Source organism: Colias croceus, chromosome 12, assembly GCF_905220415.1.
Source record: "Colias croceus chromosome 12, ilColCroc2.1".
Lineage (NCBI taxonomy): Eukaryota > Metazoa > Arthropoda > Insecta > Lepidoptera > Pieridae > Colias > Colias croceus.
This window is the reverse complement of record NC_059548.1, coordinates 1,120,887-1,192,975: the sequence shown is the minus strand read 5'-3', so window position 1 is coordinate 1,192,975 and position 72,089 is coordinate 1,120,887. Positions and strand designations below refer to the sequence as shown.

Below are 72,089 nucleotides of genomic sequence, written 5' to 3'. Positions count from 1 at the left end.
ATTTTTTAGTTTAATATCTTACCTCAAAACTTCGTTCATAGGCAGGTCCAAGGCACAAACATTTATACACAGCTTCGAAGGTAGAACTAGTAGACTGGCGAGACGAGTCACTGCTAGCAGACGCACCAATTGAGGAGACGGTTCAGGTCGGTACCATCCAGGACTGAATGAAAAATACGATTAGTTAAAGATAAAGAGTTACAATATAATCTGAACGGTAATGTTTTTGTAAAATGGTAGCTAAGGTAGCTAAATCTGTTCTGCAATTAAACACATTTATCTCTAATTATTGATGTGATAGTGCTTCATGTGATCTTTTTCTTATCTTGGATAGACTATTTGTGTTTAAGATCGAGATAATAAAGATTGGTTTTTTAACTGACTGCTTCCACCAAAAGTAGTACAAATCAATAGGATTTTTTTAAGCTATTGCATAGCTTCTATCGCGGACCTTGAGCGCGGGGACCGAATCGAGAAATTCCGTAACGAAAAAACCTCACGCTCCCCACTCCGACGGGCGGAGGTGTGGCTTGAAGGCATAGCATGCAATAGCTTTACCACGGCAGTCCCCGAGTGCCACACGTCGTTTTTTTTGTTATTATACTCATTCACTATCTAAGAAATGCTGTGTCTATCAGCTTACTTTATTGCCTTACATAATAATATATGCAAAGGTATCATATCCCATTTATTTATATAACTTTTACCACTTGTTTTCAATTCCTACTTAATTTTCCTACATTATTTTAAAACCGCAATGTTCTAGTCGTTTTAATTTTCTTCGTATAAAAATGAACACTCCAGAAATAATTTTCCCCAGTAAGAGTATAATTAAAAACGATTCATCAGTCATCTACGGAATGAGTTACTACGGTTGATAAACTAAGCGCGGTTTCTTTAGATGGAATCGTGGTCAATAAAAAGGTTTTTAATTTTTTATTTAATATAACAAATCTCCCTTATTTTACGTAAAACAAATATTTGTTAAATATGTAGGAAGAATTATGATAGTTTTAAGGTTAGTAAATTCTACTTAAGCCATCTTAACCAATATTAAAAAGTTTACTTTTTTTTTACTTTTCTCCTGAAATTGTCAGAACCTATTTAAAATATATTGTTTTTCATTCCGAGTCACGTCAGGGTCAAAATCTAGTATTAAACAATTTCCTTATCTACACACAATTACCAAGCAAAGCGACATATTAACATCTCAGAGAAACACTCGGCCATCTAAAGTCCTTAACCTTTTGTCCTCAATGTTTTGTTGACACAACCTAATTCCCGGCATTGTCTTAAATAAACTGCTAACGAGATTGTTAGAGTAAACCGGTTAATAATTAACTTTTATCAAACAATGTTTGTTAGACTTGTTTTTATTTAAAAGTTTTTTTTTAATATTTAATGACGCAATGAAAATATAAGAAAAATAGTTTTCCACCTACGCAGTAAAACAAAATCCCGCTCAGTTCTCGTCCTTGTTTTTTCGAATTTTGAAATAAAACTTATTCTATATCCTTTCTCAAGTCTTAAACTATCTCCGTACCAAATTTCGTCCAAATTGGTTCAGTGGCTAAGGTGTGAAGAAGAGACAGAAAGACGCTACTTTCGCATGTATACCTAAATATAATAGTTAGGATTTGAGAGATCGAAGAAGACAGGATAATAGAATTAACCAATTAAGAGATCTATTTCCTCATTACACCATTAAGTTTATTCTCCTTTAACTCACTTAACACATTCCAGAAATTTCCACGATGACGTCATCCATTTCACCGCATTAGGGAAAGCCATGAATCCGGTGCCGTTTGATTTACAACGCAGTATTGACACAAATTCACTTTTATAGAGATTGAGAGAGGTTAGGCGCCAAATCTTGTGCCGTTTATCATTCGCTTTTGTGTGTTTTTATTCACCCCTGACGTAAAAAGCTTAGCATGTGTATGTTTCTTTATTTGTTTATCTGTAGCATTGGAGCGTTGAGAGGAATGACATTATTTTAGAGACGAGAATCGTAAAGGTCGAAATATAAGATAAAACGTAAGCAAAATAATTAAGAAAACTGTTACTATGAAGAAGAATAACATCGGAGCCTAAATCTAGGATTTATTTCGAGGAAATGGTGTCCTAATTCATCATATTTTTTATTGTTTAACGTATGCAAAAAATTCTTCACGTGTTTTTAAACATCTCGACTATTTTACTTTGCGTCTAGCTGTATTCCCTTGAGGTCAAACCCTTACTTTTGCACGTTGCAACATGTAAAATTCAAAAGCCTTTAAAATTCCACCCAAATCCGCCGCTGCATACCAAAATTTACCCGCCAAAGGAGCGGTTCCTACGTAAGGTTTTCATCCAAGTATGTGAGCTATTTTCAGACACTAATAAATAATAGTTTAGTCACCTGTAGAGTTACCATTATGTTTCATAGTAGTATTACTTCCAGTGTGGATCATTAACGGCGCTAGACGACATATCACATAACAGCATTTTTCTATATTCGAAATAATACTGCTTTAAGACATGGTACAGGGCAGAACAACCTTGTATGGTTGCAATTTGCAAAGGCCTGCTTCAATTTGAATAATTCTAGGTTCAGTTAAAATCGAGAATTAATACTCAGTACCAAATTCCAAAACCCAGCCCAGTACATTTTAATAACAAACATCCACGCTCTCGCATTAATTATACCCACTATATCATTATGATCATAAACTCGTGATTAGCTTTGATACCTCTCATGATCATTAGTTCTAATTAACGTCGATGACCATCTAGTTTAATGATAACAGATAGCTTCAACACAATAGAAACTGTGAAAAGCTTGATTGATGACGAGTTCACGACATAAATGATGTCAGAACACGTAGTGATAATTATCTGAATAACGCTTAACATTAATAATGCTTCAAAAATGCTAAGTAAACCAATTTCTAAATAACTATCATTAGCAGATAATTGACGTAAAAGGGATAAAATAAAAAATACAATATCATGAAATGGAGACAAAAGAACTCATTTAAAGAGAATGCAGTCGATTTATGACGTGTTGACAAAGGAATCCCAAATTTTACGTTGGATATTTAATTGGTCAGTGCTATCAAAATACGAACTAGCAATCACCATGCCCTGGACAACTATCCTTAAAACGAAAACATGCTGAATTTATTCGGATGCACAGCCCCTCGAGGAAACGTTGGCACTTTGGGCCGTGAAATATCTCACGTACATAAAAATCTCGTGTTACGATGTGTGTCCGCACTAAACTTGTACACTACACAACCGGTGTTTATAATATTTTTCTTGTCGTGTGTGTTTAGGTACAATTGGGAATACAGGCTTATATTTGAGCGTTTAAAAGTATTTATAAGTACCTTTCTACCTACGATTGGTCTGTTTCAACCGGCCAAATGAATTTTATAGGGTTTTAATATTCAAATATGGTTAAAAGTTTTAGCCCAAAGATTCTTATAAAACGATAGCTTTTACGTCATCATACATTATTTAGAGGATTCCCGATAGTTTCCTTCAACCAAAAATCTACTTTATTCCGAAGTGACATAGCCTATATTTCATTGTATTTTTTATCACGTTTCAAACCTGGATGAAAAGCTACTTAGAATATAAAACGTCCAGTCACCTCAAACCCCAAGGAAATGCAGCTCGTGCACTGTTAGTTTCAAAGGAAATTAAATTGTTTTCGGCTTTGAGGGTATGTAGAAATGTAATATTATCATTCCAGGTGAAGAAAGATATTCATTTCACCGAGTTTCATAATAATTTCGTACGTGATTTTTATAAAGAGTTTTTTGGTATAGGATTTGGCACGTGTACCCCAGTTATTATTAGAGGTGTTTTTGTGGAATATTTGAGTAGGTTTGATATTTTTATCGGTATGGTAAAAAACGCGGAGTCGAATGTCGCCTCATTATTGAAATTTCATATCATTTAGAATGTTTGAATTACAATAGAAAAGGTTAATAAACCTTTTTTTTTTAAGCTATTGCATATTCTTTCTATCGCGGGCCTTGAGCGCGGGGACCGAATCGAGAAATTCCGTAACGAAAAAACCTCACGCTCCCCACTCCGACAGGCACGGAGGTGTGGCTTGAAGGCATGCTATGCAATAGCTTTACCGCGGCAGTTTCCCCGAGTGCCACACGTATTTTTATTTAATAGAACCTTTTTTATGATAATAAACTAAAATTAAAATGAAGATGTTGTGTTAACATGAAGATGTTGAAAATTTTAGTGTGGAAAGGCTTATATGGGCATGGGCATGTAACATTACGAGCAAACGGCATACCCATTAAGACTACTACGATTCATATTCAATGACAGGATACATCTGTCAACTTGCACTTGTACAGGATTATGACTGGAGACTACATCACAGCAATGGGATTAAATTATCTGGGCTAATAATATGAGAAATTTATCAGCCATATAAGTCAAGAAAGAAGAGCAGTAGCTCAGTGGGGAGACCTCGGACTTCGAATCGATAAGTCCGGGGTTCGAGACAAGGCGAATAAAATAAATTGATTTTTCAATTTATCTGCGCATGATGTCACCACTGCTCGAAGGGTGAAGGAAAACATCATGAGGAAATGGGCTGATGATGATGAAGTCAACAAAATGTAAGATGTTTTTTATTGTATTGAACTAGAGAAAAATAACAAGTAACACAAATGCCATCATATTTTCCGCTAAGGGTCGAAGTCACTTTTGCACATACTTAACGAGAGTGCTATGGGGTAAAGTAGGAAAATTCATTGCTCCTGTGAGATATAATATATGGAGGTAAATCTTTACAAAGTGGCTTTTAGTTACTAAAAACACTGAAGTGAACATATTTATCAAAATTCACTTATTTTTAGACAAGGCCGTGTGGCCTTTTATACTTGTATTTATTAGAAGGTATAGAACTAGGTATTTATTAGAAGCGACCTTTACAAATAATTTTAGTTTTAATACGCTTATTCAAGCTTGAATTTTATGTATATAAGATGCATATAAGTAATGAAATACATATTCGTATCTGATACTCAACATAACTTCCTACTTAATCGAATTTTAAATCTACCCTACCTTATTTTTAAAACTACCCACTTCAAAATTATTTCACCAATATAATATTACAATATATTTCCTAGGAAATACATTGTAATGATCTGTGATTGTAATACTGTGACCTTCCAGACATTTTTAGAAATTATCTGTGCAGAAATTATCTGTCATTTTATTCTATTTCCAGTCAATCGAGCTAGATAAACTCACCCGTATTTGTCTATCGGCCTTGTTCTAAACAAAACCACGCTAGGTGGCGCCACTGGTTCTTGAGATAGCGTCACACTCGGCGTTGCTTGCGAATTTACATCCATTAATAGTTCTGAAGGTTCTAACTGAATAAATAAAATATTGTGCTTTAGAAATAAAATAATATCATAAAATTTAAATAATAACACGTAATGAAAATACTTAAAACTACTGGATACTACATAGATGCCTGTTACGTCAAATAAAAAAATATATTTTTATTAATATATTTCTTACGCAAAATGTATGAAATCTGGCATATAATGGCATGAAAAATTTGTCTCCATTAGCACATACATTTTATCGGAATATCTATACTAATATTATAAAGCTGAAGAGTTTGTTTGTTTGATTGATTATTTGTTTGTTTGAACGCGCTAATCTCAGGAACTACTGGTCCGATTTGAAAAATTATTTCTAAAAAAGGAAGGCTATAGGCTATACATAATAATATATCATCACGCTAAGACCAACAGGAGCGGAGCAATGCGAATGAAACCGCGGGGAACGGCTAGTGAGTTATATACTATCGGCTACAGGTACCTACAGTACAATTAAATCAAATTATTTACATACTTTACAATAAGTGTCATCTTGTACACCAAAATCTCGCGATAGGTACAATTCAATGGCTGTATCCATTTCTTGATAAAAAGAGCTGCTTCCTTTCTCTGAATTTTCTTCAACACACGATTCAGCTAATAACAATAAATTAATTTAGAAAAGCTTATTTTATAGTCCTTACAAGTCAACCAATTACGATACATTTGTTCAAAAACTTTCTTGAGAAAAATAACCCAAATATTCCACGCTTAAATCCCACGATTTTATAAATAGCGAACCTGCTTAGTAATTTACGCAAAAGGTGCGGCAGAAGAACATCAATTTTTCACTAAACCGTCTAAACGGCACGGGATAAACGATCGAATTTAGAAGATTTATTGCAGAGAGGTAACTAGAGTTTTTTAAGAAAGTTTACTTAGAAGTTAGTAATAGTCAAATTGGTGAATTGGTTATTCAGCAATTTATATCAATTAATCATAGTAATTCTATATATTTTACGTTTGAAACCTTTGTTCGACTGCTACGCCACAGATAATATAATACTATGTTACGCTTTAAATTTAGAAAAGATATACGGTCGAAAAGTCAAACTCAATCATTCATTAATTCACCTTGACTTCGTTAAGAAGCTCTTTTGAATAGTCAAAATACAGAGAACTTATAATTACCACCAGAAAAGGAGAATATTAGAAACATACTCCTGACTCCTGAAATACAGGTTTGTACTTAGTTTGGGAGTCAGAGACTACAATATTTCAACATGTAAAATATTTTGTCAATAAAGAATTTTTTTTTTTATACTTACAATCCTCTTGATACAGACAAGGACACGTTCGTGGAGGCAAGTCGTAGAAACGAATGTAGAGCCGGAAAGGTAACTCTTGTTGTGGATATTCTGGAAATGATATTTTAATTAATTTCAAGTATAAAGCAAGTAAAAAGGAGGGGGAAACACAAATTATCAAAGTCAAACGAGCTTACAGGCATAGTATATGAAAATTCACATATTTATAGAAAAAGGAAGCGGCAAAATTTTCAAATAACTTCGTGGCTTCTGGATCTATCGCAGTTAAATAAATAAAACATTATCTTAATTTCATAACTTTAAAGAAGTTTAATGAAGCAACCGAAGCAAAAATTATTATCACCAAACACATACAGACATAACATTCCTATCTAATTAGTTTACAAACGGTCCGTTTAAAAACACTTACGAATTTCCCCTTCGTACTTACTAAGCATTCTTACCAAATTCATACACTCATCAATATACCCTTACAACCAAAACTAACACTAGGTATATACCATATTATCATCATCATATACCATTATCCTAAAACATCTAACCGTATCTCTAAACACAGTGTCCCTGTCAAAAGGTGACATCTTATTAAATAAGAAAATCAGTCTTTCAGGCAATTTTAGGCAGTGTGACCCATCTTCGTCAAACATTTTGCTCGTTTCAGAGTGACGACGTGAGGAAAATTCGCTTATAGCTAAAGGTGTGGATACATTTAGGTGTATTCCAATTATAATATGTAAGAATGTGTAGATCATGTTCGAGAGTGGCACGTCAAAATGTAGCTAATTAGCCAGAATTTACTTCAAATGTTTCTTTTTCGCTCAAGATTACTGAATCATGCTTTCTCACTTTGTCGTCTAATCGTGTGCTAGTATGCCGTTTTTAAAGATTGAATATTGTGTTGGTAATCTATCTACTAGTTCAGAATACATCGCCCATTTTACTAACTGAATTTTTTTTTGTTCAATCTCAAGATAATTACCTAAATTATTCGAAAAAATATTTGTCCTACAAAATCTATGGTTTGTTCAAAGAGTCCCCCTTTCAAACTCAAAAAACTCAAACTCAAACATTTATTTATTCAATTAGACTACTATTTAGTAGCACTTTCGAATCGTCATTACATAAGTATTTTTAACATTTACCACCGATTCGGAAAGCAGTATCTATGGAGAAGAATCGGCAAGAAACTCCATAGTTGCTCTTTTAAAATCATGTCAATATTACATAATATGTAACTTATATCTAACTTATACATAATATATCATAATATGCCAAAGAACTGTCCTGTGGTTTTTACGCGACAACCCTCCATGGGTCTTTATCGTCCATATATTCCTGAATACTGTAGTACGCTCTCTGAACTAGTACATTTTTTATATAAGTTTTAAATTTAGAACTACTAAACTCTTTAATATTGAGAGGAATTCTATTGTATAAGCGTATACCTTGACCCATAAATGAATTTTTAACTTTAGCTAATCGGAAAAATGGCATTTCAATTCTATTCCTGTTCCTTGTGCCATAATCGTGTCTATCTCCTACTCTTGTGTGTAAGTCGGCGTTTTTGTGAACATGCAAAATATTATTAAATATATACTGTGATGGTACAGTAAGGATACCAGTATTCTTAAAATGATCTCGTAGTGAGTCCCGAGCACGTAAATTATATATAGAGCGAATGGCTCTTTTCTGTAAGATAAATATAGTTTCTATATCTGCAGCCTTGCCCCACAGTAGAATTCCATAGGACATAATGCTATGAAAGTAGCTGAAATAAACCAATCTAGCTGTATCTTCATCGGTGAGATGCCTTACCTTTCGGACTGCATATGCTGCTGAACTGAGCTTACCTGCAGCGGTGTTGACATGGGCTCCCCACTGTAGTTTCTCGTCCAATGTTAACCCAAGAAATACAGTCGATTCTGTAGGGTGTAATACCTCCCCGTTCAAGGTAATATTTCTGCTCAACTTTTTAACGTTAGGTAGTAAAAATTCAACACAAGTTGTTTTTTTGGCATTTAATAATAAATTATTAGCAGTAAACCAGTCGGATATGTGTAAAAGAGTACTGTTCACTTCGTCAACATTTGGGTCATGCCTATCCACATTGAATATTAATGAGGTATCATCTGCAAACAGAACTATTTCACACCTATCCTGTAAATAATAAGGTAGATCATTGATATATACCAAGAACAAGAAGGGTCCTAAAATAGATCCTTGTGGAACACCAATGTTAATTGACGCACCGCTAGAACGTTCTCCATTAACAACTACAGTTTGTATCCTATCATGAAGGTATGAGGCTATGAGGTTCTGAGCTTGTCCTTTAATCCCATAGTGATTAAGTTTACGCAATAAAGTACAATGTTCAACGCAGTCAAATGCCTTGGAGAGGTCACAAAATATATTTCCAAAGTGTATCGATAACGAGGTCATCATAAATGATTACTAACAAGCTGATTTTTTTGTTTTCACTTAGTTAATGTTTATATAATTCAACAGACATATTGTCCTACAGATTGCGTAATAAATATTTGAGAACCATCAAATCAAAAAATTTTATCCTTGTTATCTCTGTTAGCTACCACAATCGAGAGTTTCGTACACGAAATTATTCGGTGTCTCATCAAAATAAAGCTACAAACGGAAAATCAGCTTGATAGTAGTCACTTGCAAAAATGGTCGATGTATCCTGAACTATACACTTTTTTACTTATAATAATATCATTGTGTGAAATAAGGTTATGTATTATTATTTATGATTTTAATTAAACTTCAAACTCTGACTATTCAGCAATTGATGATGGACAACAACAGGATGACAAAACACTTTTAGATGACGGTGTGCAATTAGTAGGTAGGTAAGTAGGTAATTGTTCCCTAAATTCTATAATTATAATTGTTTAATAATTATAATTATAGAATTTAGGGAACAATGCCTAAAATAACACAAGCTAATGTTGTATCACCTTAACCTATTTACCAAACTATTTATCACACTAACTTCAGAGAGGGTCCCTAATCTGTGAATTAACCCAGTCTCCCAAAGACCCTAAATAGACACTTACTTCGACTTTTTGTAAAAGTTCTTTTACATTTAGTTAAGTGTACATAAGAATTAAGAGCTGTAATAAATGTATTAGACCGAATTGTAATTACAATTGGGGGATAAAATGAATTTATATTGTTTCGAGTTTCTGTATTATCGCCTTGAATCTATTTTAATTGTGCTCACGTACTGTTTTGAATTTTTAATGGCATATTAATGATATTATGTAAAACATGTAAAACAATTATAGTCTAATGGTAATTAATTGATACAAAACAATACTACAAAACAATTATAGACTAAGTTTGCTTGCCCTGGTATGTATGTACAATAAAGCATAAATAAATAAATAAATAAATAAATACCTTGAATTTGATATTTTTGGTTTTATGGCATTCAAATGGTTTATCATCCTTCCGCCCCGGAATGGCGCGAAATAATGCGGGTTTCGACTCCCGCCTCGTAATCAATTTTTTTTCTATTCTTTATAAATTTATACAAAACAATGCCTTTTCTTTCTAAAGAAAATGAAACAGTACTTACAATTAATAGAAAAAACTGATATGTTGAAAAGAATAAATTAACTTGTAGACTAGACTTTTGTAGTTTGTCTATAAGTAAACAAGATATCCAACAATAGTACCTTTAAATATCTAAAAGTCATAAATGAAGGCATTAAATTAAATTTAATGATTAAAAGAGTAAAGAGAATAAAGGCCCTTTTACACATTATAACGTTGCAACTGTAGTTGTGACGTAATTCCATTACTGATAAGTACTTCTTATAATTATTCTTCTAATACAAGTCTTTTATAGGTTGTAAGTGAAGTGACCACTTTACCAGAAATTGCCCTGTACTGCCATTATGTAGCTAAAACAACTTTTCCTTCGAAAGCAAGTGCTTAGGTCATTTACCTTTTCTTTTCAATATTATTTCTTTTTCTGGCAAATGTCTGAGAGTTTCGTAAAGTAATTGATTTTACTCTTGAATTCTTGTTACAAAAATATTCGAGTCATTTTGTTTAAGATCTACCTGTCTGTCATGAAATTCTTAGACAGGGAAAAAAAATAAGGCCGTTTATGTACCTAATAGAACAATAAAGAATTGTCTTATTTACATAATTATCATGTGCTTGTATTTTTTTTATTTGATACAAATAATTCTCATCGAATATTTAAAATTTATCTGTGTATTCTATACATCACCACACACAAAATTGCACAAATTAATAAAAACAATGGACAACATAAATAATAAATATACTCAAATTAATTGACCAAAAGTTATAACACACATTGAACTAAAAAAATAAATTATTGAATTTTCCCAATATGCTAATGCATTTTCGATATTTTCACCATCAGTCTGGCTTTTTAACATTTTTATTACACTTAGATTTGAGCAATCATGTACCATGATAAAGCAAAAAGATGTTAAACTAATATGAAAGTATGAGTTCGGAATCCCAACTTATTTGGGTTGAAACTCGAAAAAGGGATTTAGGATGGAACTTGGAGGTTAAAGTTTTTTCATTTCACTTCTGTGCTATTAGTGCGAGGAAATTTGGTTTTCTTTAAGTATCGTGTTCTCTATAGAATAACCTATTGAATACTTGTAATATTATTATCTAGTGGTAGGTGGTCTCGAAATATTTATGATATCAATGATATAGAATTTTAAGATAACCTTTTATTATGTATCTTTACTTCTTGCTTTATTCATCGTTATCCGTTGATAAATCATTGATTAAATTTCTCTATAAATAACATAATAAAAGTTTTACAAATACACAAATATGTAGATATAACTTAAATTTCAATTCTTTACATGATTTACAAAATTCTATTTGTAAACATGTAAATTATACAATATAATATAATCAGATAAACAAACAATATTATTTATTATCTTGTAACATAGCTACACAGAACTAAATTGAGAGCGTGAACATCTAAATTATTCCGCCATTTTCCCGGAGTCGTCTCACTGAGATACTATTTGTTAAACGTAAGGCTTCAATTACAAAGAGAAATGTATATTTCGAATTCAAAGAAATCGTTTTCGGTATCGATTTTCTATTAAAAATGTTATTTTCATTAGCTTACTTCAGATTCAAATAATTAAAAATGTGAGTGATTTATTGACTTCCTTTTCGTTCTACGCACGGTTATTGCTTTCCATTCAAATTGCGTTGCTTAAAACTTACAAACTGTGTAAGCACTCAAAAGTTCTTCGAAAACACGTTCTCTATTGGTGAAAACTGAATGGAAATCGGTGCATTAGTTTTTTTTAAGTTTACCGCTACCAGGCAGACAGACAGAGGAGAAAATTTTTGTTTTATAATATAATATAGTTATAAATAACTCACGATTCTCCGTAATTACATAAGCGTGCACGGCGAGACGTGCTCGAGACGGGTTCAACACGCGCACGGTACGGTTCCGATCCGACGACGACATCCTGACGACAAAATTCAAATTCAAATACATTTATTAATTGCTTGAACACGTACATTAGATTTTGTATTACAAAGTATTGCGATACAGTGTTCGACATGTGAACTGGCATGCAATCGTAATAGGTAAAGTTTTTCTATATAGGTAACTATAAGATTTTGAAAGAAAGAAGTTGAGTTTGGAACTGCCCATGTTTGCTTTTTTGTCAAATTCGAATAAAATATTCGAAAAACTACTATCAAGATAATTTACCAACAAGAAAATCGGCCAAGCTCGAGTCGGACTCAAGATATTATTGGGTTCCGTACATATTCTGCAAAAAAATGTTAAAAATATAAAACTTTTGAATGATCTTACCAAAGTATAGGCGCTTCATTAATCTTTTCATGTCCAGGTGAATGTAATGCAAATTGTAGAGGTGGTCCAACCGCTTCGATCCATACGTCCAGTATTAGTGGTTCGATATTTTCGATCTAGAGATATTAATTTGAAATAATATATTGATGTTAATTAATAACAAAGATCTTTGATAAATATTGTGATCGATTTTTAGTGTGTAACTAATCAAAATATGTTTGAAGTTAAATAAAATGTTGTGTTTAATTTAGGAAGCCAAATGGTTCTGCCCCAATCTTTTATTTAACTTCTGCCAGACAATCTTTTATGTTAACATAAATGCCAATCCGCGCGATTACGATACTTTTGCCTTACTGCGGACGAGAGCTAAATCTCTAATGAAAATTTGCTACACTGCCTTTGTTACATCCATAGAGAACGAGATAGGTTCTAACATAAAAGCCTTCTGGAGGTTTGTGAATTCAAAGAAGGATACTACTACGTACCCTAACATTATGAAATTCCAGGATCTGATGGCATCTGGCAGTCAAGAAATATGTGATCTTCTGGCCAAGTATTTTAGCTCTGTGTACGAGGAGTCGGAGACAAATATCGACACAAATTTAGGTACCAGTGTTACTACAGATTGTCTTCAGGAGATCACACTGACAGATAACGAAGTCAGATTAAAATTGAAACAGTTAGATCCTAACAAAGGCATGGGCCCAGATGGTATTCCTGCAAAACTATTTAAAACGTGTGCAGTGGAACTTTGTAAACCTCTCCGAATAATATACAACATGTCATTGAAGACTGGAATTTTCCCTAATGAATGGAAAAAAGCGCATGTGGTTCCTATACATAAGTCGGGTGATCGCTCTGACTGTGCAAATTACCGACCTATCAGTCTTTTATCGACAACAGCCAAGGTGTTTGAATCACTTGTCTACGACCAAATCTATAGCCATATAAAATCTCTAATTTCCGATAATCAACACGGATTTGTCAGGGGGAGATCGACCATCAGTAATCTCCTTATTTTCAAAAACTACATTTGCTCCTCATTTGCTAAACGCGGTCAAGTCGACTGCATCTATACCGACTTTAAAAAGGCATTTGATAAGGTCCATCACGAAGTTCTTTGCAACAAAATATCTTCATTTGGCATACACGGAAACCTTTTTCGCTGGATAAAGTCGTACTTAACGAAACGAAGTCAGATAGTTGTGATTGGTGGTCATAAATCCTCACCTTTTTTTGCCTATTCTGGAGTACCGCAAGGTTCTCATTTAGGTCCCTTATTTTTCATAATGTTTATTAACGACCTTGCTCAAACCCTCAACTGTCCTTGCTTACTTTATGCTGATGACCTAAAGATTTTTAACACTATTGTATCTACAGATGACTGTCATAAACTACAAACGGACCTCAATACTTTACTGCAATGGTGCAAGAACAATAGAATGTTTCTCAACCTTGATAAATGTTTTAGTATATCTTTCACCAATAAAAGTAAAAATATTATGAATTTTCAATACAAATTAAATGATCATGTTTTACAAAATAAATGCGTTGCTAAAGATTTAGGTATACTTTTTGACCAAAAACTGTCATTCCGTGACCACTATGATCAGATGATTGGAAAAGCGCTCCGTATATTGGGTTTTATTTCTAGATTTTCAAAGGAATTTCTCAGACCATCTACATTTATTTACCTTTATAATACTCTGGTACGCACGAATCTGGAATATGGGTCAATCATTTGGTCACCTTACTACCACATTCATAATGACCGTATCGAGAGAGTACAGAAAAAAGCACTTCGATTGGTAAACTACAGATTTAACGCAGGAGACAAAATATCCTATGAAGATAAATTGGAGATGTTTAAGGTCACGAAACTTTCAACGCGCCGACAGTACCAGGATCTTATATTTCTTCATCATATTATACACTTTCATATTGACTGTCCAACTCTGCTCTCACTTCTTAATTTTAACATAAAACCTAATCCCAGACACCCTTCTCTCTTCTGCATAAATGTTTTAAAAAATAATACTTCTTTCTATAATCCCATGGTCCGTATGTGTCGCCTGTATAATGATTTGACTTCGCGTAAGCCTAACACAGAACTTGACGTATTTGATCCAAAACTGGGTAAATTTAAAAATCAAGTCAAAACCGTGCTCAAGTTCTATGATAATTTAAAATTTAACTTTCATAGTTCTGTTTATTAGACATAATTTATTGTTATTTAACTACTGTAATGAAATGTAATGAACTTTATGTGATTGTATGTAATGTAGGTATTTATTGACTTAACTGTATTTTATATTTTATGTGATTGAATGTAATGTAGGTATTTATTGAATTAACTGTATTTTATGTGATTGAATGTAATGTAGGTACTTATTGACTTAACTATATTTTATGTGATTGTATGTAATGTAGGTATTTATTGACTTAACTGTATTTTATGTGATTGAATGTAATGTAGGTATTTGAAATGAAATGAAATGAATCTATGAATTGTGCTAAATAATATAATTTTTAATATATTTTTTTTAACCTCAATTGTGCTGTGTACACACAATTTGGCTGGCATTTTACCGCAACATGATTGTGATTAAACTTGTGTATAATTAGTCAAAATTGTCAGCTGTGATGTGTACCTATTTAAATAAATAAATAAATAAATAGATTGTCTGGCAGAAGATATTTTGCTAAACGGTATACTTTCGTCTTTATAAGCAAAGTGCCTCAAAAATAGAGAAGATCTAGGTATTCTGTATTCATTATTAAAGCATTGGAAAGCTTAACAATTGTTATTGGCAATTTCTAAATACGGTTAAAAATAAGTCAAGATCACTCATCATGCCATTGAACAATTCGTAAAATATGGTATTTCATCAAAAATACCAATCAAAAACATAATTACCTCTATAGCGCGATCAAATTACAATATCAGCTACCCAGCAGGCTATACTTTATCCTCTCTAAAAGCTTGTTAATGTACCGTGTATAGTATGTACTTAGCTCAGTACATTCTCTAGTCCGTGTAATGTGTATCCGCCTAATGACTTCATAGTGCTTTGCTGGATTATCGTGTGGAAAATTTTAATCGACATTTTTCATTGTTAGTGTATCATAGTTTTAGAGGAGCTGCTATGGAGATGTTAATTTGTCAATAATTAACAAAGGAAAATATCGCAAAAATTTAGTACTATAGTCGAGCCAATTTAATAGGCAACATTTGACGTCTATCAATTTTATCTTCGAAGAGAGGTAACCTGCTTAAAAACATCGATTAAAGTGTATTAATCGATACGGTTTTGAAACATTTGTCAATCGAATTTATTAATTTATGATGATTTTTATTCACAAGTAATCAATGCATTCGATTCTAGATGTCAGATTTCGATTTTTAGAGTAACGTCTCTAGTATTTAAAAAGAAAAAAGGTTTATTGACACAAAATTGTAGCGACGTCAGTTCTTCAATTCAGAAATTGTTTATTATGTTTAGGATGGTTTATCAGTAAAATGAAATCTTAAAATTACTTGTATCGGACATTATTATTATAAATATGTAATCGTAATTGAAAAAAGTTAAGCAAATGTGCAGTTCTAACAAAACGAAATATCATGTTACGTTGTTGAATATTGTTGAACTGTCAAATGTTGCCTATTAAAATGGCTCTACTATAGTTACCAATAAGTGACTCGACATAATGTCGACAAAAACAAGTATTAGAAATGATAATTTTAAGATTACTCTTGTCTTTTCAATACTGCATCTAAAATGTTTCAGTCTTTTTGTGACCTAAAAGTGGTATTGTAAAAGTCATCTACATTTATTATTTTTTCATGTTAGTATATTCGTTTGAAGTGTTTTGAAGAACTCTTTGAGTATAAATTGAATTACCTCGAACGATTTAGACACAAGTATTAAATAAAATAAACATACTCTGTTACATATTATGTAAGACGAAAGAAAGGTATGATGTAAAGACTATAATTGTATGAGTGACTCTATGTTGTTAAATTCATTATTAATCTTCTACATATTATGTAGAATTTATGTTGAAAACAAAATAATAAAGTTATCGATTTCGTGTATTATAAATTATAATACTTTTCACACAAGTTTCGACTCGATGACCACGCGTGGCTCTTTTGACGTCATCTGCCCATTTGTCTGTTGGAAGGGACCTTATATTCAAATGTTACCTGTAACAGAATCTGGTCATGGTACAGCCCCCAGCAGTCCGCATAAACGCTGACCGTGACCTCTACTTGACCACACGGAAGCAAAGTGTCTTTGGACGCACACTCGATGACCACGCCTGGCTCTTTGACGTCATCTGCCCATTTGTCTGATGGAAAATTTTAATTTAAAAACACTTTTATGCAAGACTAGCTGGCGTTTCGTATGGTCGATGCATAGCATAGTGTATATCACTCAGTGATCACGTACATATCAATGGTGAAATAATTTTTAAAATTGGTCTAGTTGTGTTTGAGATTAGAGCATTCGAACAAACAAACTCTTATGCCTTATGTTTTTTATTAAAACCCAAACATATTTATTAAGATCCATGAAATATAAATTCTTTAATATTAAATTATATGGGCGGGCAGCATGATGTGTTTCCATGTATCATACATTTAGACTAAGCAGGTGTGAACGTTCTGTCATAATCTAAATCCCGTCTAAAGTCCGCGAAACACTTAATAATAAAGTGTCTGACATGGAGAATATTAATGGTCGCTCTATGTTTTAAAGTATCACTTTAACCTCTATGTTTTTAATGTATTTTGAACCTTAATAACATTTACCTTAAAGTGTTAAGTATTAATCTAATATAAAAACTAGTCTTCCCGAACTTAACCTTTCCTGAATAATAATGTCGTTATAATAAGATTGAATACATAATTCCTAAAGCTCTATTCCTAGGTATTAAACTAGTGCTTGAAAGGCCAAAGTTTGTTACGTCGTTAAGTTAGACCGCGGATGGTTTGATACTATCTCACAAGACTACCATTGATCTTGGAAGTTGACAGAAAAATAATGAGTCAAGGTGCTTGAAGCAAGCATAGAGACCAAATTAAATTGTTGTAAAACTTAATAAGAGACATTGAGATTTGAGATACATACGAAAGAGATACATAATTAGATTATTTATGGTTCTTAACTGCGTTTCTATTTAGTTTATACAATCTCATCAACAAAGCTCAATAACACTAATTCTAACAGATCGTTTTTGCCAAAAAATGATAATCAATCAAATATTTAATAAATTTCTACACGAGCAATAGCTTGTCCTAATATCATCAACTTTGATGTATTACCCTTACATTAAATTCCTCCAAGTTTCCCTTCTCATTCACTCCAATAAAACTATACAAAACATTGATAGCTTCGAAGCAATTCGCGCCAAATTGTCGACTGCGTCTGTCAACGGTCCAAAAGCGGTTTTATGAGGGTACCCGCCATTCCTGTGTCGCTTGAATGGGATGAATTTGCTTTGTATATTTTAATATTGTGATGTTGATTCTTTTGAGATGTAGACTTTTAGTTAAGGCGCGGAATAGAGTAAAACCCAGCTCTAGCCGTTTTTTGTACTGTTTTCTGGAGCTATCTCCTTCTTATCCAAAAGATATATCAACTAAATAAAAATACATTAAATTTCTACATATTCTTGGCTCAAAAATGGTAAAAGTATTTTGTTATTTTATTGACTTAAAGTTTAATTAATCTCCTCCCAAAGAAATCCCAGAAATTAGAAATAATAATTATGTTTACCGTGTATCTCCTCTTAAACTAATGATTCTTTTGATTTGGTATTTACACTATTGGATAGGCAATTTCATTACGAAAATTATGGTAAAAATTTTTTTTTGATAAGACCTATACTAGATTTTATAAACATTTTATTCAAAATTTTGGGCGTATTCGCAACTATATCTCTTGCGCTTGTATGGGAGGTTCAGTCGGCCGCTAGGTCTCGAGGGTGAAGCTTGTGTCGTTTGTCGCCGTGAGCGTCACATGACAATCACGTGACCCATGTTTATTCGAATAGTACGAATATCAAACAATGAGCGAGGAATAGACGCTACTACTATTAATTTATAGTGAGATTTTAGAAATCATCAATAATATAATAACTGGTCAATGAGCTTTAGTTATTATAATATATTAAAGTGAAACTTTTATTACATCGTCTCAAACTTTTTGGTCTGTGTAGCGCATGTCGCGTGACGCACGATATGTACGATAATTATCGTACAAATACGATAATTTTTAGTTAAATGTCTATAGTGTGAAAAAAGTTTCACTTTTACCGTGGTTTCATAAAACCACACAACATTTTTTTTATATAATTATGATATTTAGTTTTTAAAACATTCAAATGCTTTATAAATATAATTTTTTTAATAATCGAAAATATTTTATAAAAATTATTATAAATTTATTAATTTATGCAATAAATCACATTTTACTTTTTAAGTTTTTAGTGAATAAGTATTAGGATTAGACAAACAACATTTGAAGTTTTAAGTACGTATACTACTTTTTGTCATGGGTGTCATTTTCATGGTTTTTGCGGTAGCTAAATTACCCAATATGAGGTCAAAACTAAAATCCAAGATGGCGCCGAGAAAAATTTTACATCTTTTTGTCATGGGTGTTATTTCCATGGTTTTTGGGGTACCTATTAGCCAATATGAGGTCAACATTAAAATTCAAGATGGCGCCGACGATAATTTTACATCTCTTTGTCATGGGTGTCATTTTCATGGTTTTTGGGGTAGGTATAAACCAATATGAGGTCAAAACTAAAATTCAAGATGGCGCCGACGAAAATTTTACATATTTTTGTCATGGGTGTCATTTTCATGGTTTTTGGGGTACCTATTAACCAATATGAGGTCAAAACTAAAATCCAAGATGGCGCCGAGAAAAATTTTACATCTTTTTGTCATGGGTGTCATTTTCATGGTTTTTGGGGTACCTATTAACCAATATGAGGTCAAAATTAAAATTCAAGATGGCGTCGACGAAAATTTTACATCTTTTTGTCATGGGTGTCATTTTCATGGTTTTCGGGGTAGGTATAAACCAATATGAGGTCAAAACTAAAATTCAAGATGGCGCCGATGAAAATTTTACATATTTTTGTCATGGGTGTCATTTTCATGGTTTTTGGGTTAGCTATTAAGTTATTAACCAATATGAGGTCAAAACTAAAAACCAACGACGAAAATTTTACATCTTTTTGCTATGGGTGTTATTTTCATTGTTTTTGTGGTAGCTTATATGAGGTCAAATCTAAAATACTACAAGGCGCTGACAAAATTTTGATATTTTTTCGAAATGGATGTCATTTATGTGGTTTTTCTTACAATCGTTTACATATTAATCGAAAAGAATTCAAATTCTGTAGTTTAGGTGTAGCTTTTTGAAGTGAAAGTTCTATAGGCGCGTTGAGAGTAAAATTTCAAGGTCGCGTCATGGTAATACCCTCACGTCATGGAGTAAGGCGGCGATTTTCGTATCTATAAATCTTACCAAAGAAGTTTCACTTCTGACATGTGTTCTCGGCTCACGCGCTCTTTTTTATTTTATTCTCTTCGTTTTAGTATATTAGATGAACTCTATTTTAAACAATTAACAAAGTTGAGCGAATACAGTGAAAAAGCGAATATCTGTCGGAATATTGACACAGAGTTTCGTTTTACATTACATTTCTAAATATGTATTTCAATAATCAATGCTCTTTTAAATTGATTTCTCCCGTAATATATAGGATTCGACTAGATAGCAAATTTGAGTATTTACGCCGTGGCTCAAATAATATCACAAAATTCGCTTTCGTGATAGATCTTGTTTTTGATACATAAAACAAGGCCTTTGAAGCGAAATTTTCTCCTTTAAAGTAAACTAAAACAAAATAACAAATACAAGCTATATAGTCGAATTCTTGAAAATGACACCCATGACGAAAAGATGTAAAATTTTCATCGGCGCTATCTTACATTTTAATTTTGACCTCATATTGGTTAATAGCTACCCCAAAAACCATGAAAATGACACCCATGACAAAAAGATGTAAAATTTTCGTCGGCGCCATCTTGAATTTTAATTTTGACCTCATATTGGTTTATACCTACCCCCAAAACCATGAAAATGACACCCATGACAAAAGGATGTAAAATTTTCGTCGGCGCCATCTTGAATTTTAATTTTGACCTCATATTGGTTAATAGTTACCCCAAAAACCATGAAAATGACACCCATGACGAAAAGATGTAAAATTTTCATCGGCGCTATCTTGCATTTTAATTTTGACCTCATATTGGTTAATAGCTACCCCAAAAACCATGAAAATGACACCCATGACAAAAAGATGTAAAATTTTCGTCGGCGCCATCTTGAATTTTAATTTTGACCTCATATTGGTTTATACCTACCCCCAAAACCATGAAAATGACACCCATGACAAAAGGATGTAAAATTTTCGTCGGCGCCATCTTGAACTTTAATTTTGACCACATATTGGTTAATAGGTACCCCAAAAACCATGAAAATGACACCCATGACGAAAAGATGTAAAATTTTCATCGGCGCTATCTTACATTTTAATTTTGACCTCATATTGGTTAATAGCTACCCCAAAAACCATGAAAATGACACCCATGACAAAAAGATGTAAAATTTTCATCGGCGCCATCTTGAATTTTAATTTTGACCTCATATTGGTTTATACCTACCCCCAAAACCATGAAAATGACACCCATGACAAAAGGATGTAAAATTTTCGTCGGCGCCATCTTGAATTTTAATTTTGACCTCATATTGGTTAATAGGTACCCCAAAAACCATGAAAATGACACCCATGACGAAAAGATGTAAAATTTTCATCGGCGCTATCTTACATTTTAATTTTGACCTCATATTGGTTAATAGCTACCCCAAAAACCATGAAAATGACACCCATGACAAAAAGATGTAAAATTTTCGTCGGCGCCATCTTGAATTTTAATTTTGACCTCATATTGGTTTATACCTACCCCCAAAACCATGAAAATGACACCCATGACAAAAGGATGTAAAATTTTCGTCGGCGCCATCTTGAATTTTAATTTTGACCACATATTGGTTAAAAGGTACCCCAAAAACCATGAAAATGACACCCATGACGAAAAGATGTAAAATTTTCATCGGCGCTATCTTACATTTTAATTTTGACCTCATATTGGTTAATAGCTACCCCAAAAACCATGAAAATGACACCCATGACAAAAAGATGTAAAATTTTCGTCGGCGCCATCTTGAATTTTAATTTTGACCTCATATTGGTTTATACCTACCCCAAAAACCAAGAAAATGAGACCTATGACAAAAAGATGTAAAATTTTCGTCGACGCCATCTTGAATTTTAGTTTTGACCTCATATTGGTTAAAACCTACCCCCAAAACCATGAAAATGACACCCATGACAAAAGGATGTAAAATTTTCGTCGGCGCCATCTTGAATTTTAATTTTGACCTCATATTGGTTAATAGGTACCCCAAAAACCATGAAAATGACACCCATGACGAAAAGATGTAAAATTTTCATCGGCGCTATCTTACATTTTAATTTTGACCTCATATTGGTTAATAGCTACCCCAAAAACCATGAAAATGACACCCATGACAAAAAGATGTAAAATTTTCGTCGGCGCCATCTTGAATTTTAATTTTGACCTCATATTGGTTTATACCTACCCCCAAAACCATGAAAATGACACCCATGACAAAAGGATGTAAAATTTTCGTCGGCGCCATCTTGAATTTTAATTTTGACCTCATATTGGTTAATAGTTACCCCAAAAACCATGAAAATGACACCCATGACGAAAAGATGTAAAATTTTCATCGGCGCTATCTTACATTTTAATTTTGACCTCATATTGGTTAATAGCTACCCCAAAAACCATGAAAATGACACCCATGACAAAAAGATGTAAAATTTTCGTCGGCGCCATCTTGAATTTTAATTTTGACCTCATATTGGTTTATACCTACCCCCAAAACCATGAAAATGACACCCATGACAAAAGGATGTAAAATTTTCGTCGGCGCCATCTTGAACTTTAATTTTGACCACATATTGGTTAATAGGTACCCCAAAAACCATGAAAATGACACCCATGACGAAAAGATGTAAAATTTTCATCGGCGCTATCTTACATTTTAATTTTGACCTCATATTGGTTAATAGCTACCCCAAAAACCATGAAAATGACACCCATGACAAAAAGATGTAAAATTTTCATCGGCGCCATCTTGAATTTTAATTTTGACCTCATATTGGTTTATACCTACCCCCAAAACCATGAAAATGACACCCATGACAAAAGGATGTAAAATTTTCGTCGGCGCCATCTTGAATTTTAATTTTGACCTCATATTGGTTAATAGGTACCCCAAAAACCATGAAAATGACACCCATGACGAAAAGATGTAAAATTTTCATCGGCGCTATCTTACATTTTAATTTTGACCTCATATTGGTTAATAGCTACCCCAAAAACCATGAAAATGACACCCATGACAAAAAGATGTAAAATTTTCGTCGGCGCCATCTTGAATTTTAATTTTGACCTCATATTGGTTTATACCTACCCCCAAAACCATGAAAATGACACCCATGACAAAAGGATGTAAAATTTTCGTCGGCGCCATCTTGAATTTTAATTTTGACCACATATTGGTTAAAAGGTACCCCAAAAACCATGAAAATGACACCCATGACAAAAAGATGTAAAATTTTCATCGGCGCCATCTTGAATTTTAATTTTGACCTCATATTGGTTTATACCTACCCCCAAAACCATGAAAATGACACCCATGACAAAAGGATGTAAAATTTTCGTCGGCGCCATCTTGAATTTTAATTTTGACCTCATATTGGTTAATAGGTACCCCAAAAACCATGAAAATGACACCCATTACGAAAAGATGTAAAATTTTCATCGGCGCTATCTTACATTTTAATTTTGACCTCATATTGGTTAATAGCTACCCCAAAAACCATGAAAATGACACCCATGACAAAAAGATGTAAAATTTTCGTCGGCGCCATCTTGAATTTTAATTTTGACCTCATATTGGTTTATACCTACCCCAAAAACCAAGAAAATGAGACCTATGACAAAAAGATGTAAAATTTTCGTCGACGCCATCTTGAATTTTAGTTTTGACCTCATATTGGTTAAAACCTACCCCCAAAACCATGAAAATGACACCCATGACAAAAGGATGTAAAATTTTCGTCGGCGCCATCTTGAATTTTAATTTTGACCTCATATTGGTTAATAGGTACCCCAAAAACCATGAAAATGACACCCATGACGAAAAGATGTAAAATTTTCATCGGCGCTATCTTACATTTTAATTTTGACCTCATATTGGTTAATAGCTACCCCAAAAACCATGAAAATGACACCCATGACAAAAAGATGTAAAATTTTCGTCGGCGCCATCTTGAATTTTAATTTTGACCTCATATTGGTTTATACCTACCCCCAAAACCATGAAAATGACACCCATGACAAAAGGATGTAAAATTTTCGTCGGCGCCATCTTGAATTTTAATTTTGACCTCATATTGGTTAATAGTTACCCCAAAAACCATGAAAATGACACCCATGACGAAAAGATGTAAAATTTTCATCGGCGCTATCTTACATTTTAATTTTGACCTCATATTGGTTAATAGCTACCCCAAAAACCATGAAAATGACACCCATGACAAAAAGATGTAAAATTTTCGTCGGCGCCATCTTGAATTTTAATTTTGACCTCATATTGGTTTATACCTACCCCCAAAACCATGAAAATGACACCCATGACAAAAGGATGTAAAATTTTCGTCGGCGCCATCTTGAACTTTAATTTTGACCACATATTGGTTAATAGGTACCCCAAAAACCATGAAAATGACACCCATGACGAAAAGATGTAAAATTTTCATCGGCGCTATCTTACATTTTAATTTTGACCTCATATTGGTTAATAGCTACCCCAAAAACCATGAAAATGACACCCATGACAAAAAGATGTAAAATTTTCATCGGCGCCATCTTGAATTTTAATTTTGACCTCATATTGGTTTATACCTACCCCCAAAACCATGAAAATGACACCCATGACAAAAAGATGTAAAATTTTCGTCGGCGCCATCTTGAATTTTAATTTTGACCTCATATTGGTTAATAGGTACCCCAAAAACCATGAAAATGACACCCATGACGAAAAGATGTAAAATTTTCATCGGCGCTATCTTACATTTTAATTTTGACCTCATATTGGTTAATAGCTACCCCAAAAACCATGAAAATGACACCCATGACAAAAAGATGTAAAATTTTCGTCGGCGCCATCTTGAATTTTAATTTTGACCTCATATTGGTTTATACCTACCCCCAAAACCATGAAAATGACACCCATGACAAAAGGATGTAAAATTTTCGTCGGCGCCATCTTGAATTTTAATTTTGACCACATATTGGTTAAAAGGTACCCCAAAAACCATGAAAATGACACCCATGACGAAAAGATGTAAAATTTTCATCGGCGCTATCTTACATTTTAATTTTGACCTCATATTGGTTAATAGCTACCCCAAAAACCATGAAAATGACACCCATGACAAAAAGATGTAAAATTTTCGTCGGCGCCATCTTGAATTTTAATTTTGACCTCATATTGGTTTATACCTACCCCAAAAACCAAGAAAATGAGACTTATGACAAAAAGATGTAAAATTTTCGTCGACGCCATTTAGTTCCTTTAAAGAATTCAAATTTCCGTCCCCAAAAGTAAATAAAGAATCCAATTTCGGCTACAAAAGGTCACAAAATCTACAAAGGTTTTCACGCGTCGAAAGCGTTAAACAAGCGGTAGAGACAAAACTAAGCGGATGTAGGAAATGACTCTCAGAGGACAGTGATAACAGTGAAATAACTATAATTACGACCTTTTTCCATGAATTTCGCTGTTTTCACACACATAGATAGAAGTTATGAAAGATTCTGAATTGTCTCTTGAGAGCGTGAATTAAATGCCTTGTATTGTATATTATGTTGTTATTTTTGGCACTTTATTTGAAAAGGGAAAAAATGATATTTTAAGTGGTTTTCTAGTTTCTACAATACGACCTAGGCACTCATTTAAAAGAGTAAAATTAATAAAACAGTCGCAAAATGTTTGAACATAATTAATTAATAATGAAGCTCTTAGCTTCTAAATTTCCATGTTTGAACAAAAACTTTTTTTGTTATAATAATTATTATATATATTATATATTATAATAATTGCGTTATTTGATTGATATGTTAACTAAAGTAAAATTAAGTTATTAAGCTTCAAATGAACACAAAAATTAATCTTGTCATGAAGATAAAGGTATTAAGATTACTCAAATATTTCATCTCTTGATTAAAAGGTAAAATTGTTGAAAATTTTCATCTCGAGAATTGCGTTATAAATAATAAGTACCTACAGGATTTTCATGCTTAACTAGCTGTGCCGCGCAGTTTTACCACCACAGTTTTAGTTTTAGTGTCTAATTATTCAAATTTATTTAATTAACTGAAGTAAAAATTATTATTTTCCTTAAATAGAGCAAATTTACGATAGGTACATAACAAAGATACATTTCATCTTTAAAATTATCACAAAATATAATAAACTAGCGGTTTTAGCGGCTTCGCCCGTGGTACATATTTCGCAATAAAAGGTAGCCTATGTTCTTTCTGAGGGTCTAAAGATTATCTGTGCCAAATTTCATCAAAATCGGTCCAGTAGTTTATGAGCCTATTCATTACAATCAAACAAACAAAGTTTTCTTCTTTATAATATTAGTGTAGACATACAATCACAATATTTCCCTTTGTTTATTTATTATCTGTATCCAATCTTAGTCCAAAGCCAATCAAACAATACCAAAGATACGATTTGTAAGCGGTCCCCGGTGAGTTTGGTAAATGTTGGAACAATAATACAATTATTGTATGTGTAATGTTCTTGTCTAGACTTAAAGATTTTCGTTGAGTTTGATAATCGAAGTGATTTTGTATCAACTGAAGGAATTTATGTTGCCTCAAAATGTGATTTAATATAGTTTTTATTAAAGATATATTATTTAAATTGGTGAACCGTATTCTATGGAAAAGTGATGTGTGTATACGTAGGTATACACAGATCACATTCTTTGGGAGTCATAATGGCTTATCGTAATATTATGTGTATACAACATAATATATGACCATGTATCTTGTAGTCCCTGTAATACATACATATTATGGTGTTTTTGAAATCGGTTAATAAGATTAAAACATAGACATGACATACACTAATAGCTCAGTTGTAATATTTAATACACACAATATCGCTCTATTAGAATAATTGTTATAGTTAAGTCCTTTCAACTTTCAAGTTCACTGATACATTTAATTTACAGGCGGGTATAAATAACAGAATATTATATTTGTCGACCTTAGTAAACTGAGCACCTTGCTATTGTTCCAGGTGTTAAAGCAATTTCATACTTAAGCTTCTTAGTGGTTACGTTATATAAAGACATACGGCTTATTTAATAACATACTACGTTCCCTAAATTTAATTACAAAATAGCCTGCTTAAAATTACGATACCTATGTGTTTCGTATGTATCTAATTCCTATTATAATTGGATACAAAAGACGTACTTTTTTTTACCTTTTTTTTATTAAAAAAAGGAAACTTATTATTTCATCATGTTTTATGTTCGGGACATAGTAATTTCTAAACGAATTTTCCTGTAAATCTGTGTCACATTATCACGATGAAATCGCATAGATGTGGATTAAATTTAATATAGATAGGTACAATCTTGGAATAGATTTGGATTAAATTGGATATAGACGCTTGGAAATAAAGCTTGAACAGGGTAATTGGGTAGTTATGAATTGGTGTAATATAGATAGTCCGTAACGTAAATAAGCAACTGGCATTTATAGCTCACAGACAGATGGGACCAATTTTACTACAGTTTATCAAATTATATTATTATGTTGCCTGAAAACTTATCATATCGAGTCATTGAAGGGCAATGATATATGTAATATCATTGTTGAAGGGTTAATAAACTTCGAACATATATTTATTCAATTAGACTCCTCCTAGAAGCACATTAGTATCGCCATAACATAGATTTATCATTTACCACCAGTTCGAAAATAAACTAAGAAGCAGTTAAAAACGAAATGCATACTTAATATTATAAATGCGAAAGTAACTCTGTCTGTCTGTCTGTTACTCAATCACGCCTAAACTACTGAACCAATTTTCATGAAATTTGGTATGGAGATATTTTGATACCCGAGAAAGGGCATAGGCTACTTTTTATCCCGGTAAAATCACGCAATCCCGGAAATCCCACGGGAATTGGAACTATGTGGGTTTTTCTTTGACTGCGCGGGCGAAGCCGCGGACAGAAACCTAGTACTTCATATAACAAGTTTACTCTATTGCTAATGTTTGTATCTACTTAAAAAGTCTTAAAACATGCTCTTTGTCCCGCAAGCAAGATAGTTTTAAATGCAATAAAGTCTTATTTATTTGTCTGACCGTGATTTTTCGGAAGCATCAGTATGATTTTTTGCATAGTGCTCTTAGATTACAATATGAAACTCATGTGATTTTCCGTGAAGCTCAAATGAGTTTCATATAGTACTTTTATAAAAATGTTCACAGATTATTTTTTTACTAACTATGAATGCACGTGGAACTGATTTTTTATCTTGTATCCTTTCGATTCGAACACAACCCCTTTCATTGCTAATATATAAAACACTATGAAAGATTGCCTGACAAAGTTGCTTATTAGCGATAAGGCCGCCTATTTAACACGGTTCCTTATCCTTTTATTCTATTTTCTGTATTAATGATGTAAATTTAATACACTAGCAAATACCAACTTTAAACAAAATAAGCGTAGTCGCAGGCGAAACTAAGTTCCTACATTAAATTGAGTCAGAATTTGAATCTACTTGAACAAAGATCAAACAACGCCAACACGGTGACGAATCTCGAGGAAGCGACAATATTGTACTTTGTCTGAATTAATTTCACGTTTCGGTTTCCTGTTAAACACAGAGTTTCAGACAATCGCTTTATAATAATACTAATATCTTTAGCTTCATATTATCTGGCCAAATTTGAAGGTTCTTACTCAATCTTTTTACTATTAAGATGAAACTTATAAACTAATGTTATTTATAATATAATATAATGATTGTATGCCAGTATATATAGCGAACCGCCTCCTTGGTACAGTGGATGACGCGTGAGCGTAAAACTGAGGGGTCCTGGGTTCGATTCCCGGTGGAAACGAAGAAAAAAAAAATGTCTCAATCTGGTAGGACACAGAAGGCTGATCACCTACTTGTCTCTAAAGATAATTCGATCAGTGAAACAGATGTATAAAGCATTTGCCCCTTACCCCACTTGGGGACATGGGACTTAATTTTTACTTTTTTATAATATATAGCGAACATAAAGAAATAAATAAACGAAAATTTGATTTTTTTTAACTTTAAACAACGCAAAAACTGAGGGGATTTTAAGAAAACTTTACAGTGCTGAAGAATAAAAACGTACAACACTATACGAATCATAAGTCCAGGTTATAATATTATGTTCATTGTACTTTTTTGTCTGTATGTAAGTATAACGTATTTTAAAGTTATTCACTAAAGTACCTTCGCTTACATTTTTTTATATTTTTAGCTCCATTCTTATTTCTTTATTCACGAAAACTGTAGCACGTTTAATCCTCTAGTCTCAAAATAAAATCCTGTATTACTTAAAAATGGTGGATAAATGAATTTTACATCTGTTTCATTGTATCTTTATATTCCACGAGACAACGAAGAACATATCTATACTAATATTATAAAGCAGAAGAATGGTTTGTATGCTTGAATGCGCTTATCTCAGGAACTACTGGTCGGATTTGAAAAATTATTTAAATGTTACATAGTCCATTTATTGAGGAAGGCTATAGGTTATATATCATCACGCTAAGACCAATAGGAGCGTAGCAATGAGGTTTTAACCGCAGGGCACAGCTATTTGGGCCCGGCGACGGGCGGCCGCTGATGGGGTCACGGACGAATTATTCTACCTATACATATACCCGTGGCCCTGTCGTTGATGTGGCTTGAAGGAACACAGTGGGGTTTTGGTCGGTAGAAATCCGACATAACCCACGGCCTCTTCTCCGGCTCCCGTGCGTATCTATGCAAGATTTCCCCACTTACAAAAAAAAAGGTGTGTCTTTTTTAATTTTAGAAGCAAAGATGTTAAAATTTTCGTAAAACGTTTTGCGCATGATATCTATTTCGTATTAATTAGGTATGATATGAAAGTGAACGAAATGTGGCTTGCTTTTCCCTCACAAGGGAATACATTAATTAGTACGAACTGAAATTTTATGCAACAAAAACGTATATGTACGTATGTATGTATTTACTAGCATAGATTTTATAGTAGTAGTTTTCTATGATAAAGTATACCTGTTTCTAAATTTCTTTTACTAGTTATTTGATCGAAGTAAATAACTCTTTTTCTAGATGCTTTCGATTATCCGAAAAAAAAAAGAGACAATAAACATATTCATACGAACGCTATACTTTTCAAAAGAACTACAACTATAAAGCGATTTTCAAGTAATCAAGTAACAAACAAAAAACCTCTACCAAAGCTTAATATTGGTTTGATAGCCAATTTATTTAACCTACATAGAATATTTATCCAACTGTGTAAATAAGGAAATCCTATCGGTTTACGCTGAGCCTTTTCGGTGTCTCATTGAACAAGCTGACAAATATTTTCTCGACACTCAATTAGTTGAGAAACGTAAGATCACAAGAGTGATAAGTAAAGTTAAGGAATACTTTGGTATGGGAAGTATGTACATATTATTATTTGAGGAATATTTAGATATTTTTTTTTACTTTCTATAGAACTATTCTCAACCAACTGAAAAATAATTTATTGTAAGTAAATGCAATAATGTTGTAAACATTTAAAAAATATGATGTAACTAAGTGCATATAATTACAAAATATGCAATATATAATATTATAATACCGTTATCAATTTTGTACTTAATATTTAACGTTCAATAATATATATTAATACACAATATTTATTTATAAATCGTATCTATACATATTATAATAAATCTGTAGAAGGGTCAATTCTGTACATTGAAAATATTGAAAAAATAACTAGCAGGGGGTGTTACTGGATCGATACCAAACCCAAATATGTGATTAAAAAAATTTTTGTCTGTCTGTCTGTCTGTATGTGAAGACATCACGTGAAAACTAACGGTTCGATTTCGATGAAACTTGGTATAATTATACCTTATTATCCTGGGCGTAAAATAAGATACTTTTTATCCTGGAAAAATACGTAGAAAAAAATTAATCTTAATTTTTCAGTTTTATCCATAGACGTTGTTCTGTAGAACCGCGAACACACGTTGCGTATTATTATAGGCCTAACCGTATTTGGGTCCAATAGATATTTATAAGATGTCATTGTCAGAGTTACTCAAAATGGAGAAATAAACCATCCACGCGAAGACCGACATCCGCGCGGACGGAGTCGCGGGCGGAAGCTAGTCGGCAATAAAAGTAAAAAAACAAAACTAATTATAATATGAAACAGCACTGAAAGCATGAAAAACAAAAAGAAAACAATCACAGAGATCTATTGACACATCTCTGGACCCTTTTATAACAATACAATTCCTCTACTCTCATAAAGGCTCTCTACATAAAATATAACTATGTGCATTGTGCAGTGCGATACTGCAATGTAGATCTTTCTAGAAACAACCTTGACACAGCTAAATGGATGCACTTTGAGGAACATTTTAATAACGTGTTTTCCGAATATATTTTTCACTTTTCGTTACGTAGTTTTTCAGAATTAAAATGTGAAAATATCATTGTTTTACTTTATAAATAAAAATAATTGCATTCTTTTTGTTTTAGTAACTCAATACATTATTACACTTTTTCATTAATTTGTTTTATGACTGAAATACAAAAAAAAAAGATAAAGAAGTATTTATATTTTATGTATGAAGATTAAAAAACATCTCGCGCAGCCAATTAAATCTTATTAGAACTGTTCAACAAAATACAATACAATCAAAATCAATTTAATTTATATCATACTAGCTGTGCCGCGCGGTTTCACCCTCGTGGCTCCGCTCCTGCTGGTCTTAGTGTGATAATATATAGCCTATATTACTAGTGGATAATGTAGCTTTCGAATGGTGAAATAATTTTTAAAATCGGTCCAGTAGTTTATGAGCCTGTTCATTACCATCAAACAAACAAAGTTTTCCTCTTTATAATATAAGTGTAGATACGGATAATCTTAAAACTTTCCTTCACAATGTACTTTTATACCTTTTTATTATTAAAAATATATACTATCTATTCGAAACCTATCTATAATCCTATCATTGCTTACATAACATTTGATTCCTCCATAACTGTAACAATACCATTTCTATTGCAATATCGATACTATTGGTTCATATTGGCTTGCTTTCTTAGATCATATACAGAAAGGTATATTTTATTCATGGCACGTGCTTTTTATTGTGTATGTATTTTTATAACTTTTAACTGGGAAGAAATGGAGAAATAATATTGTAGTTTTCACTGGAAAATATTTTGTTCTGGAAAGCTATTTGTGAGTTACCTATGTAATTTTGTAAAATAATTTTATATTATGTTTCAAAAGGTGCCTACAGTTTACTGTGTAGGTAAATTTTACAGTATATTTTGTTCATGAAGGCGAATCTATGTCCTTAAAAAAACATAAAAAGCATAAAAAAATGTGATTTTTTTTTACTTGTAAACGATTGACGCTTACAAAAATAAATCGGAACATATATTATACCAACGTGTTACCCTATACATTTTTGTTTACCTGAATACGATTGAATCTCTTAATAGTAATTTAATCCATACTATATCCATACTAATATTATAAATGCGAAAGTAACTCTGTCTGTCTGTCTGTTACTCAATCACGCCTATACTACTGAACCAACTTGCATGAAGTTTGGTATGGAGATATTTTGATACCCGAGAAAGGACATAGGCTACCTTTTATTGTGAAATATGTACCACGGGCGAAGCCGGGGCGGACCACTAGTACAATACAAAGGACAATAAAGATCAGCACTATAGCTACTCAATTAAACTGGGATCCCAACTCAAACACGGCTTAAGCAATCGTTAATTGGAATAATATTTGTCATCGAGACGAAATCGATTTCGTGCCTATGATCAGTGGTTATTGTAAAACCACTGGACATTTTCCGCTTAAATTTATTACAAATTTAGCTTTATTTCCGCTTATTTATTTATTTATTTTGATAATCCAACAGCTTTACATGCAATAATATTTTACTGTTTTATTGTTTCATTGAACAAATTGCCAAAAAAGGATTACAACATTCTTAAAAAAAATCATAAACTAGCAAGGTTAATGATAATAAAAACATAAATAACTACAATAAAATAATATGCACTTAGTTACTTAATGTGTGTGTGCATATACGCATATTATGTATATAATAATTATGTGTGCGAGTTTGCAGGTGATTGCTCGTACTCAGGTACCGACATCACGAAGCGAATTTGTTTACACTATGTAGTAAATTAGTACCCGCGGTTTCACCCTGTTTTGATTTTTGTAAAAAACAAATTTTAATTGCATCTCTTGCAATGTTTATTACATTTATATTATAAATTACCTGGATTCAAAGTTCGTTTATGCACACGCGGCCATCTTCGCACTGCTGTGGATATTTTGGCTGATATCGATGAAACGTTTCGTATGAGAATTGTCCTTGAACGCACTGTAATATAGAAAAATGTTAATTCCCATCATTTAATAGGATAATAAATATTAATTTTAGATCGAATATAATTGGACATTTAAATCAAACTAACATAGAGCTAGAGCTAGAGCAAGAGCATTTATTCGTTACGAAAACTTGTATTCAATGTCGTTCAGTATTAGAACATTGCATAGAATCTTTTCGAACGCACTAAAAACAACAAAATAATACTCTACGCCTGTTTACACTAAATAATTTAACATAGTGGGGTTAGAGCTTTCGCTCGTTTGATGTAAATGCACCGTTATAATGCTATCTAATTGCAAGAAAAAAAAAGATATTTTAGAAAGAGAGCAAAGATTGAGGTTCCCTATCTATCTCTCTCTACTGATAAGTACAAAAACCATCGCAGCAAAATATTACGTTCAATATTTTACGCGATAACTGCACGTGTTTGAAAGAATCAATTAATTATAGTAGAGCGGTTTTTTCTGTCTTTCTAGATAAAGGACATGACAATCCATACTAATATTATAAATGCGAAAGTAACTCTGTCTGTCTGTCTGTCTGTTACTCAATCACGCCTTAACTACTGAACCAATTTGCATGAAATTTGGTATAGACATATTTTGATACCCCAGAAAGGACATAGGATAGGTTTTATCCCGGAAATCCCACGGGAACGGGAACGGGAACTATGCGGGTTTTCTTTGAAAACGCGGGTGAAGCCGCGGGCGGAAAGCTAGTAATAAATAATAATTAATCCTACTATCCTACTAATATTATAAGCCGAGACAGTTTGTGAGAATGTATATTTATTACACTTTTATGTAGAGGCAGATAATGTTTAATTTTGTCCTACTAATATTATAAACACGAAATTTTGTAAGTATGGATGGATGGATGTTACTCTTTCACAGTTCTTACAAATACTATTAAACCGATTAGAATGAAATTTAGTATATAGGTAGCTGAAGACCCAGAAAAAGACATAGGCTACTTTTTATCCCGTAAATCCCACAGGAACGGGAACTATGCGGCTTTTTCTTTGAAAACGCGAAACCGCGTGCGGAAATCTAGTACAAATAGATTAGTCTGCCAGATATAAATTTAAGTCTGGATTAGTACATAGTATTATGCACATCCGGGTACCAAACGAGCAAATCCGCGGGAAAAATATAGTTAATACATTCGCTATATCTTACTTCGACCGTTAAAATATCCAACAATTTGATTGCCTATCATACCGATATTCTTTTATAGGTATGTATAAGTGTGGGTCAACTATCAACCCTTGTCACATACCTTCATGTGAATGCTATGGGATAATAAAAGATGGACGGAATAAAGTCAATATGTGTGAAATTATTATTATCTATCTTCTATTTTTTATAATGGCGAGATTGTGTATACTTTTTGTTTGTTTAATTTATAATTTATTTTCAGTTGTGATGATTTTTATTATATAGAAAGCAGCTGTGGAATTTGAACACGTATAAAATAACGGAAAATTTAGTCCGTCTGTTCGGGAAATTTTCCAAAGCTGCAGCCAACTTCTAGGCATTTTCATTGGCGGATTGTCAAATCTACTTTATTACTTATTTTATTATTTTTTATAGCAAGCTTCATACTATAACATATTAAGTACTATTTATTTCATTCAAACGAAGTCGCAGGCATCACATATATACATAATATACCTGTGCCTACATAATATACTGAAATGACAATTTGTTACGGATTTTTTTTTTTTTTTTTTTTTTTATAGTAAACCTAGCAATAGGGCAGGCGACTCACTTGGTGGTAGGTGATAGACGCCGCCCATGACTATCACAGCGTTGGGATCACTGCAATCGTATTGCCGGCTTTAAGGTGGAAGTTGGTTTTTCAGGAAGGTGTAGGCTCTTTGTTTGAAGGTTCCCATGTCGTATTGGTTGGGGAACACGGAAGGTGGTAAATTGTTCCACAAGAGTGTAGCACGGGGTAGGAAATGACGTGCAAAACGCACGGTTGTCGAGCGCCATGCATCCAGGTGGTGTGGATGATATTTTTGCTTGTGTCGGGCTGTGCGGTGGTGGAATTGTGCAGGTGGAATTAAGGCAAATAATTCCTCAGAACACTCCCCGTTGTATATGCGGTAAAATACGCACAGAGACGCAACATCGCGCCTCAAAGCCAGGGGATCCAGCCGATCGGTGAGCTCAGGTAGATCGACAATGCGGCAGGCACGACGCTGAAGGCGGTCAAAAGGAAGTAACTGATACTGGGGTGCTCCAGCCCATAGGTGAGAGCAGTACTCCATGTGTGGCCGAACTTGTGCCTTGTAGAGTAGTAGGCGATGAGCTGGCGTGAAGTACTGTCTCGCTCTAGCAAGCACCCCAAGTTTCTTTGAGGCTAATTTAGCCTTGTCTTCCAGATGACCGCGGAACTGTACGTCACTCGCAATGTCGATACCGAGAATTCCGATACAAGGCGTGGCTTTGAGAGGAGTGCTCTGGAATGTAGGTGACACTGCAAAAGACCTCTTTTTAGCTGAGAATACGCAAACTTGCGTCTTTGAGGGGTTAAACTGGACAAGATTGTTTTGACCCCATATTGAGACTTCTTCAAGAGATTTCTCAATTTTAGACACAAGTTGCTTCCGATGCTCTTCCACTTGGTCCTGAGAGAGATTTGCAAGACCGGTATATGCGGCGTCGCCCGTGCTATCATCGGCATAACAATGTATATCACGTACTTGCAACATATCATTGATATGCAAAAGGAATAGCGTCGGCGACAGCACGCACCCCTGTGGAACACCAGCGTTCACAGGCAAGGATTCTGAGCATGTTCCGTCGACAACGACCTTAATGCTTCGTGCCTTGAGAAAGCTGGCTATCCATTTGCATAATCTCTCAGGTAGTCCGTATGAAGGCAGCTTGGAGAGGAGCCCCTTATGCCACACCCGATCGAACGCTTTGGCCACATCTAGACTAACTGCCATGGCTTCCCCCTTACTCTCAATTGCAGATGCCCATCGATGGGTCAGATAAACTAAAAGATCACCAGCCGAGCGATTTCGACGGAAACCGTACTGGTGGTCGCTTAACAGCTGGTGATCCTCTAGATACTGTAACACCTGGGAATTAATTATGGATTCCATCACTTTTGAGAATAAGGAGGTAACCGCGATCGGCCTGTAGTTTTTCGGGTCGGAGCGAGTGCCTTTCTTCGGCACAGGGTGTATCAGGGCGGTCTTCCAAGTGCTTGGGACTATACTGGAAGTGTAAGAGCATCGAAACAGACGCGTAAGGATTGGAGCTAATTCGGGAGCACAAGATTTAAGAACTATTGCAGGGATTCCGTCTGGCCCATTCGATTTATTGATATCGAGTGAAAGAAGAGTTCTACGTACGGCGCGTTGTGTGAATTTTACGTCAGCCATTTTGCTGTTGCAGTATGGGATGGTGGGTGGAACTCTTCCTTCATCATTCAGGGTCGAATTCGACGCAAAGAGTGTGGCCAACGTATCGGCTTTCTCGTTTGCAGTGTGGGCCAGAGTATCGTCATCCCTACGTAAAGGAGGAAAGGATGACTTGCAAAAGTTCCCCTGAACGGCTTTGGCAAGTGACCAAAAGGCACGTGTACCTGAGGGGTAGCGCGCAAGTCTTTCGCCGATTCTCCTGACGAACTCTGCTTTGGCTTTTTGGATGTTCTTCTTGTACTGTCGGGAGGCAGCATTAAACCTTTTTTTGAGATCCTTAGCATTAGAGTCCTTTCTTGCTATGGCTTTAACCCAGGCCTGAAAACATTCCTGTTTAAAACGGGATGCCTTTTTGCAGGATTGTCCAAACCAGGGTTGGGACCTGCCGCCAACGGGCACCACAGAGTAAGGAATAAAGAGTTCCATACCTTGCGTGACCACATCAGCGACTAGGTCAGCGCAAGCATCGGCATCCTCGGATACAAAGCAAATCTGACTCCATGGGTAGGACGCAAAGAAAGAACGCATCCCGTCCCAATCCGCCGATCTATAGTGCCAGACATGGCGGTAGCTTGCAGGTCGAGGTCGAGATTTGCGTGCGACAGGCACAGTACTCCGCACCAGGCAGTGATCGGAAGACCCTAGTGGAGCTTCAACTGCAACGTGGTAGTCATCAGGATGAGATGTTAGAAAGAGATCTAAAAGGGATGGCATTTGGTCCTCCACGTCAGGAATTCTTGTGGGTGTGGAGACGAGCTGAGATAGGCCGTATGATTTAACTCAAAACCTGCACGATCTAATTTAATATTCCATTTCCATTTCTAAGCAACATCTCTACCGACTAGCAAAGTCTATTATTTTACCAACCCGAGAAAAACCGGGATACGCAGCTAGTAAGTTTTATAAGCAACATCATTATATATCTATACAACAGCACTCTAATGTGTTTGTTCGTCGTCTGATACATTTACTATCGGATATCGATTCTTCAAACATTATTAAGGCGACGCTATTCTCATGGTAAATAGGTGGATAAAATAAATTAGTTTATTTATGTTTTAAGGGCATCTTTATTGATTTACTGGCTGCTTTTTCCAGTTCCGTCCGCGTAGTATAATAACCCCAATAAACAGAAGTTTTATACAGTATTCTCGCAGTAATTTGTAGTTTTTTACAAATGAAATATAATTTTTAAAACAAGCCACTTTTCAATTTATAGATTACGGACTAAATATTTTTCGTTATAAAATTGCATCACATTTTCTGCAATATTATGAATATTTAACTCAAAGTTAAAATGTCGTTGCATATTTATCACAGAGTTCTTTATCTTAATAGTATGTACATTTATTTTACATTCCGCAATTTAAAATATAAATAAAACAAGCAAAATCTCAATTTACTATAAACAAATCTAACTGACAACCCAAAAAATAATATTTTTAGAAAATCTGTATGTTTGTCACTCACCAGTCCGTAGCGGTAAATTCCTAAACTGCAAACAGTAAGGTTCAGTGTGCTCTAGTAGCACGGGCTTCGTTTTGTATGCGCATGGACAAACCCGCGTGAATGTTGGGGGTTCGGTTACTAGGAAAAAAGTTAAAAAAGTATTATTTTTAATAAAAACTTATTAGGTACTTACTATGTACTATGCTTATTTTTGCTTTTATGTATTAGTGAGGCATGCGAATAGTAGGTTCTAAGGGAAGGTTTTAAGTTCAGAACTTTTTTATAACAAACTACAATATATTTGGTATACTTAGGTACATTAACTAGATATATTCGACAATTAATCATAAAGTAAAAAAAAAAAAATATCTAAAAACTGTACGAATGGTAACCACTTCCCCTACATTATAATATTATCTCGAAAATGTTGCAAAATTTTACTTTAGGATAAGGGGAAGGAACACTATAAAATACGTATGAAAAGACGCCCCAGTTTGTATTAAAAGTAAATATTATTAAAAATTATATATTGTAAACATAGAAAAGAAGATAGCATGATACAACAGAAAATACATTATTCACAAATATTTTCAAGATGCTTATGGGTAATACATCGCTTAGTATTTATAAGCATTTAAGGCGACGCATCCTCTACCTTCCCTATCATAAAAACACATAAAATACTTTTTCCCACATTTAGCGAAATGTACATTCTTCAGTCGGGATATTGGGTTTTTTACGACTTCACTCTATATAATGTCATCATGTTAAATAGCCATAAAAAGGTTGAGAATGATTGCTTTGTTCTTTTAAGCTATTGCCTTCAATACAAAAATACTCATAGATAATGTTCTTATAATAGTAATCAAAGTTTACGTAGATGTGGGTAGTTGCATATAATGCAAATTCATATAAGTCAAATTTTTTTGTTACGAGCTGATTTTTCAATCCCCAGATATACAGCTAGATAGACTTTATTCTTCAGTTAACAAAATATTCAATTTTTCAATAGACGAATAGGACTTATCTATCGAATAACTACGTTATTTGAGGAATATTTGCCGCTCTAACGACCAGTTAGCGCTCTATTCGACGAATAGACGTTTGATTTGACAACTGCGATGCGTCAAATTTGGGATATTTTCGTATGTCATAACATAGAGCGTATTGCTCTTTCTATATAATTATTATTTATTATCAATTAAAATCATAATATTGAAATGGATTTTGATAGTACTGATGACCATGTCATTGGAAATTTGCCGAACGTTCCCTTTTTGTCGTTTCCATCGTAAAAAATATAAATTGAAACACAAATTTAACCAAAACTTTTCACTCGAATCAAAACAACAATCAACAATCATAGAACACAAGACATAACCTTAAAATGCACTCCTGACGTGAGTCATAGTGACGATTGTTGACAAATTGCAAGAGTTGACTCTATCCCGTTCTAACCTGACTAATTTAATATTTTTGTTTCGCCACTCAGAGAGCAGAGCTGCCAGTGTGGAAATATTCGGTCAGATAGTTATTCGTGGAATAAATCACGATTGAAAAATAGGCGAGCCGTTATGAGTTAGATAAACAATTGAATAAATCTATTCGAGGGGTAGTTATTAGATTGTTTATCACGGGATTGAAAAATCGGCCCTAAATAATACTTTTTTCAGTAATCAAACTATAAACTACCGTCTAAATAGAAATAAAGCTGATTTGATTAATGATCTAAATATACTTATTAGAACATCAAAATAAATATTAATGTTTATCCAAAATATAATATTTAAAATTATTTGTATCACGTATAATAAGATATCTACTAGAGTCTCGTAAAATAGATACTTGTTTCATCTTCCTTTTCTTTAATATAGACCCTAATCCCTTTTGATTGACATGTCTTCATCACTCAAAAAGGAAAACTTCTCAAGTACATTTCACATAAAGTTTTAAGTAAGTAACTTTTTGAGTCTTACTTTGTCAAATGTCTCTCTTATGACATACAAGACGAGACATAATCATTTCAAGTTGAATATATTGAAATTTATTTATAAAATGAATAAAAAAAGAGCGTGTGTGCCGAGTACAGTGTGAGTGAGCGCAGAAATGAAACTTCCTTGGCAAGATTCACAGATACCTATCAAAATTTTACTTACTCTATGACAATATGACGGTATTGCCATGACGCGACCATGAAATTATACTCTCAACGCGCGTAAAAAAATTATTTCACTTCAAAAATAGAAAATAAAATGTTCTACATAATTATAATAATAATACCAATATCAACAAAATGTTCTTCTTCCTCTAAATTATCCGTTGGTTTAACTTCTTTCACCGGAGGTATGTACACCATTTTGTAGCGGCAATGACAAATATTTTCTGCAAAAAAGTACAGAGTTCCTTAAAATATGTAATATTCAATAAGTAGAGCAATTAAGATAGGAGTGTTTTTCTATTTATACGTGAAACATCAGGAACTGTTTTTTCGAATTGAAGAATAATGTTCTTTGGATAGTCCATCTATCTAGACAGGCTTTGCAACATCTCGTTATGATAGGAGCGTTTTAGAAAAATGTTGTTAAAGCGGGAAAACTACTCCTACGTATTTTTTTATTACTTTCTATATTTTACTACACACGCTCTTAAACATGCTCACAAACATGGGTGGAAATAAAAAAATGGAGGAACATCGTCATAATTTTGTTAAATAGTAGGTAATCTATTGGAAGAACGTCAATGCAAAAGCCAAACGATAAGACTAAATCGGTTCGTAGGTTTGACTAAAGATCCCACTACGTGCTACGCGGCATCTACGAAACTGCTACGCGGCTACCGATTTTGGGTAAACGCCAGCATGAAAGCCGCTACGTGGCTACGGAAAAGTAAATCATTTATAATACAGACTGCTAATTATTTAATTCTTATTTTCAACAATATACGAGTTATTTTAAGTTGAATATGTCGTATATTTATCAAAGTCTGTGATAATATTTTTCAATAACTACTACAGACGGAATTAGAAATAAAATTTCAAGAATTTAATATTGAAACTATTTCGGATTGATGTTTTTTTTTGAAGCGAGATAATGTAATACCTTTCCACGTTATCAATTTATTTTCCTGGATAAAGTAAAACACGTATTTCTGGGCTATTAAAGAAGAAATGTTTAACAGTAAAAAAGAGTATTTTAAATTAAAGATAACTACTTTAAAATGAATTTCTAGTAATCAAAAATTGATCAATACTGTTTCACCTAATGAGACATCACAGAGAATAATTGTAATAAGAAGTACCTATACTTTATTTTTGTCAATGTAAACAAATAATTTGACAAATTTATTAAAAAAAATCCATGACTATATTCTATGATAAAGTATATACACGTATCTGCAACTTTTTTAACAAAGACGTTAAATACAGAGTACGTAGTCTGGTTCAGAATTATACTTCAATAAAATATTATTTTACCCCACAGTAAAACTAATTAGTTATTCACATCACAATACGCTTTTAGCTTATAATTTAACATTATCATGGCAAGTTGAACAATTGTGACAGCCTACGAAATACACGCGGCAGGCAAATGTCGTTCTGTAGAATGTTACATTTTAGTATTTCTGAAAGCTAGGTCTAGATGGAACCGAACAATGTGAAAATTATAGGAAATTTCTCTTGAATCGTTAGCTAGGAGTATTGTTCTTCCATTTTGCAATTTCGTCTACTCTCTATAGGAATGATATTTTTGTTTATATTCATTTACCATTTGATTCCATTAGTCGTAGCGTGACGTAGTTAGTATTGTTAATGTTTTTTCACATACGTGTACTAGCGTTATCTAATATTAAGTATTCCGTGTGTGTACCAAATTATTAGCATTTGACCCACGCAACATTGTCTCCTCTCAAAAGGAATTTTGCAACGTTTTTTCATTCATACTTCGGACTTTATGCGTTATTCAATCGAATTATTATTATTGAACAATCACATACAAAATACACAAATTAAAACACTCTCCAGCTCTAATAATATTACTAAATACTAGATTTCCGCTCGCGGCTTCGCCCGCGTTTGCAAAGGAAAACCCGCATAGTTCCCGTGGGATTTTCGGGATAAAAACTATCCTATGTGTTAATCCAAGTTACCCTCTATATGTGTGCTAAATTTCATTGTAATCGGTTCAGTAGTTTTTACGTGAAATAGTAACAAACATCCATACATCCATACAAACTTTCGCATTTATAATATTAGTAGGATTATGTTGGTACCAATTTTACTAAGAGAAAATACAGAATATTTTACATACCTTTTTGTACCGCACGCTTACGATCTTCTTCCGCAAATATTTCGCTTGTCGTCATTTTGCGTGTTTTATTTTCTGGCGACGACTCTTCTTTCTGTTAAATATCATTTTAAATTTATATGGATACATAAAGTAATATCGGGAAAGTATAGCAAAATTTAGCTGTTGGTTGAAATATTTTTGATGTATCTTTTTATTTTAATGTACGTATAGAAATACATTATGTTATAAGAAAATTATCTTTAATCAAAATAAATTATTTCTTCACAGACCAAGTCACGGTCGCAGCTAGAAATATCCATGTACCTACTTCTACATAACATATAACTTATGCTATTAACTGACTATTAGCATACTAAATATTACTCTAAAACTATGCAAATTGTACTCATTCAACACTCAGAAATGCTAAATTTCCAACACGCAACAGTTTAGATGTAATTAATTCACTTCATCTATTTGAATACGTAATTTTATAGTAGACTAGCTGCGCTTCGCGGTTTCACCCCCGTGGTTCCGCTCCTGTTGGTCTTAGCGTAATGATATATATAGCTTATAGCCTTCCTAGCTATCTAACACCGAAATAATTTTTCAAAACTGACCAGTAGTTTCTGAAATTAGCGCCCTCAAACAAACAAACAAAGTCTTCAGCTTTATAATATTAGTATAGAAAAGTATAGATTTATAATTCATATTCATATAATATTGTGTAGTACAAATATGAGTTTATTGGGTGTAAAATGGATTTTTTATTCGATTCATAGAAAATTCAATTCTCTATTACCAGATGAATAGAACCAAATTTTATATTGTATAAAATATGGAACACTGACTAGACTGTTTGTATTTTTGATTCATAATAAAATTGATAGTGTATGTACTGATTCTGCTTTTAATTATATTTTAAACGTGATTCGAATGAAAGCCTATGTTTTAAAAACAGACAAAGTATCTACCGCGTCTGCCTTTTCGCGGTAAACTAAAAAATGACTGCACCCATTTTCATTCTGTTTTCATCAATGAATAGCTTGGTTCCCGAGCTATAATTTGCATTGATTAAGCATATAAATTATTAAGCTTTATACTACGTGGGCGGAAATCTTATGTTAAATACGAGTACAAGTTTCCAGTTTGATTGAAACTTGATAATAAAATAAAAAAATCATTCCTTGTGTCGCGATCAACAAACGAACTGTGTGAGACAGTCATCTTGTGCGTTATTTCAACACGTGTAAGCACGCCCTTACATTTGCAGTTCTAAATAAATTACATCATTATGTCGACTGTAATGTCTTGATGTTTTAAAGAGGTCCATTATAAAACTGTATCTCTATGCCAGTGTACTAAATATCTCTAATTTCTTAATTTATACAATTTTAAAATTGATCGTAATAAGATAACTCATGTTGTTGCGAAAAATGTTAACATTTCTTCAACATCCACGAACCATGAAAAGGCTATAATACATAGAAAAAGAGATCTAATTATGTTCAGAAAGAACCCGTATCGGAATTCCAACAAAGTCTATTAACGCCCAATGTAAACGTATTCAATACGTAATTAGCTCAGATCAGCTGATTGATCGCACCGTAACCATGGCAACCGAACTAAAGCCTAATTCACTAAAGCGAATAATTAATTCGCTTGCATTAGCTTCAAAAGCCATTGACGAGTGTTAAACATTGACTGTGTTACTTTGGTTACTAGATGGAGTTTGTATGAACGTAGCTTTTGATAAGGACACGTGTCTAAATAGGTAGAGACAGGCAGAATACCTTATAATAATACTAGCTTACCGCCCGCGGCTTCGCCCGCTTTCTCTAAAACGATTTGACATTTAAACTATCCTATCTCTGAAGTTGGATCGAACTGCACATGGTGTGCGAATTTTATTATAATCGGTTATGTGGTTTAGGAGTCCATTGAAGACAAACATTGTGACACGAGATTTATATATATTACGATAAGCACTTAGACCTCTAAGTTTCGTTTGCTTGCATGGTTGAATCTCAAGAACTATCGGTTCGAACTGAAAATTTGTAGGTTATGTAAATTCACGATTATAGGACCGGGCGATGAAACTGTTATTAGCAATAATAGACTACAAGCCCGCATAGGAAAAAAATATGGGTCAAATGAACCACCAGGGGACATATCTAGAACGATAGCAGAGCAAAAAATAATAAGATTCATCACTATGCCGTCACTTGTAAGCTGTCCAACTGAGTGCAGATGAGAATTGAAAAGTACAGGTTGACTCGGTAAATTTTGGTCATTTGACCATGTACAGCATTCTTAACCATCGATAGATCCATTAAAAATAATAAGAAACCGCTCAGTGCCGTACAAAAATGGTGGTCCACAAAGTCGGAATTTTTATTTAATTTCCGAGAGTTACCGGGGGTAAATTTGGTCATTTGACCATGTACGGCATCTGTGTCATACTATGCCTATATTGCTTTTAATCCATTATTCCGCAACGCCGTACAAAAATCATGGGGACAAGGGGAAAAAATCGAGAGTTGTAATCCCCTCTCTTTCCCCACTCCAGGGGGTCATTTGACACAACACGAAATAAATTTATTTTTAAAGTATTTTATGCATAGATAATATTTTTTCATGTGCCGTACATTTTCGTTGGTTCAAAGGGGAAAAATCTGAAAAAAATCCATATAACGAAATGTTTGCTTTATATTTTGATAATAAAATATAAATATACATTAATATTAAGAAGCTCGAGGTGGTTAATTATCACCTTGGAAAGTCGGAGTCAGGTGGAATGGACTCCGTTAAATTGATGAACTAATAAAGAAGCTATGAACGAAAAGATGTGAATTATATGCAATCAGCCCATGAATACAGATAAAGTCACAAGCAAATGCTAGTAATATATACATATTCAAAATGTACAAGTAAAGCGCTTTCAAATGATACCAAACACGGCATATTTATCTTAACTTTATTTTTTTACTCCGTATGTTTTGTCCGCTAGAGGGCGCCACATTAGATTTTGTGAAACCCCATATAGCCTTTAGCTAGCTGGTCGCTGGTTATCCAGTGAACAATTCAGACGCTTCTAATGATATGTCATTTGTCGAATTCTGATAAGTAGTTTAGAAGTTACGAGGGAATAGATGAACATACATACATGACCTGTCAAAATCATAACCCTCCTTTTGCTTTGCCGTAGTTGGGTAAAAATATGTTAATGCCGTACTGTATCAAATGGCCATAAAGCACCCTTAAAATTGTAGCTTTCGTCGCTTTCATCAGCCTAAAAGATGTGGTCTGCACAAAAATGTACGGCATCGTTTTTTCCTAATTTATCTATGTTAATACTATTTAAAACAACGAATAAAGTGTAGAAAACTATTATATTTCATTCAATTTCTGTTTTTGCATTTCTCTATAACTTTTTTTAGAACGGTTTCTTTTGAACGGCAATACTATACAACAATTGAATTTTACAATATCATGTTAAAAAAAAAGTTCCCGTACAGGGTCAAATGACCTTACAGCTCTTTATATCAAGAATTCGATGAAATTAAGATGATTATTGGTATACATTTAAAAGAACAATTATTTTTTGACGGCATTGCTTTTAATAGTACTTTTGAGTGCTAGATAATGTTTTGGAACCGAAGCCGTACTTAGTCAAATGACCCCCTGGAGTGGGGAAAGAGAGCGGATTGCAACTCTCGATTTTTTCCCCTTGTCCCCATGATTTTTGTACGGCGTTGCGGAATAATGGATTAAAAGCAGTATAGGCATAGTATGACACAGATGCCGTACATGGTCAAATGACCAAATTTACCCCCGGTAACTCTCGGAAATTAAATAAAAATTCCGACTTTGTGGACCACCATTTTTGTACGGCACTGAGCGGTTTCTTATTATTTTTAATGGATCTATCGATGGTTAAGAATGCCGTACATGGTCAAATGACCAAAATTTACCGAGTCTACCTGTACTTTTCAATTCTCATCTGCACTCAGTTGGACAACTTACAAGTGACGGCATATTGATGAATCTTATTATTTTTTGCTCTGCTATCGTTCTAGATATGTCCCCTGGTGGTTCATTTGACCCATATTTTTTTCCTATGCGGGCTTGTAGTCTATAAAATTCATAAAATCATTTAGTAATTCTATTCAAAACTCTTAGTTAGGTACTCAGTCCTCATTATTTTAAAGATTAACTAGTTGGAACCTCAGTTTAACGATGAAACTATTCCCAGGTTAAATGGGATATAATTCAGAAGAATGAAGAATTTCAAACTAAAGAATCTTAACACTATTAAAATTTTATAACTCAGCGATGCACAATGAACTATCATATTTCTAAAGAAATGTAACTCCATCATCATTAAATTAGTTCAGGAATTTTCTAACTTAGAGGTGACACTAGATATTTTACTTAGAGTTTATAAAGTAGAGGAGTAATTTGTTCGATGGCCGATTTTTCAATCCCAAGTTAAAATTTACCCATCCGTTACATATTACACGATAATATTAAAATGTCACTTTTAAACTGTCAAATACGGGAATTTGAAATACGTTTAGTAATGGTAGTTTATTACGTTATTCGACAAATAAGTTTTAGCCAAGGATTGAAAAATCAGTCCTGAGTGTAAGAGCAGTTCCTTGTTGTATGTTATTCGAATCAATTCTCAAACCCACCAAATATAAACAAAAGAGTTAGGTAAGTCTTTCATTAAATTTAGTCGAGCCGTTCGTGAGAAGTTTCATTACTAACACAGTGACCATGACCTTCATACTACAGATAATTTGTTCTGAAATATTTGATACATTTATTTAAGTACGAATCGATCAGCTCGAATTGATAAACTTATTTTAATACTAGAACAATCATCATCATCATCAGCCCATATACGTTCCCACTGCTGGGACACGGGCCTCCTATGAGGGTACAGGCCATAATCCACCGCGCTGGCCAAGTGCGTGTTGGCGGATGACACATGTCGTCGAACTTTTTTTTTTAATTCTTCGACATGTTCTCACGATGTTTTCCTTCACCGTTCGAGCAGTGGTGATGTTACAACATGCGCAGATAAATTGAAAAATCAATTTAATTCCTGCGCGCTCGCCTGGTCTCGAACCCCGGACTTATCAATTCGAAGTCCGAGGTCTCACCACTGAGCCACCACTGCTCTTGCACCTGCACCACTAGAACAATAATTTTTCATAAACGTAATTTTTCAATTCTATTTAACATTAACTCTATGGGCGGCCGTACACGGACCGCTTCAAGCAGTTGAGACCAACCGCTTGAAGCCGCGACCGCGCGGTGAACTATAGGCATTCATTCACCGCCGTACACGTGACGGCTCGAGCCATCGCGACCGCTTCAAGCCGTCAACTGCATGACGAAATTCCACCGTGCCGTTGACGGCCCGCGAGCGGTCGTGAGGCATACACTGACTGCTCGAGCCGTTGACTGCGCTAGAGCCGTCGACGGCTCCCTTCCCCTCTGAAAATCAATGACTTGACTAGTCAAAAAAATCAACCGCTCGAGCGGTTGGTAGCGACGGCTCGAGCGGTCAACAACCGACGGCTCGAGCACTTGACGCCGACTGCTCGAGCCGTCCGTGTACGTCGCTCAGCTGTTAGCTGCTCGAGCGGTCCGTGTACGGCCGCCCTATGAGCTTATATCGAATTGACAACCATTTTTGTTTTTTGTGTGGTGTCTCTCAATGTTAGCCAGAAGGGCTTCTACATTTTAACGCGGACGCGTGGGTGAACTGAAGGTTCACCCTGGTACAACCATAATTGAGAAACTAAGGAACATTTTTTACGTATATTTTTAAATACTCTGTAACATTAATTCGATTGCTAAAAGTCAATATATCTCATAAACAGCACCAATCTAATCCACTACATTGAGTCGGCTTAAAGCGTGAAGTGCGAACATCACAAGCCAGTGAACCAATTTGCTTAATTGTGTGTGTCGGATATCAGCCGTATACGATTACTGTGCGGTTTATCGATTTTATTAAGGTGCGTACGGATAGCGCGTTCCTGTGTACGCGTAGTGGAGAAACACTGTCTACGCGTACAATTGGATACGCGTACAGCTCCTGTACGGACCGCCGCGAACCTATACGCGAGGTCAATCGATCCAGTATGAAGTTTGAAGTGTCGAGGTTGAAGTGTCGAGTTTGAAGTGTCGTGTATGAAGTGTCGTGTATGCAGTGTCGAGTTTGAAGTGTCACGTATGAAGTGTCGAGTTTGAAGTGTCACGTATGAAGTGTCGAGTTTGAAGTGTCGTGTATGAAGTGTCGCGTATGAAGTGTCGAGTTTTAAGTGTCGTGTATGAAGTGTCGTGTATGCAGTGTCGAGTTTGAAGTGTCGAGTTTGAAGTGTCGTGAATGAAGTGTCGAGTATGAAGTGTCGAGTATGAAGTGTCGAGTTTGAAGTGTCGCGTATGCAGTGTCGAGTTTGAAGTGTCGAGTTTGAAGTGTCGTGTATGAAGTGTCGGGTTTGAAGTGTCGCGTATAATGTGTCGAGTATGAAGTGTCGAGTTTGAAGTGTCGAGTATAAGTGTCGAGTATAAGTGTCGAGTTTGAAGTATCGTGTATGCAGTGTCGAGTTTGAAGTGTCGAGTTTGAAGTGTCGTGTATGAAGTGTCGGGTTTGAAGTGTCGCGTTTGAAGTGTCGAGTTTTTGAGTGTCGTGTATGAAGTGTCGAGTTTGAAGTGTCGCGTAAAAAGTGTCGAGTTTGAAGTGTCATGTATATGTAGTGTCGAGTATTCAGTGTCAAGTTTGAAGTGTCGTGTATGTAGTGTCGAGTTTGAAGTGTCGTGTATGAAGGGTCGAGTTTGAAGTGTCGTGTATGAAGGGTCGAGTTTGAAGTGTCGTGTATCAAGTGTCGTGTATGAAGTGTCGAGTTTGAAGTGTCGTGCATGAAGTGTCGAGTTGGAAGTGTCGTGTATGAAGTGTCGAGTTTGAAGTGTCGAGTTTTAAGGGTCGTATATGAAGTGTCGAGTTTGAAGTGTCGTATATGAAGTGTCAAGTTTGAAGTGTTGTGTATGAAGTGTCGACTTTGAATTGTCGTGTAAGAAGTGTCGAGTTTGAAGTGTCAGGTGTTATATTATATCGTATTCGTAGTGTCTGTGTGTAGTGCCGGGTATTTAGTGTCAAGTTTGAAGTGTCGTGTATGAAGTGTCGAGTTTGAAGTGTCGTGTTTGAAGTGTTGAGTTTGAAGTGTCGTGTAGAAAGTGTCAAGTTTGAAGTGTCAGGTGTTATGTATCGTATTCGTAGTGTCTGTGTGTAGTGTCGAGTTTGAAGTGTCGTGTAGGAAGTGTTAAGTTTTAAGTGTTAGGTGTTATGTATCGTATTTGTAGTGTCTGTGTGTAGTATCAGGTATAAAGTGTCGTGTATGAAGTGTCGAGTTTGAAGTGTCGTGTAGCAAGGGTCAAGTTTGAAGTGTCAGGTGTTATGTATCGTATTCGTAGTGTCTGTGTGTAGTGTCGGGTATTAAGTGTCGAGTTTTAAGTGGTGTGTATGAAGTGTCGAGTTTGAAGTGTCGTGTATGAAGTGTCGAGTTTGATGCATTTTATTAATTACCGCTTGAGAGGACCTTGGTCATGAAAATCTGTTGCTGGGTCCCGGACTAACAATAAAAAGAACTTTTTGTTTCGAACAAAATTTTACATATTTAATCCTTTAAACTACGCAACGGATTTTTATGCGTTTTTTTTAATAGATAGAGTGATTCAAGAGGAAGGTTTCAGTATATAATTTAGGTTTTAGACAAAGCGAACGAAGCGAGCAGAAAGCTAGTTATATAATGAAGGAAATAGTGTAATTTATTACTCTTAAAATTACTATATTCTCTAGTAAATTACTCTTTCTCCTCTAATTCCCATAATTATCTAACTCAACAGGTGTACGTAACCACGTCGCCCATTTATCTCCTTAATGCCTCTGCGTTTACAGGAATACGCTTTTCTCGGTTTTTATGCGGTCATAAAAATAAGAGCAACTATTTATTCTCATTAAAAAGATATAACATGGTCTTATTCTAATTCGTTGAAATAGTCATTTCAACCAATTGTTCAATGTAGAAATGGCTATCTAACACCGAAATATTTTTTCAAATAGGACCAGTAGTTCCTGAGATTAGCGCGTTAAAACAAACTCTTCAGCTTTATATTATATCAGTATAGTCTATATTTTTAAATCGTTTTCACACGATCAGTAGGTTACCTATCCAGTTAAAAGAGACTGTTATACTTAACTACCATTTTGTTAAATTTTATACAATTCCGTTATCCGTATTATTGCGTATCAATAATAGCAAAACAAAATATATTTTTTCGAATAATTAACTTAAGAAAATTTCTATAACTTACTTCAACACAATTAATCAACTTCAATCCATTATCGACTATTGTTAATCGAAACTACACTACTATTTCATTTATTTGTCCATTCTGTACCATTGAACGATTAGTTCTTTTTAATTACAACGCAGTTCGTGACGACTTTATCCGCTTTTCCTCACGATTCTTATTATGTTTTAACTTATAATGATTAATATTACCTTTATCGAATTATGCAGGCTTTATGAATGTGTATTGGGTATTACTTAGAACTCAAAAAGGGCTGAACAGAAGAGTTAATTTTATTTATGTTCTCTTTTTTATAAGCGTACTAGCTTTTCGCCCGCGTCTTCGCCCGCGTTTTCAAAGGAAAACCCGCATAGTTCCCGTTGCCGTGGGATTTCTGGGATAAAACCTATCCTATATGTTAATCCAAGTTACCCTCTATAAGTGTGCTAAATTTCATTATAATCGGTTCAGTAGTTTATGCGCGAAAACCATACATACATACAAACCTTTCCTCTTTATAATATTTACGTATAGAAGTATAGATAACTTGCTATTTAGTATACAAATTTTATAGGCTATCTAATATCTAATAATCTAATATATTATAAAGGCGAAAGTTTGTATGGATGTATGGATGTTTGTTACTCTTTCACGTAAAAACTACTGAACCGATTACAATGAAATTTAGCACACATATAGAGGGTAACTTGGATTAACACATAGGATAGTTTTTATCCCGGAAATCCCACGGGAACGGGAACTATGCGAGTTTTCTTTTGCAAACGCGGGCAAAGCCGCGGGCGGAGATCTAGTATTTTATAGTTATCTTGATATAAAAAGGATTTATAATTAAATAGTATTTTGCTTTGTTATAAATTCCTATTTATATAAATATAAATTTCTTGCATTTCTTCAATAACAGTAAATTTTACGTTTACAAATTCAATTTATAAATAAACAAATGACACTTCTATACATATAATAAATCTGTAGAAGGGTCAATTCTGTAGGTACATTGAAAATATTGAAAAAAATAACTAGCAGGGGGTGTTACTGGATCGATACCAAACCCAAATGTGTGATTAAAAAAAATTTTTGTCTGTCTGTCTGTCTGTATGTGAAGACATACAGACAGACAGACAAAAATTACAAACTAGCGGTTCGATTTCGATGAAACTTGGTATAATTATACCTTATTATCCTGGGCGTAAAATAGGATACTTTTTATCCTGGAAAAATACGTAGAAAAAAAATTAATCTCAATTTTTCAGTTATCCATAGACGTTGTTCTGTAGTAGGTACCGCGAACACACGTTGCGTATTATTATAGACCTAGCCGTATTTGGGTCCAATAGATATTTATAAGATGTCATTGTCCGAGTTACTCAAAACGGAGAAATAAACCGACAGAAATGGACCGACATCCGCGCGGACGGAGTCGCGGGCGGAAGCTAGTATTTAATAAATAATTGAATAATAAATCATAAATAATTTACCTGTATCATCTTTATAGTGAGGAAAGAATCACTTTTCTCAGCATCGCCCAAAGGTATATCCACAAATACTTCTAGACCCTGTACAGACAATATTATATTTAATTGGAAAAATGAATTTACTGATAAACAACAAAGAAAAACCCGCATAGTTCGCGTTCCCGTTGGATTTCCGGGATAAAACCTATCCTATGTGTTAATTCAAGTTACCCTCTATATGTGTGCTAAATATCATTATAATCGGTTCAGTAGTATTTGCGTGAAAGAGTAACAAACACACACACACACACATCCTCTCAAACTTTCGCATTTATAATATTAGTAGAACGGAACAATACATGATTTATTTAAAAAAATATAGACACTAGAAGCACACTATTGAAGCGTGCAAACACATACAAAAGTACTCTAGTCATCAAACCATTTTGTTTTATATTTATATTTTGTTAAAATAATTATTATACATCTACATTTATTCTAACAACTCCCATCAAATAACTAAAGTAACACTATGCAAATAACATAATGTGCCTAAAGCTGATTAAATCGAGCTTAGCTGATAAATACGTCTCCAATCGCGATCAGGTGACAAAGGATAAACCGTCAAATTAATGATCCAACAAACCCTTTATATACGTGAGGTTTAGGGTGTGTTCATATTGGTTATTTTGTATAGAATAGATAATAGTTCGTAACTTCATTGTAGTGAGTTATTCAGTTCAATCTGTATGATATACTAGCTGCGCCCCGCGGTTTAACGTAGCTCCGCTCCTGTTGGTCTTAGGACTTAGGATATATATAGCCTGCCTCGATAAATGGGCTATCTAATACTGAAATAATTTTTCAAATCGGACCAGTAGCTCCTGAGATAAGCGCGTTCAAACAAACTCTTGAGCTTTATAATATTAGCATAGACTATAGATAATAATCTACATAAAACAAATATGATAGAACCATTTTTTAAATCTATGATAAAGTGTGTGTGTGCTTATGAAGGCGCGTATGCGAGTGTGCGTGCGTGTGTATTAAAAGAATAGCTATTAAACATTATAACTAAATAAGACAGTATAAACACAGCCTAACCGAAGAAAAGCACAGGCTCACAAAGAGACACGAATTGATCGACAGCCCGCTGAAACCCTTTATGTAGTGACAATGACATATCTTACTAACTTTGCGAAAAGCGAATTATTTTGATTCATGCTTTACACACGTTCTTCCTTTGTGATTACGTATCAATCATGTTTAGAGGAAATTGCTTGTGTACGAGGAAAACATATTTCTACATGTATATTATTTTAGTTAGTAAATATTAGTTCAGAAATAATGTTTTCCTAAATCGCTACATCTACAAACATAATATTATACGTACGAATATAAAGATAAAATTTGCTAAACCTTAATTTCTAAGGTTTTCGTTGGTAATAGTTTGACTATAAGAATCTACATAATTTAAAAATGAAACTCGTTTCCCTTGGTCACGGCATCACGTGTGAACGGCTGAACCGATTTCGATAATTCTTTTTTTATTATAATCTTTGAAGTACGAGGATAGTTCTTATGTAGAGAAAACGTAAATATGTACCACGGGCGAAGCCGGGGCGCACCGCTAGTTTAACAATATTAATCAGGAGGATCATTAATTAAAACTACTACCTATATTTTGCAATAAATCAATTATACAACTTTTTAATGATAATAATGTAAATACAGAGAAACTATAAAAATTAATATCTTACCATAATAGCAGCATCAACAGCCAAATATATAGGTTTGTAAGCGTGAGTCACCTTAGCACTAGCTAAGTACATTCGACGAGCACATACTTTCCGAGGCTCTAGAACAACCTAAGATACAAACAATAATTAATTATTTAATAGTAATTAAGAGTAAGATTAACAAGAATTGTTAATAGTTATTAATTTTTAAGCTATTGCATAGCTTCTATCGCGGGCCTTGAGCGCGGGGACCGAATGGAGAAATTCCGTAACGAAAAAACCTCACGCTCCCCACTCCGACGGGCGGAGGTGTGGCTTGAAGGCATAGCATGCAATAGCGCAACCGCCCCAGTCCCCGAGTGACACACGTCGTTTTTTATAGAATCTGGTAATCGGATGATAAAATAATATAATTACAAAGTTAGAAATTTAATAATAATATTATTATTCGTCAACAAGAGCCCGTAATAACTGAAAATATTTCCGAAGTAAACATCAAAACTGAAGAATTAGACAAAATGCAGGTTGTTGGTATAATAAATCTTCATAATGCTAAACTACAGTTCGACTGATAATAATCATCATTTCATGTTATAGAAAAAAAACGACGCGTATCACTCGGGGACTGGGGCGGTTGCGCTATTGCATGCTATGCCTTCAAGCCACACCTCCACCCGTCGGAGTGGAGAGCGTGAGGTTTTTTCGTTACGGAATTTCTGGATTCGGTCTCCACGCTCAAGGCCCGCGATCGAAGCTATGCAACAGCTTAAAAAAAATTGCACAGAAAATGTTGAAACTCAAAGTCGTATAAAATTGAATAACACCCCAATTTACCTGAATTTCAATAGACGCATAAGCGTCAACATCAAAGTCGTTGGGCAAAAAGGTAATCCTGAGGGAATCCTCGCCCTCTGTAAATGTTTTCTTGTTTAACATACTAAATTTGATATGACATGGTAAAAAGCAATATTTATGGGATCTTTGGATAACATGTCCTTGCATTTTTATTTACTAAGCAGTTTTAGAAAAAGTAAGAAGAAATATTTCAACAGTTATAAATCATGCATACGTGTGTACGTGTTTATGTGTGCGTGCGTGCGTACTTGTGTGTTTAAAAGATATATTATAGGTTTTGAATCTAGGAAAAAAAGTTATGAATTAAATAATTTGGAATTAAAAAAAAAGAATAACTTTTTTATGTGTGCATGCTTGTGTGTGGTGTTGGATGTAGTGCCTGGGCAAATAAACATAATATTCTTAAAGTTATTTAAATTTTAACAAATAAATAGAGGTACGAATGTTACTAACCGATAGGTTTCTGCCACTTTACACTAGTGGGTATTGGCGTTAGATTAGTACATCTGAGTATATAGCAGCTCTTAAAGCCGACAGTTAAGGCAAAACTGGGACGCAATACCGCGCTGTAGTCTTGTGAATTGAGGTCTAAGGAGCATACTTTACCTGCAAAAAATCATACGTTTTTATACTTAATATTAATTGTTAAAAAAATTTATTGATAAGAATTTGACATGCGTGTTACTTTTTTAAAGGGTATCTAAAATTCTAAAACAGTTATAATATTTTGGATATATCTTTAAATATCCGTTTCATTGGACATATCGTTGAAATTATTTCATTATCGATGTGTTAAATTTTTACAATCGTTAATTTTGCCCCATGTCTATTGTCTTATTTCCAACTCCCAAACACAACGCTCGCTTTTGGTTCGCACACGCAGCGCTGAAGCGCGTATTAATAGTGTATAGTGCACGTCACGTGTTCTGTGCACTTATGTTAGTGTCGCCGCACACGAGCCACTCGCGATAACCACAAGCGCTGCTACGAGAAGTTACAAGCGTGTACATGTGTACACGTGTACATGTTTACATGTGTGTGTACATGTTTTTTTTGTAGCGTTTTTTGTAGCGTGTGGGGGCGTTTAGTGGCCAGCGGCCGGTAGCCCGTGTGCGGAAGCCCTTAGTTTCCTGTGCACTTATGTATTTATTTATAAACTGTATTGTACACAAACAGAAAATATAAATTTTACTAAAAAGGAGGATATTTGACAAAAGGCGGCTTTATTGCTTTATTGTAATAATCCTGTCTTGTTAATAACTCAGGCCCCGGAATCACAGACACAATAGAAAATCTATTCTGTCGTGGGCCGATCGGGCCGTTTGGGGCTCAATGGGTTAAATAAAGGAATTATTGTGTAACATTATTACATGCGATCAATGACATAGTTAAAAGTATTTATGTTAGTGTCGCTACACACTCACAGCGCGGCCTATCCCCCCCACAGCTGCGCACCCCCAGCACCACGCGGGGAGCGAGCACGCGGTACAGCACCAGTGTGGCACGAGCGCTGCTGCCCGCTGCAGTGTGCACAGTGCACACGTCCGCTTGCGTCCTGTGCACTTGTACTAGTGTCGCTACCGGCCCGTCCGTCTGAGTGCAGTGAGAGAATGTGAAATTAGCAAAAAAGTTTTAAAAAGAAATGTTACAAATTCAATCAATATAAGTAAGTGATTTGTTAAACAGGTTTAGATTGAGGTGTGTGCAAATTCATTCAATTGATGACTAAAGTATAAGAAAAAGAAATAATCAATACATTAAAATTAAAATATGTATCAATAAAGATACTGTCCAATACCAGCTTTTTCGATGGGCCCTGGAGGGAAAATCCTTAAAATACTGGAGATAGTGAATTTTACTGAAAGTTAACATTACTTTATTTCAAATAAGAAATAGAACTGCATTCAAAGATTTTTGAATTTTCAGGGCCCATCGAAAATTTCCACATTATATAAACTCACATCGGGCGCCACCGCACTATACGTCAGCACCCCCCTCTCCCCGCACCGCAGCCCCCCCCTGGAAGGCCCCAACACCGCACACGCACAGGTCCGCTCCCCGCACCGCACGCAGGGCGGGCGGGTCGCACACACCCGTGCGGGGGCCCGCCCGCTGAGCCAACGCACGCAGCGGGCCCACCAGTGGATCTACATCATATTACAATATGTAGCTTTGATATCCCTATTTGTACGAGCAAGCACATACAAAGTATCAAGGCGCTGAGATTGCAATCGATATGACCCAAATTATTTATTAATACTTTATAATTATATTAAACTAGCTTTCCGCCCGCGTCTTCGCCCGCGATTTCAAAGAAAAACCCGCATATTTCCCGATCCCGTGGGATTTCCGGAATAAAACCTATCGTATGTGTTAATCCAAGTTACCCTCTATATGTGTGCTAAATTTCATTGGAATCGGTTCAGTAGTATTTGCGTGAAATAGTAACAAATATACACATACACATCCAATATCCAACCTCACAAACTTTCGCATTTATAATATTAGTAGGGAGTAGGATGTAGGTTTAATATCCCTATTGATCAATTACTATTACTAATTTTAATATCTCATTCAATAATAACATGAGTAATTATTACATAATCTATTGATCATACGTTATGAAGAGCGTGTGTGTTGAACACACGTGTCAGAAGTGAAACTTCTTTAGCAAAATTCAAAGATACCAAAATCATCGCCTTACTTACACTGTATTGCCATGACGAGACCTTGAAATTTTACTCACAACACCCAAAGAAGTTTCACTTCAAAAATCTAATAAATACTTACTTACATGCTCATACGTATCATTGTGCAGAACGAGTTCAGTTTGAACCCTGGCCCCTGGCGGGAAGATGCCTAACCATTGAACCGCTGGACGTAACGCCGGGTGTCGAGTGTTGTAGCTCCTCTCTATAACGCTTGCTGATTTCCATTCCTTGTTGTCGGCTATCAATCTGTTAATAATTTGTATCAAATCAATTCTTGGAAACTGTAATTCTTGCTACAATTGTTTCCTCCAATTTTAAATAGTGACAGAAACGTTTGTGTATGCCAACTTTCTGTAACAGTGTAAACATCGAACGCTACTTTTAGAGCTAGCGCGCAAGAGCAACTTTTGTCTCCGCAACTATTTTGTCTCTCCCATCAACTCTATGGGCTAGTAAGGAAGTGCGCGCACGTAGCGACGCAACTAGCTCTTATGAATAACATCGTCATCACGACGCGACCTCTCCAAAATGGGTAAAGCGATGCATTACTTAAAATATGTTAGACTGACAATATTATTGCCATGGGAAAACAAGACATCCTGAAAAACAATATAGGCCAAATTGTATTTTTTTATCGTATGTAACGTAAAATGCTGAAATTTTAATTCGGTAAAAGCCTTTCAAGAAACTGCTTTTTCTATCAAAAGATAGGATAAGAACGTAATAACAGACAAAACAAAACAATAAATAAAAGATACAAAGTTCAGTAGAACTTTGCATTCTTTTATTTTAATTTTTCTTTTCAAAATATTTTTACTTCTAACACAATAACAAAATACTCACTCAATTATATCAGTCTTCGGATAATGATTGGGCAATAAAGGCATTTGCAGTTGGAAGTTTGTCGGTATAGACTCCCCTGGTATTAAATTCATTGTCTTTGGTACGGGTACATTCCAGTTCGCTTTTATACCATTAACACCGTATAATTGTGTCGCTTGGAGACAAATTTCTGTTGATTTTATCCTAGAAAAATTTTTGGGGGTTATAGAAATTTCTTTTCTTGCACTCATATAAAAATGCATCATCACTACATAGTATAAAACAAAGTCGCTTTCTCTGTCCCTATGTCCCTTTGTATGCTTAAATCTTTAAAACTACGCAATGGATTTTGATGCGGTTTTTTTTAATAGATAGAGTGATTTAAGAGGAAGATTTTAGTATATAATTTATTAGGTTTTAGACAAAGCGGGCGGTAAGCTAGTATCCAATAATCACATTAGAATGAGTTCAACACATTTCTTTTTTAAATCTTTGTTTATAGAGCTTAATCAGAAAATGATTATGTCGCTCAGGTACACAGACACTTAAAACTATTTTTCACGCAAATACATCAAATACAGTAATTTAATATATCTATAAATTTAAGGAGACTGATCCGAGGCAAAACCTATATTATATAATCTGATAATATTCAACACAATTCTTAGACCTATTAGAATAATTTACTGAATCTAAAGACGACTAAAATGATAGGATAGAGATCAAGTATCAGCATACCTGACAAATTAAATACATAATACTAAATTGGTCGTTTTGATTATTTTTCTGAATTCACACAAATATGAATAATTAATGTTTGTCTCTATCTATGCCTCTGGTTACATAAAAAACTGAAACTACTATAAAAATCATTGGTCTTACCACAAAACAATTTAAACACAGTCTAACCTTAAACCAGGGATCTGTCACTTTAATAGTTGTCTATGTGAAATACTACAAAACCAGATTGAAGAGAACCCGCACTTAAAAGATAAACCCTGTCTAAAGTTTTTTGTGGTAAGGCAGCATAAATCCTAACCTTCTAGAATGTGCAAGCCTCAATACAGGTGGGTCTAGTACAAATCGAACTGGCACTACTTCCCACCACACTTCTAGCTGACAGCACACTATGTCGCACACTTCTCTTGACCAACTCTGCAAAAAGAGGTATTGCTGATTGTTGTTTTAGTAGGTGGTTAGTTTGACTTGTGTGTTGTTCTTGTTTCTTTTTTTAAGTGTGTATTTGATGGCAGATAAAGTGTTAAATGGAGATATATGATTATGTTTTGGATCAAGATATGTATTATTTAACTTTTTCACAGTTATAAGACGTTAAAATAGAATGAAGTCTCTTTTCAGTTGATGAAATTTTTTATTCTTATTGGTAATCCATACTAATTACTAATATTATAAATGCGAAAGTAACTCTGTCTGTCTGTCTGTTACTCAATCACGCCTTAAATTTGCATGGAATTTGGTATAGAGATATTTTGATACCCGAGAAAGGACATAGGATAGGTTTAATCCAGAAAATCCCACGGGAACGGGAACTATGCGGGTTTTTCTTTGACTGCGCGGGTGATGCCGCGGGTGGAAAGCTAGTAGATTTATATTTACAGAAATGTTAGCTTTGTATGTTTGACTGTAAAATTATTTTAGTTGCAATAATATTTTTAGTTGATATGAGAGAAGTTTTTACTTACTAATAAAATAGATACTTACTGGACAAACTCCCGGTATAGCTTCTTCCTCGATGACGTCAGTCTTAACAATCATCGGATCATAGTTCTCTGGGAAGCTTTCCTTTGGTATCATTTTGAGGATTAACCTTAAATACAATATTATTTTATGGGTGCACTTACATGACATTTTTATGATTTTTATTAACTAAGGGCTTGTTCGACTTCGCCCGGATTAACCTGGGATATATTATGATTTTGAAAATAATTGCTACAATTTGTTTGCTCGTTCTTATCAAACGTCACAACAGAGGATTTTTATAATATGTTTTTTTGTCTGGAAATAATTCTGAAGCTAGAAGGTGATATAGGCCTCTTTTTAAAAAAACATCTGATAACTTTCTCTAACTACGAGCATAGTCCCACACCCCAGCTAGTACTAACATAAGCACAGCCCGTCCCACGCCCAACACTGGTCCCACATCGGGCACTCGCACGAGCAACTGTGTCGTGGTCCGCGGCAACAAGCGGCCCTGTGCTGGTTCCACGCGGACCGATCTTGCGTCCATGTTTGGTTTACCGTCCATCTAGTATTGATTTATTATAATTATGAAAATAATTTAGGTCGTTCTCAAAACGTAATTCGAAAACTTCAAATTTTGACGTATCTTTTAATGTAAGAATCTATTCGATCGTGCTTTAAATCAGATAAAAGATACAATATGTTTACAATAATCAGGTAATTATTGTAATAACATCGTAGGATATTGTGCAAAAACATATTATCCAAAATCCATCGACATACTATAACTACTAAGACTCAAAAGAGCCTATTAAAAAAAAAAAACTATAAAAAACGTGGCGATGTTCAAAGTCTATACTTATTAGAAAACTTATTAGAAAACTCTGCCTAATAGCTGTTCACATAGGGTGAGTTTTGCCACGGATAATTTTTTAGCGTCATTGTGTGTTTATTGTAGGTACGTAAACTATATACAACACCTGATTCCGTCTCCCTTCCTTCCCATCATCACACAGATCGTCTTCAGCGAGCAGAGAAGTGTCAGACCCGTTCCAACAGGAACAGACGCCCCACGGTCTGACACTCCAATAGTAGGGGTATGTTATCGGACTATGAAGGAAAAATATTAATTTTGGTATTCAGAGAATCTTAAAAGAAACGGAGGTAAAATTGATAATTTAGAAATAAGAAGACTATCTAAGTAACATTTTTATTGTTACCATTAGAAAAAAAAAGGAAATTTCAATTCTTCACGATGGAAAATAAGTACGTTTTCCTTTAATTAAATTGACGTGGATAAATCCCATATTTGATCATATAATATAAGAACTTAATATAAACCTACATTCAATTAGTTGAGTTTTCTCTAATGAACAAAGCAATTTCACATATTTTCCAACTCTAACAAGAATAAAACAGATTGAAATAAAAGAAAATCCGGAAGTTACCTATTATTAACAATTTGTACGGTAGCAGATAACGAGCGGTTGGGAAAAGCAGTACCGAGTCGCACATAATACTCGCAAGCTGGATCGTCTTCACTGCAAATGTCGTAATCTTTGTCGTGCGCCTGCAATTTAGATTAGATCACTGAGTTTTTTTTAATTTAGTTCAATTCCTTAATATTTTCTTCATATTTACTATGATTTATTCCTGACTATCATGTTCTAATATATGTTTTTCTATGATAATATTTTTGTTACTACTTAGCACGAAACAAACAATGAAACAATAACTGATATAAATGAAATTCACTGTAAGAGCTTTCCGCAATAAAAAATATAGTGTCATCACTTTCGATGTCTAAAGCTTGCAAATGTCACCAACCTGCAGTATAATAATATGTTCTACTGGATATTTTAGCGTATCGGCTACTACGCTCAAAGTACGCCCTATGGCGATGCTCTACAGCCCCAGTGTGGGGGCTCTACAATATGCATAGAGCACACATATTACATCTGTTAAAATTGCCATTGCTTTCGATGTCTAAAGCTTTCAAATGTCACCACCTTACCAAACTTTACCATCTTTCACCAACCTGCAGTATAACATGGTCCTCTCCATACTCTAACGCGTCAGCTATCACGCTCAAAGTGCACTATCTATAACTATCGCTGTAGAGCACAGAATACGTAGAGCTGTCACATGTAACCCAACTGTGAGGGCTCTACACGTGCATAGAGCACACATACTTGAGCTGTCAAAACTGTCGTCACTTTCGATGTCTTAAGGTCTAGAAATCTCACCAGTTTCCACTAAACTTAACCTACCTGCAGTATAACATGGTCCTCTTGATACTCTAGTGCATCAGCCAACACACTCAAAGTGCGAACTATCGCCGTAGAGCACAGAACACGTAGAGCCGTCACATGTAACCCAACTGTGGGAGCTCTGCAAGTGCATAGAGCATGCGTACGGCCACCGCCGTGAATCCGTGTGGGAGTTATGTGGAAACAGTCGGACGATACTCCTGAGTTTTTGCTGGTTGCAATCTAGTAGCAAAAATTGTATTAAGCACAAGGATATTAATAAAAAAAATATATGTATTAAAATAAACCTTGTTTCATATTGTGCTAATGTATAAAGAGAGCAAGGCGTTTTGTACCATGTTGTTTATAATTAATATAGAATGAGTTTTGAAGAATTAGAAGAACATTAGAAATTCGACCAAGCAGGTAATAAATCAGATGAGTTTAAACATTAAAAGTAAAAAATTGGTAACATTCAATAGTAAGCCCTGATATAATATCCAATATTGAAAATACTTACATCAACCCTACAATTCAACCAAGCCTCTTCAGCCAATAGGAAGAACGTAGCATGTTTCTCCATACAGCAGAACAGTAAAGGCACTCTGTGGACATCGCCCAGAAGTCTGGAACCCAGGTCCAAAACATCATGGGTTACGGATGCTGCGCTCATTGTGTCCAGGTGAGATGAAGATGTCAGGTTTGGTACAAGAACTGTATGGAGAATAATAAAATTGATTAAAGCTTTTTTAAACAAGTAGGCGTAATGTTTCGAAGATGATGAAGTGATCGTTAAAATGCAACATAAATAATATTATATGTTTGTAGGGTTATGTCGAAATAGTCTGTGTTCTATTAATGCACATGAATCTAACTAGTACATACTGTAATTCTGAAACGGGATGAATTGTTTCTGTTTATTCGTCTGTCTCCTTTAGTTTCTGTGATCTGATGAGAATTTAAGCTTTGTTTTACTTGTTAATTTGCCAGCTGCACTTATCATGGCTGGACACATTAAACCACCATTTACTAACAAAAAAAAGCGATAAATGCCTGGAAATACGAGTCTTTAGAATTTAAGGATTTAAACGTTTTTTCATACACAATAGAATTCAAAGACAATGGAAGCTTAAAAAGTACGTGAATCATTTCACTTTAAAGAACTCTATTGTGAATCATTCGTTCAGTGGGTCACGTTGTTTGTGACCTAGATTAAAAGTTTGACAATTTAGATGAGAAATGAACCCTAAATCTGATAAAGCTTGGAATGTATACATTGTAGAAGAGATAGCCTTTGTCTGTCTGTGTTTAATACTGTAAATTTATGTTTTAATCACACTACAGATTATGCAATTGTTCTAGTCATTTAATGAAATAATTCTGCATTGGTACATTCATGTCAAACTTTAAGTCTACCCTGATGCGAGTGACATAAGTGGGCGTAAGTTATACACATGGCTTTATTAAACGTAGCTTTGCATTGACAATGTACAAAACTGTACTCTACAAAAGTTTCATGAAAATGTATACGGACAACCTATATTCTATTATAATGCAGCGTCTCTCAGCAACTTCAGAGCGGACTATAAGTTTGGCGAACTGTAAAACTTTATGAATAGAAAATACTAGAACAAGCTGCTTCACATTACATTATTAATTTTATCATAAAATAACAATATCCGAAATGTAATGAAAACTACAGTACGAGTTCTTAATACGGCCTATAATAAGGTCTACTTTACTAGACAACATCCAAAACATAACACAACACTAACTCTCCAAAACCGGTGGTTGCATATAACACGAGATCGGCACACACAGAGCTTTCCCAGCGGACACCCTGAGATGCAGCTCATCCACCAGAGCCCGTACATCATCAGGTTTGTAATGCAGAAGCAGTTCTGCAGCTGCTCCAGAAGTGACGGTCAACCGGGAGCAGAGTTCCACCTTGAGTTCGCGTCGAGTTGGTGGTGTCACGGATAAACGTAACTCGAATTTGGACACGTTTATAAGACGTAGCGATTGCTAAAGGAATGAGAATAATAAATATACTAAATAAGATATATAAAAGTTATTAGGGAATTTGAGAACTTTAGTTTTTTGCTTAATTGGCCAGATTGTTATAGCAGGGTTTGTACTTAACGTTTATGAGATGCAAGGATTCAACGAAAGAGAAAATAAAAAAAAAACGACGTGTGTCACTCGGGGACTGGGGCGGTTGCGCTATTGCATGCTATGCCTTCAAGCCACACCTCCGCCCGTCGGAGTGGAGAGCGTGAAGTTTTTCGTTACGGAATTTCTCGATTCGGTCCCCGCGCTCAAGGCCTGAGATAGAAGCTATGCAATAGCTTAAAAAAAATTTGTAAATGAGAAAAGAGAATTTTACGATTTAAAATTTCAATTAACCCAATATTACTAGACCCTGTATATGTACATCATCAGGTAAAAGCCAATAGGTTAGTAAGGAATGAGTTCATGTGATTATTATTACGTTAGTACCAAAGATCCTAGAATCTAACAAATGACAGTTTAACATACAGTTGAATATCCAAATAAAGCCAACCACAGATGTAAAATTCATCTGCGTTGAATGAAACACTCCACTTATTATCGTAATATTTTTCAAGTTTCTTTGTTGTTGTATTCTCTAAACCCCGCTTTATCTGAACAATGTTTTTTACCAAAGTAATAACTCATCTTCAAGAACGAAATAATGTTATCTTCTGTTATTAGATACGGATAACGGACATGATTCAGGAAAAATAGTGATGTATCGTTTTGTTTTCATCTTATACTTCTTACAGTCATTTATTAAGCTTTCTGTAGCTTATTGCACGATAATGACGCTCCGAAGTTTCTTATAGGGATGCTTCAATGTACTATTTGGTATATTAATGATTAATGTACTTATAGTAGAGCCATTTTAATAGGCAACATTTGACAGTTCAACAAAATTCAACAACGTAACCTAGTAACGTCGACATAGAATAACATGATATTTCGTTTTGTTAGAACTGCACATTTGCTTAACTTTTTTCAATTATGATTACATATTTATAATAATAATGACCGATACAAGTAATTTTAAGGTTTCATTTTACTGATAAACCATACTAAACATAATAAACAATTTCTGAATTGAAGAACTGACGTCGCTACAATTTTGTGTCATTATACCTTTTTTCTTTTTAAATACCAGAGACGTTACTCTAAAAATCGAAATCTGACATCTAGAATCGAATGCATTGATACTTGTGAATAAAAATCATCATAAATTAATAAATTCGATTGACAAATGTTTCAAATCCGTATCGATTAATTCACTTTAATCGATGTTTTTAAGCAGGTTACCTCTCTTCGAAGATAAAATTGATAGACGTCAAATGTTGCCTATTAAATTGGCTCGACTATAATGGTTAATATACATTAACTCAAAAGGTCAAAAATTTCTACTTTTAAAGAAACTAACAAATATTATAAGAAATAAAGAATAACAGACCGAACGATTTGGTAAACCTACGATAATTTTATATCAATCACGTTTCCTATTAAGCTAATCAAATAAGAATACTGCCTTCAGCCCGAGGCTTTACGCGTCGTGACGCACATGAATAAAATAAAAATGTACATCTTTAATAAAATTATATCCATATCTATTTTTGAGTGATACAAACAAACAACAAACAAACATATACAATACCTAGGTAAACTATCAAACATACAAACAAATATAATAGAAAAAAACGATCAACTTACCGTATGAACTTGTCCAACGGTAAAATTGACGAAATCTATGTGTGGTGGTACACAAATAATATATTCTGGGAGTGGTGGCGGTGGACTCATGCGAGCTGGTGGTAGTACCGGTCGTGGTATTGTGTCCCCAATACTAAACCAGAAAAATATTGTTACGATATCAAATGTGTAGGTATATGTAATATGATACACTAGCGGTCCGCCCCGGCTTCGACTGTGGTACATATTTCGCAATAAAAGGTAGCCTATGTTCTTTCTCAGGGTCTAAAGATTGTATGTGCCAAATTTCATCAAAATCGGATCAGTAGTTTATGAGCCTATTTATTACAATCGAACGAACAAACAAAGTTTTCCTCTTTATAATATTAGTGTAGATAAAAACCCTAAAGTGCGATCCTTTTTATCAAAGCTTAAAGCTTTCCTCGATAAATTTAATTCACAACATAAAAATAATTTGTCGGTTTTCTTTTTAATTTTATTTAATTTAAACACCACCTATCTCATTCTATTGCATAAAACTATTCCAATCCAATTGCCTGGCAGAGATCGCTTGAAAGCGATAAGGCCGCCTATTTAACATGTGTATCTTATATTGTGTTTTTCTCTTTTCTTTATATTTTCTTCGTGTGTGTTAAATAAAGAATTTTGTATTGTATTGCAATAATTTAACATTTCGAAACGATGCGATTTCAAGATCAGCGCGTTCAAGATAACAGTATTAAGCATTGTAGACTGTAGAGGTACTGATTAATTAGATGTATAATATATTTTTGATTCACAATTGTTTACCTCAAAGATACATCAGTAAAAGCTGTCGTATCAATCTGTACCACGCCATTTTGTTTTCGAATACGGGACTCAAAATTCTGCGCTGTGACGTCACCAGAGCTTTTGTTCAAAATATTTTGAATCCATAATCTTGCGTCTCCTATTGATAAAAAATATCATTTTGTAAATCTTTGTCGGGATTCATTATATACTACTTTACCGAAATTTCTTATTAGCCATTCGACTTGAATGACTGAATTTCGTTGTAAAACGAAAGGAAAAAAATTATTTACATAAATGTGTGCGTGTACTAGTGTAGGTACACATGTAAGAAGTGAAACTTCTTTATGACCTTATTTTTCAAAAAATAATTTACTATATGCAACTTTACAAAAATACATCGAATCACGCGTGGCAGGGGTAAGAAAAAGATGGCGCGTAACGGAAAAATGTCACGCGTAACGAAAAAATGTTACACTGAATTTTTTTCCAACCCCGATAAAGAAGTTTCACTTCAACCATGCTGCACACGAGCAAAGTGACTTACTTCCCCTTAACAGACACTAAGCAAGTGACAATGGACACTCTCTTAGAATAAGTTATTTAGAAATTTAGGTTAACATAAAATTACTTATTAGTCTTGTAGGCTAGATTGTAATTTGTATAAGGTGCTATTTTAATTAGCAACCTTATTTAATTAAAAAAAAAAAAAAAAAACTTCAACCATAATTTTTCTAAATAATTCCTTTCTAACTATCAAGAATGTCGCGTACCTATTCTTTTTAAATCGGTCCAGTACCTAGTTTCGGAACCTTCTTCAGACTTCAGAGTTTCAATTATTAAAACAAACAAAAAATCAAATATTTCTTCTGTAGGTATAATATTAGTTTATAATTAACACTTACGCCCAGCATCTTGCTCAATACCAGGTTTCAAATCCTTCCTATCTATATACGGTTCTTTACTCTCTTTTCGAGCAACATCTGGTGGGTAAGTCTTGTATATATTGGGCAACGGTTCCCGAGTTAGACGTACTGCATATTGCTTTTGCAAGTCCTTCTCTTTTAGATAGATCTCCTTGCATTCTGATTTGAAATTTTCTATCTGTAAATCGATGCAATTAACTAGGTATGTAGGTCAACTTAATGATCTAAGCTCACAGCACAGCACAGAAGGTGGCCTTATCGTTCGAATAAACTTCACGTTATCATGTAAAATAAGCGCAAAATACATTCCAATTCATTCTTTCACTCCATTCAAAAACGTACGTCTTATCTATATTGATCAAATTGCACAAAAACTACCAAAATTCCACTCGATTAAATGTGAAACCCTAATATACTTAGGTACCTACTGAGAGAGCACAGCAATATTAAAATTATTAAACTCAAATCAAATTATCTATCTATCCATATTTTATAAACATCTATCGATGCATATTTTTCTAAATAAGTAATAAATAATATCAATAAAGTAGGTACCCATTCTTTCCCTTGTAAAGTTTCGTCAATCTCGTGGTAACAGCTGACGAGCGTCGCACCGGCCGCGCCACGAAACACGTCCCGCAGGACCGGCCTCACGTCCGCGTATATTGTCTCTCTAGTGAAGAATTTTGAATTAAATTAATAACACTGAAATCACTTTTAAAAAAGAAAGCCCGTGCGAAAACTAAATTAAAGATGCATGATTCTGATGTTAACAGGGAAAAGTATCAGAGTATTCGAAATCGCTGCAATACATTATGTAGGGATGCACAACGACGTCACATTTCTACATCGGTCGAAAACGGCGACCCAAGCAAAACGTGGAAATTTCTCAAATCCCTCGGTATTGGAAAGGCTGCGCAAAATTCCATTCCAGACACAGTTACTATCGATGAACTAAATTCTCACTTTTCTAATCCTCTCTTGGATTTTAACACAAATTCTAAAGCTCGCACCTTAAGTTTTCTAAATTCTTTATCTTCTTCTGGCTATCCTCCGTTTATTCTAAGTCAATTTTCCGAGTGTGGTGTTAAGAAGAGCATATTGTCTATAACTTCGAAGGCTGTTGGTAGTGATTGCATTGGTCGGAGCATGATTATTCCTATTTTATCCATCGTTAATCCTGTCATCACACACATCCTAAACTTTTCTATTTCCTCGAGTACATTTCCTGTTATTTGGAAAGATGCTCATATCTTACCTCTTCCTAAAACCTTGAATCCTGTCTCTGCTTCTGACTTCCGCCCCATTGCTATTCTTCCTTTCCTGTCGAAAGTGTTAGAACGGCTGGTGCAGGAGCAGTTAAGTCGCTTCCTTAATTCCCATAATCTCCTTAACCCCTATCAATCTGGATTCCGCCCAGGTCATAGCACGACCACTGCACTTATTAAAATCACTGATGACATACGCCTGGGTTTTGACAATAAGCAGTTAACAATCCTTTCATTGCTTGACTTTAGCAATGCTTTTAACACCGTCGACCATGAGGTATTGTTGGCCATGCTACGCTCTATTAACATATCTCCAACGGCTATTGACTGGTTTCAAAGTTACTTGCAGGGACGTCGGCAGCGTGTTCTGGTGGAGAACCTAACCTCTTCCTGGAGCAATGTTCATGCCGGGGTTCCGCAAGGTGGCGTGTTGTCTCCTCTCTTATTCTCAATCTTTATTAACTCTATCTCCAATAACATTACTTCTCCTTATCATATGTACGCAGACGATTTCCAACTATATTCGCACGTGGCCCTGCCTGAACTTTCTGAAGCGATTTTTCGTACTAACACTGAACTCGCAGCCATCGTCAATTGGAGCAAGGAACATGGTTTAAAGGTAAACCCCTCAAAAACTAAAGTCATTATAATTGGTAGCAAGCCGCTTATGAGCAAAGTTAATTGGGATTGTTTGCCGGATGTAGTGGTCGATGGTACTCGCATCCCCATCTGCAAATCCGTTAAAAGTCTTGGATTGCACCTCGACCAGCACTTATCCTGGACAGAACACATCAAGCAAATTCGGAAAAAAGTGTTTGCTACTGCATCCTATTTGCGCCGTTTGCGAAACTTTCTGCCGATTTCCACCAAAATTGCGTTAGCCCAATCCCTTCTACTTCCTTTCCTTGACTATGCCGATTCCTCATTTCCCGATCTTTTTGAGTATCAGCTAGACATCCTTGAGAGGGTGCAAAATTTCTGCATCAGATTTATTTTTGGCTTACGTAAATTTGATCATGTCACCGAATTTCGCAAAAAACTTAATTGGCTTCCCATCCGTCTTCGCCGGGATGCCCACATACTTAACCTTCTGTACTGTGTTCTGTTTGATCCTAAAACGCCAGGGTATCTTAAAACTCAATTTAATTACCTTAGTTCAAATAACTCACTCTCTCTTCGCTCTTCTAATCTTCTGCTTCTTTCTACACCGGTTCGCCGCACTAATTTCTATGGATCTTCATTTACTGCTCGCTCTATTCAACTTTGGAACGCTCTGCCTGAATCCATTAGGCGGGCGCAAAATGTCAAAAGTTTTAAAGCTCTTGTCAAAAATCATTTCCTGTCTTTATAATGTGTTGCTTATATTTATTTTATATTATATAATAGTTTGTCTGTTTTTTTTTTCCGTACTGTATTTTTGTAGTGTATTTAGTAGGTTATGTACTATTATGTGTATGTATATTTATAGAATATGTAAGTATATATTATATTTATATAAATATATATTATATATGTATATTATTGTATATATATCATTTTTATTATTTATATTGTATGTAATGCTTAATTTATTTATAGAATTGGCGCCAAGTCGCGTTCTAGCATACATTCCTTACCAATCAGGGTTGCCTGGAAGAGATTGCTTTTGAGCAATAAGGCCGCCCTTTAGTACGTATTTGCCGTGTGTTTTCATTGTATTTAATTTTAGTTTAGCTTATTTATGTTGGTATATTATGTACAATAAAGAATAAAATAAATAAATAAAATAAATAAACATTTTTAATGCACAATTAAATATTGTTGGATTTATGTTAAAAAATACCTTAATGAGTCGAGCTACGAGCTAAAAATACCTAATAATAGTCGAAAATTATCACGTATAGTATATTCGAATGGATACATAAGGGTACCTGTACTGTGGGTACCTAACTATTGTAATTTGTAATTTTGAACACGTTGGTACCTACCAAGTATACCTAGCACAGAAATAACTAATAAGATACCTACCTTTATTGAAATCGTGTTGATTTTGCGTATAGGTAGCCTAGGATTTTATGATGGCAGTAACGTTTGTAACCAATTTTTTATTTACATGCCTAGGTAGGTACCCTAGTTTGGTTCTAATTATATTCCTTATTGTTTTACTATTGGTGTATTCCGCAATACCTAACTATTGTATATAATTACTACTTATTTACAATCTACCTAACTACTTACATTCAAAATTTTATTTAAATTTTACTTCGCATTACTCGTAAACTTTAAATGCAAATTATGCAAAAAAATATTTTGCGAGAAGTTAACTATTACAATTTATATTTTATAACTATCACTAAAAAATTAAATCCTTACAATATTTTCAGCAGCCAGAAACTTATTTGGCGGTTTGTAACTTTCTTCTACTATAGTTAAAAATAAACTTACCCTTTAGTTGGTAATAGTGGCAAATTGTCACCCATTTTATTTTTAAAATGATAATATATTTTTTACGAATACAAAACAAGATTTATTGTAATTAATTTAATAAAATAAAATAAAATTTGACTAAAAATATTTTCCAATTTTATCCTCGATATTTTGACAGTTAATTGAAACAACTGCACAGATTAAAAATTAGCACGAAATTTCGCAGTACAGATTATCATAAAAATATTAATAACGAAAATTGCATGGTAATATTATTTTATTAATGTTTTATTATAATTACATTGTATGTTATAATTAATTAAACGCCATCTAAGAATATGTATT

At 34.3% G+C, this 72,089-nt stretch overlaps 1 protein-coding gene across 1 annotated transcript; it reads right to left on the bottom strand.

Moving 5' to 3' along the window:
• Positions 1–11,474: 11,474 nt before the first annotated feature.
• LOC123696201 lies at positions 11,475–71,808 on the bottom strand. Its single transcript, XM_045642262.1, has 29 exons — positions 71,763–71,808; positions 68,626–68,743; positions 68,050–68,248; positions 67,166–67,304; positions 66,377–66,509; positions 64,396–64,645; positions 63,141–63,334; positions 62,642–62,863; positions 61,820–61,941; positions 61,352–61,481; positions 60,794–60,936; positions 60,393–60,498; positions 59,710–59,825; positions 58,692–58,874; positions 57,932–58,094; positions 57,099–57,284; positions 56,562–56,730; positions 55,591–55,743; positions 55,117–55,193; positions 54,304–54,411; positions 52,568–52,645; positions 42,723–42,813; positions 40,696–40,797; positions 38,437–38,553; positions 33,414–33,518; positions 16,756–16,901; positions 12,549–12,664; positions 12,104–12,195; positions 11,475–11,491 (listed from the first exon to the last, which is right to left on the bottom strand). Exons 1-29 carry the CDS (start codon positions 71,795–71,797, stop codon positions 11,475–11,477), a joined length of 3,810 nt encoding a protein of 1,269 aa, XP_045498218.1. The 5' UTR covers positions 71,798–71,808.
• Between the last annotated feature and the right edge of the window lie 281 nt (positions 71,809–72,089).

Excerpts from the sequence above, each read along its gene's own strand:
- LOC123696201 (XM_045642262.1), bottom strand. The coding sequence starts at position 71,797 with ATGGGTGACAATTTGCCACTATTACCAACTAAAGG. Across the intron at positions 56,731-57,098 it reads ATAGTGCGGTGGCGCCCGAT|ACGGACGGGCCGGTAGCGAC; the intron begins GTGAGTTTATAT and ends CACTGCACTCAG. Across the intron at positions 54,412-55,116 it reads ATGCGTCTATTGAAATTCAG|GTTGTTCTAGAGCCTCGGAA; the intron begins GTAAATTGGGGT and ends TTTGTATCTTAG.